Source organism: Struthio camelus, chromosome 13, assembly GCF_040807025.1.
Source record: "Struthio camelus isolate bStrCam1 chromosome 13, bStrCam1.hap1, whole genome shotgun sequence".
NCBI classification, from domain to species: Eukaryota; Metazoa; Chordata; class Aves; order Struthioniformes; family Struthionidae; genus Struthio; species Struthio camelus.
In genome coordinates this window covers 15,748,068-15,818,548 of record NC_090954.1, presented here as the reverse complement: position 1 = coordinate 15,818,548, position 70,481 = coordinate 15,748,068, and the positions used below count along the sequence as shown (strand labels likewise).

The following is a 70,481-nucleotide window of genomic DNA, read 5'->3' as shown; positions in this document are numbered from 1 at the left end:
TACTCACACTGCCAGAATCTACTTAGCAGAGTTTAGCATAGTGTAAAAATGTGATATGAAAAATTTTAATCTTTCATTTAGGGTAAAGTATACCACTGCATAGAACACCAGTATGAGCTCTATATACCACCTAAATCCCACTGAAGTATACAGCATTTTAGTGTTGTATGAAACAAAAGAAATTAAAGTTACTGAACCACAGTTTATTCTCAAAATATTTTCCTACCATGATCTACCTTAGTTTTCATTTTATCTTAAGCAGATTACCTTACTAGCCTTTCACATAGTCACCTATAAACACTACACTGGCTGGGAAGGAACATTTAGTTCTCTTACAGAAGCTAACTTTGAGAAATCTAACTGGAACTAGGAACGGTTACAGAAGCCAATTCTGAAACAAGGAAAGAGAATCCACAAAACAACGAAACAAAAGCATCCACCCAAGTGCCCCAACATCAGAAGAGCATGCTGAACGCTTAGCTCATGTGAAATTGCTCATAAACACAAAAGGATGCCCCATCATAAGCCTAAATGTGGTTTAAACAGTGTGATGCTATCCTATATCCCCAAAGTCAAGACTGGGGATCTGATCATTTTTGAGAGGGCTTAGGTCAATAGATCCTACATATACTAGCCACCAAAAAAGTTTCAACTCTGTATAGCAAGCAATAACTATCTAACAGGATGGAAGAATAATTTTTGCTCAGTGTGGACGTGTTTTGCTCAGTGTGGACGTGTCAGCATCAAAGACTGCATCTTAAAGCAACTGTTCTTCCCTCAAATTCTTCCTATATATGTCCCAAAAGATTCACTTTGAAAATTCCCACTTTGAAACAATTCCTTTTAGTTTTCTCGTAGCAGTGAGCATCGCTGGACATTTGGGAAAACCCAATTTGCTGGGGGAGGAGGGGGGGAGAGGGACGGGGAGCAGGGGAAAACACACCCTCTGATATTCAGGGGCCACAACAAGGGACTGGAAATCAACAGAGCTAGTCCGTTTTATTCCGAGTACGTCACTGAAGCAATTCAATGATTTTGCTTTCTTCATTCAGATTTTTAAGGTATATTTTCCATCCTTTATAAATGGCTTCACTAAATCCCCAATTACATCTGTAATTCGAACCAGCTTCCTTCAAACTCATAGCAACAACCAGTAAAAATTATCTAGATTGATCCGTTTTAGCTGCCTGCAAGATCTGGCATTGCACTGAACTTTGGCAATTGAGCTACACTCATGAAAGTAGTCAGTGAGAAAGGAAGCGGTGGGAAGAAACATTCATGAATATGCATGCAAACTAACACTGAATTTTGATTTGGCTGCATTCATAACCCATTTACATTCATTTCTGTGGATGATCAGATGCTGGAGATTTATTCATGAAAATGAACTCAGCACTCAGTCACCAGAAGGGAATTCTTAGCAGCATTTTTAATGGCAAGGTCTGCCAGTGCTGGTGAGCTACACAAGTCACCTAATCAGACAAGAGAAACAAGCAAAAAGACAGTAATATATGTAAATCTAGCAAAAATTACAAATATTCACACTGAGGCGTTCACAGATGAGCTGATAATCAGTACCAATTCACTGAGAAGTGGGAGTTCAGTGGTCTGGGTTCTGCCCTTTATCTACTTGCTGGCACTGTAAAGTGGAAATAACCACTTCTGTAACAAAGCATTTGAAAATCTGCAAATAAGATGCAAGGAACAGAAGAGCTAGCTATCAATAACAAATAAGTGAATTGTGCAACCGTTTGCTGCCCTTTCACAAATAAAGAAAAAAGAGGAAGCAGCTGATTTGTTGTGATAATTTGCACAACCCTGCAAACTGATGACAACCTGGACAAAGATTCAAATCAAGTCCTCTGTGCTTTCAGTTTATTGAAAACCTCCTGTACAGTGCTAAAGCACAGCCTAACTGCCCTAAGCTAAGAGCATCATCTCCACTGTTCTCCAACAGAAAGACCCTCTTTGCAAACAGGACAGTTTTCTAAAGCTACATAGCACACCAGATTACAGAAGGGTAAATGGCAACTTGGCTTGATAGGAAGCCATGAGGAGAGCTACATCACACCACTTTCTTCCTCAGATTACATGAAAATCCAAGAATTATATTACAGGAGATTTAAGCTAGAGCAGCAAAGAGCCTCAAAAGTAAGACCCTCTCACATTTCGGACTTTCAAATCCTTAAATTTGCCCTTTACTTACAAAAGTCAATGATTTCACCAAGAAAGTTTGATTAGTTTCTTTTACTTTCTGTAATGAAGTGCCATCCTTTTTACACTTGAAAGGATCTTTGTAATAATGCAACATTGATCTTTTGAATACAGATGAGCTAACCTAGATAATAGGATTTGGTACCAGAAAGAGAAGGCTTCTGAACACAGATCTCTAAGGCTGCAGTGCCATCAAGAGGATTTGAAAGATAAGACAACTATTCACTGAGCAAACGCATTTAGATTTGACATTGCAACAATACTCTTTCATTTCTATTATATTCGTAGGTGATCCTTCAATGCAAAGAGAAGTTCTATGCCATAACTGAAAATGTAATACATGCACACAAGCTAGTGATGATGCAGAACCAGTCATAAAGGGGAAATAAAAAGAAAAAAAAAAGCAGTCAGCAGCAGCTTCCATTGACATCAATTTTAGAGCTTTTCTGCTCTTCAGTAGTCCATACCACACTATGGTGCCTAATTTATGAATTGTAATAATATCTTCTGGAGAAAGAGAACAATTTGAGGAAAATATTAAAAGCATTTCCCTAGACAGAAAGGAAAATGAATGATTTTATATAACTGTTTCTATATTTAAAATGGAGTTTCACAGCAGAAATTGTGCCAGCTAAAGTTCCTAGTGGAAAACTGACAAGTCTCCTGTTTTCCTTCAAAAATAACCATGATTTACTGGTTCCCTAAAGTGCCTAAATTCAAAATTACATCCTGCAAACATAGCAGGGTGCTGGGTATCAAAATACTTGGAATTCCTCCTCTTACTACAAGCTTGTTGCATTAGCTTACTAGCCAGGGTAACAAATCTGCACCTTTATTCCATCATCACCCTCTCCCTTCCATTTGTTTATTTTTGGAACCACTTTGTGACAACAGCAGTTTCTCACATGCTTAAAATAAGCTAGTATTGCTAGGTATGTTTCATAATCTATAATGATTTCATTTAACTCTGACCCTTTCACATGCAGATCCCTATGTCCAGTCTATACCAAAAAGGAGACCATGCAGAAAAAAAAAGTGTTAAAAGCAATTCAAGCTGGATTCCCCATCGTCCATGAGCTAGAGCATAAAAAGAGATTAGCATAGAACTGGCCACACTGAGGGAGGGGAAAAAAATCCCCTTCCCCAGAACCTGTGCCAGCCAATGCTTTGTTTAAATAAAACAAAAGTAAAACCCTTCTCACACACGCATCAGAGGCAGGAAAAAAAAAAACCACCCCCCCACACTCCTAACATCTCAGCTAAGCTCTTGCCAACCTGCCAAATCGTTGTTAGAATGGAACAGCAAAAGCTGAACTCAAGCTGTGCCTTAACACCACTTTCAAATACAACTCTGTTCCAAGTACAGGCAGAGCCTTTGAGGAGGATAACATAGTCATTTCAACCGATCTTTTAAAAATCTTGTTATGATATAGCCCCATTAACAGGCTTACTGGGAAAGCATCTGGCATGTGCATGGGTTGTATTGCTCTGGATAACTTCAGCAGGACTTTCCTATGCACACCAATCAGATTTTGCTGGTGACAGTATACATGCACCATCGTTTCAGCTTCAACTCTCCAGGCTTTAAGACCATTTAAACACAATTATTCTATAGTTGGAAGATCAAGCACTTCTGTTAGACCATGACAGCAGCAGGATATCTCCTGACTTTTTCTTTGCAAGGGCCTTCAGGCTGCACCTATAGATTGGTAGTTTAAGAAGACAGACAGACTGAGCCACAGCTCTAACTTGTAAACAGGGTCTTTGAAAGAGCAAAGGTGTGAGTTAGTCTCCAGTAAAGCAAACTTACTTTGCTGTTTGCTTTAGGCATTTTTGTTATAAATCTACAGCGTAGGAATGGATTTTCTGTCGTCTCGGCAAACTTGCCTTTTACTGAACCAAGCAGAATTGCCAGAATTTTATTTCAAATGCGAGCATGCGTGTCAGGGTCAAAGACATGGGATCAAAAGTGAGATTCTGGATTAGGTGCATTTCTTTTCAATTCTTATGCAATCTGTGGTCATAAGTCAAAAATGAAACACTAAGACTTCCAGGGTAGAGAGAGGAAGAATGAGAAAACTTTTATGTTTTGTTCTTGGCTTCTCTACTGATCCATTCTGTCATCACAAATAAGTAACTGACCTGCCACTTCCCAAATGAAACAGATGAACATCCCATTTAAAGTTAAGTAATGTAATATATATTAATATATTTGTTTGTATATATATATATATCTGTATATATATTTGAAGTAAATAAGCAAAACTTGTGCAGTGTTTTCCACCCTCTGCCTCAACATGTTTTATAAGCAAAAAATAATGGCAAGGATCATAATTTTCTTTTTATCCATTGAAAAAAGGGCAATGCAGTTTGCCTACAGTCACCCAGATCTTCTGATTTTGGGCCACTGCTATTGCTTTTCAGCACAAAAGGAACCACTAGACACATTTCCACCACTACCACACCTCAGAATGATCCTATTATGTTCAACCATTCTAATCTCCCTGTAGAGAAATGCACCTGAAATCTGAATGACAGGCTTAGCAGGTAGCACCAAGCAAGTGATGTGTACATATTACTTCAGTGACTTTTCCAACTAAATATTATATATTCTACAAGTGTTTTATCAGAGGGGAAATGAATGCCCTACTCATGCCATTAGCATGTGTCCATCAAATTGAGCAGCTACTCAAAGCTACTTTGCTGCTCCCATCAATATAGAAAGGCAAAGAAATAATAAACATTATAAATTTTTAACTAACTATCTACTTCTACCTGCAAACATGAAATTCCCTCACGCTCCAATAAACGAAAAATATACTCAATGAAGTCTAACAAACGTGCCTGTGTGAAGCTTCACGTGTTCTGGTGAAGCTGATAAATTAGAATGGCATTTCAATGGGACAATACTGACCTCTTGTGGTGGAATTAAAGAGAAACTACTCTAGCAGCAAAAGGCTACAAAAGCTCAGTTTTTTAAAATCCAAGTATTCTCATATATAATTATTACCTCTGATGTACAGCAACATGAGATAGTCCTAGTCACAGGCCCCCTCAGACACACTTCAGTCGGAGTAAATACCATTCCCAAGGACACACTGAACAAGTTAGGACCGTCCAAAGAAGGAGACTAGACGAAAGGCTGTCATAAATAACCCGCTCTGCCTTGCTTCAGTTCCAGTCCCTTCCTTCTCGTCTCTTTGGTAGCGCATAAGAAGATTTAGACTAAACATGAAGATACCATGCCCCCCCTCCCCCCAACCCCAACTCTCTAACAATAGAGTGGTAAAAAGCATAGGAACAGATCAGAGAGGTGGGAGCATTTCCAGGACAGGCAGCTCTTATGAGCAGGCGGGATGAACTCCTCCAGATGTAGCTATGCTTACTCCTGCACCGGAGCTAAGCACTAGACATTTCTTCCCAAACCATCATCTACAGCTCTGTAGCATACTCATCCTCAAAAATGACAGCTTTACATAAATTCCACCCTCATGTAGTTCACAGGCTGTTCACCTTATTATCATGTGCTAAATTGCACTACCTAATGCCTCACTAGAAGCCATCAGCATCTACCCTGCATTGGTTGTCGTTCTGGTGGGGGACAGGAACATTCAAAGAAGGGCTTTAGTCTTGGAAGGTTTTTAAATAGTTGCTAGCTGCATTTCTCTTACTGAACACAAGGCCAAGCAAAACAGGTTTTTCCCACCTGAAGCAGGAGGTAGGGATGTTTATGAGTCTCAGTTCTGTAACCTTTTCCCAGTAAAAAAGAAACTTCCTTATTTCAAGGATTTACCCTTACTCTGTCAAAGAAGTGTAACTAACACTCATACTCTTCATCCACAGTTTTCACGCCTATCATTTGGAGCACTAAGCATCTTTGTACATGATTCAGGCTGAGGTTATGGGCTGCCATGAAAATATAAATGAGGACCCTAAACCTCACTTAAAGTCTTGAGGATTCTTATTCTCTCTTCCTGATCATTTAATGCATCTAATTTAAATAAAGGGAGCAGGCACAACGGGGTGATACACTATTGCAAGGAACCAGCATGCAGCATTACAGTAGCCCATTGCCCACATAAAGAGACAGTCAAAGCAGAAACCGGAATGAAGACAAAAGATCATACTACTTACAAATCAGTAAATTGTATTTCACTTACTTTCTTTTCCAACCAACCAACCACAGCGGGTTGGGGGCAGGTGTGCACGGTGCATTAGCACTGTATCACCGCGGGCCGGTACGACGCCAGGGCAGCGGTAGCGGGAAGGGCAGGGTCCCATTTCCCCCTTCAGAACGGGGGGATCGCAGCAGCTCCTAGACAGCCTTAATTTGGCATCTGCACAAGCAGCCCCAGCCAGCGCCTCACGCACCTGCCAGCGCTTTCTCCCTCCTCCTCCCTGCTCCAAAACCACCCTGAAAAGTTTTCAGCACCAAGACTCAAGAAAATTACTTACAAACCTCAGAGAGGCCCTCGGGAGCCCTAGAACGCACAAACTCTAAAACAGCATATTCATTCCCTAAGATAGCTGTTAAGAGTCATGCTTTTTACAGCAAAAAAAAAATGGTATTTCAGGCACTTACAGTTGCAGGTAATTCTCCACAGAAATTGCAGCAGCCTCAGTAGTCACTCAAGTTACACCCGTGCAGCAGCAAGGGCATATCAAAGACGTAAGATTTCACATCTCAGTAGACAAGTCATTTTACAATTTGGAGAAGAGTAGAAATCAGACATATTGAAAGATAAGAAAAAAAAAAATCCTCAAGTCCTCCTTTCACAATATTAAGTCCATACTTAAAGGCCACAACTAGTGCCTGACTCTAAGCAGGCACAGAAATCACCCTTGAAAATTTCTCAGGAGAGAGTAACTTACCAGAAAAGAAGACACAAGAAACAGCTACAATAATTCTGAGCCTAATCCAGAAGGAACCGTAACTGAACGCAAGCACAAAGGCTAACAAAAACGAAGGAATGACGAACCTGGCGCTGCCTCCTCAGGCGCGCGCCGCCGCCCTTTGCCCCTCAGCGACGCCGCGCAACGGCCACCTGCTGGGCGCGCCGCCATTTTGCATTCCAGAAGGATCCGCGGCCATTTGCCGAGCGCAGCTCCGCCTCGGGGCAGGGTGGCGGCACCGCAACTGCCCCTCCGCTGAGAAGAAACTGCAACCTGCAAATCCCCGGGGTGAGTTTTTCACTTTCTGTTTTCACGTTTCTCCCTTACTGACAGCTGTGGTGCGCATTGAGGGGTTTCATTCATAGGAAAAAAAAAAGAAAAAGAACAAATAACCAAAACTTGTGAAGGTCTTTTTTCTTTTTTTTTTTTTTTTTTACCTAACTAGTTGCTGTTTTACAAATTGAGATCCTTTAAAGCAGACTTAGGCCTCAGGCTCAAGGACTAATTTAAACCAAAAAAAATAGCCGCATGTGGGGAAATATTTACAATGCACAACTTGAATGGGAGTGTTTATGACATGAAAGTCTGGCCAGCAAGAAACAGGTGATGTGTTTCTTATTGAAACATTTTCTCATAAAGCTGGAAGCCCAAATGAAACAGTTCACTTAGTGCTTGAGAACTAGAAAATAAGACTGTCAACTCAGAAGGTTACTCTAACCAGTTTAATTTCCATATGTAAACTGGGTGGTAGGGAGTAAACAAGAAGTCTTCAGTGCAGAATGAAAATGAACTTTTTGAAGTTATTTGAATTTTAAAGCTCCAGCTGTTCGAGTCACAGGACTTCCGTAACTAGCCAGGGGGTTGTACTGGATGCCTTACTCTAGAAGAGTGGCACTGACAGCAGTACAGTTTTAAATCAGAGAACTTTTATGCAGGTGATGCTTTAGAAGGACAATGAACTACAGCTGCCACTAAAGATATCAAAAATCCACTGGTGCCTGGTTTGGGAAGAGTTTTATAGCCCAGCCAAAACAGTCAAGATCCTGGAAATGTCCCTGTTCCGCAGTGAGCTGCAGTTCTGAAGATTTCCATGCAGAACAAAAGCAAAATCACCAGAACGGCTGCTGGAGATCGAAGTACAAGTGGACACCGAAGTGCAAGTGATCTCCCGGCTCCAGTGATCTCCAGTCCCACATTATACAACACACAGTCTTAACACTCCACCACGTACTGAAGTGGGTGACTTAATCACTGCCAGGGTCCTCAATAGGGAGTTAGAGCCTTTCCTCTATTCATAACCACTGCCTGTGAAGGTAAATATTCACAAGTGAATACAGTGAATGTCCTAAGCGAATGTCTCTCCTATAGAAACTGCTGGAGTGACTAGAGTTATGTTAGGATAGTACTGAAGTCAGTAGCAGTTGCTTATATGCAGCAGAGAGAAATACAAAGCCTCAGGGGCCTGTTAAGCAGTCTCTGAAAATTGGATGGAGAATTTTTGTAATTAAACTGTTATATTGTATTTATGCCTGTTGCCTCTACCTGCTATAATCCAGGCCATTAGCTCTCCTTTCTCAAGCTATGTTTATGGATTTTGAAAATGAATCATCTTTTCAGTTGTGTAGGATTAAGAAACTTTCCCTCTCCTTCCACATAATCCAGATAAATGATATCTACTTTCTCTGTCCTGCCTACTCAAAGCCACCGAGCACATTTATCTTGACTAATCTTCTTTTCTAGGATCCATGCTGACTACCCCTTAAGCAATTACATATATCTAAATGTTCTGTGTGCGTAATTGCTCTCCATGTATTTTCTGCTACTGAGATCAGATTTACAAGCCTACAGTGTTTTCATTTTTCCTCCAGTCATTCCACTTCTATTAGATGTTCACTGGTGCCTGATACCACACTTTGTCTTTTAATAAATTATCAGTAAAATATATACTCTGTAAAGATAAAGTCAAAATGGCCACCACTAAAACTCAAGAAAGGAAACCTTCTAAGCTGCCTGTCTGCTCTCTCATCCGGCTATACTCACTGAGCCTAAAGGATTTTACTCTCCTGAAGGCCTGACGGTTTGGAAAAGCCAAGCTGAAAGTACCAGTCTCAACACTTACCATGCCAGAGAGCAGCAGGAGAGGCTGCCCCAGTGGGCAGGTGGCCAGCTGGCAGCCAGGCCAGGCTCCTCCCCTACCAGCCCGCAGTCCCTCCATACCTCACAGGGAGAGCAGAGCCTGTTCAACAGCCCAACAGCCAGACCAGCACAAGGTGAGAAGGCCAGCCTGAGGCCAAGTCAGGAAGTCATGTCAGCTGGGTACGAGGCCACGGCGGGCATACGAACACCATCACTCAGGCGAGGGCCAAGAACCTGAGCTAAATGCTGCTCCCCAGGGCAAGGGCCTGGTGAGGCTTTCCACAGCTCTTTCTCATGGAGCTATCTCCGGACAGCCTGGTCCCAGCGAGCTCTGCAACATGTCAGGGCTGAGCCTGCATCACAGCCAAACCCTGCCTGGGCGGGGGAGGAAGGGGCTGCAGGGCCTAGGGTGCCTTCAAGGCCCTGACATCTGTCTGCAGTACACCCTCATGTGCAAAATCTGAGCCTCTCGCCTCGCGAGTAACTGCATTCCCCTGCGCTGTTCATATCTGTTCAGTACTTCTTTTTGCTTTCTGTATTGTCCTTTGTAGTCACTGCCCAACTCTTAGCCTTTTTCATTATCTCTCACCCCTCCTCACTGGATGTCCTCTTCAAAAATCAAACAAATAAGAGCCCAGTCATAGTCTGAGATCTGAAACTAACCCAAATCTACATGCATGACCTCAGAGATAGGAGGAAATAAAGAGGCCCTTGCTCTGTACAGTCTGTGATGGGCCCAGGCCCAGCATTCCCTAGGATTTAGGAGGTCCCCTCCTTTTGTCTGGACTTTGTGATTATAGCTTGCTCTCTTCTTTTATCTCTGCCCTGGCTTAACATTGACCTTCACTGAAGTGAAGTCTCTAGGGCGGTGAGGTATGCAGTCACTTACCAGAAAGCCCCTGTGGTCACAGTTGGATGAGGTTTCTAGAAGCTGAAGAAGCTGTACTTTCGCCTGATAAAATAAACTAGAGCAGTTCTCTGCAGGAGGGAGGAAGACATTGTGCAAAGCTCCCCACTTAATTGCAAAGAATAGATAAAGAGCAGAGGAGAAGTCAGAAGTACAAATAAAGGTTCAAATATGTATTACGCACCCGGTTCACCTTGACTGGATACATAATATTCTTCTTGTGCCTTTGAAAACAGGTTGAGGTGAACAGTACCCTCATGAAGTACACAGCCCTTGCGTAAATGAGACAAGGGTTGCTCACTGCAGATTGGTTAGAGACTTAGTATATATGATAGGTATTTACGTGTTCCACTCAGTGCCTGCATCCCAACAGCCTTGAAATGCCTTTGTAAAAGAAAACTGTATAATGTGCTGAACATTGCTTATATCTCAATAAAATGAACTACCTTTCTAAAGCAGAGGTCTTCTCTTACAGTAGTGTTATTTACATCTTGTTTTCATGAAAAAGATAAGATGAATATTACGCATATTGATGTTTTGGATGCTGAGTTAAGCATATCTTCATCTGTGCTAATGTTACTTTACTTCTTTTGGGATATAGGACTTTGTTTACTGATACTGGTTATCTTGTACTCTCACTGTATCTCTTTATGCTTTTTTTTTTTCCTCCTTAATATTGTTGCATTTGTGTATCACTGTCATCAGTGTACACAGTTGCATTTGTTTTGGAACTAAGTATCCAATAAAGACTTGAAACAGTCATGCTCAGGCTTGGTTCCTATTTATTTTTGCTTCAGCTGATCAGAGAAAGTATAGTCCCCCATAGTCCAGGAAGAACGAGGCTCTACTCTTCACAGAAGAATGTCTGGAGCCACTGCTTCACCTAAGTGAAATAAGCAGCTCTTCATAATGCCTCTTGGATGTTTAGGCCCTTGAGAGGGGATGAAGTACCTGCTTGGATCTCCTGCTTGGCTTTGTGTGACTGTATTACCTGTTTTTCTAAACAATAGTTTGCAAGACTATTCATTTACAATTTAGATGAATTATTTCAGAACAATATTTATGACATCATGCACAGGAACATTCTTTGCTTTCATCTGCCCTTTCCTTCTCCTTTTCACAAACTCTTCCCTTCCTACTCTTTTCCTGTGGAAAGGCAACATGGACAAAATAAAGACCCCTTGTAAGCAAGGGCATGTTTGTTCATTTTCAGTTATTCAGACCTACACCTATCTTTTGAAGCTCCACTGTTGCAAAGCAGTCGCTACACAAAATAGTTCTCTTCCCACTCCTGCTAGAATGCTGAAATATGTAATTCATCTTGACCTTGTGTCTTGTCAGCTTCTAATAGTTCTAACTGCCTATCTGCTTTAGCATAATCATAAAACCTTTTAACATCTCACTTACTCCAGTTTCCAGAATGTGACCTTCTTCAACCTGTCTCATGAATAATGGCACAAAGAAATTCATTTAGACTCCTGGCAGAATCGGCATCGTTCACCTTCCTCTTTCCTTACTGACTTCCCCTCCTGGCTGTTTGCTGCTTATAAATACAAAATAATGTTTTGCTAATTTCTGTGTTTTCTTGGTTCTCTTAACCTTTTTCTGTCATAGGATCATAGGATAATGCAGGCTCGAAGGGACCTCAGGAGGTGTCTAGTCCAGCCTCTTGCTCAAACTGGGGTCAGCTCTGAGGTCAGATCAGGTTGCTCAGGATTTTATCTAGTCTGGTCTTGAAAACCTCCAAGGACAGAGATTGCACAGCCTCTCTGGGAAACCTGTTCCACTGCCTGACTGTCCTCAGGAGGTCAAAGTCTTTCCTTATTTCCAGCCGGAACCTCATGTTTCAGCCTATGCCTTTGTCTCTCCTCCTCTCACCATGAGCTACTGTGAAAATGACATCTTCTTGATGAATGCTATATAGGTACTGGCAGGCTGCTGTTCAGACCCCCTGAAGTCAATAGTGCACTTGGTCGTTTCCCCAGATCATTGCTTCACCCGAGTTACTATTTCCAGCTGTTACAAAGATCCCGCTTTCTTTATGATGCAGTTAGCGGTTGTCCTTCCAATGTTTGTCTCATAGATGGAGTTTGCCTCAGAGCTGATTTCAGGGCTATTGTTGTATTCATTGAACCAATATAGGATATTTCTGCTACTATTTAGATCTTCTGACCCAACAGAACTAAGTGGCTAGGAGTGGTATAAAAATCCAAGCTTGTTTACTGATTCTTTTCCCTTGATTCCTAGTACGCGTTTCTCCATACCTTATTTGCCCATCCATCATTCAGGACTTTGCAAAACTATTGTCCTGATTTTCCAAGATTCTAACAAATCAGAATTGTGAGTGCATTCACTGTTAGATGATAATCAGTAAACCTGAAAATAAGGCCATACATTTCTTGATTTAAAAATAAAATTACAATGCACTGCTTGAATCAAAAGGCAAGAACAGAATTAGATTGTTCAAATTATAAAGTATAGGACTGTTTTGGAAGCTTCCCACAAAGACAGCAACAACAAGTACTTATCCTTTTACCTTTATAAAACACAGCAGGGAAAGAAAAAAAACGTTTATAATGAGAGTCAGAAACTCTGAGCAACTAAAATTCCTTCTGATGACAACAAAGTTGAACGTGCTGGAGACAGAGAGAGGAGGAGGATACCAGGAGGTCAGAAGAAGTTTTCATATATTACTAGCACTTTAAAGCACATGGGCCCTGGAGGTTCAAAAAAGCTCATTCTTGACGCGTGGGCCAACTGTGTCTTTTCTGTCCTCTGGCAATGGGCCTACCTGACTAAGCGCCTGTAATCACAATGGCTAACTACAAAAGTGAATTGTTCGTTTAGCTCAAATGGTAGAAGAGTATGGCTGGTACAACACATCCACAGACCTTTCCATATAACAATTTATCCAATTTCTCTGCTCTGCTGTATTTTATAGTAAGAGCTGTGTGAATGATTATCTTTCCTAGATTTCTTTAAAATAAAATCTACACGCTCTACGTTATCATCTGTTTAGCCCCTCCTTTGCCTTTTATCAACAACACAACAACCACATACAATTCAGTGGAAGTCCTCTCTACATATACTCTTATTAGCACAGAGTTGTCACTGGTGCTGGGATAGGAGCAGTGCTGTTGGGGTCTGATCCCCCTGTGATTATCTCCATTGTGATCACTACCAGTTCCTAGACCACAATAACAATACTTGAAACTTAACTGCTTCAGTCTTTGATACTGATATGAATTACAGTAACTCCAACAGAGTGCTATCAAACTACACTGTTAAAACACGTGAGATGACAATCGGTATCCTTATTTACCCCTCATCAAGATATTCTCTGATGCTTCTAAGTTGTATGCCTGTGCTTAAATGTAAGCATGGTAAGGAACCCTACTGAAGTCAACGGAACATTAAGCACAGGCAGAAATCTTTGCTGTGATAGTGTTTTTAATGTAATTCCTAATCCCTGCATACACTCTTTCTTTTTCTGTAACTATTAAGTACAATTTTTCATGCTGACAAGTGCCCTATAACATTACACAGCAGTCATTATTTTGGAAGCTCGTGTCACAAAACAGCCAACCATCCTTGAGAGCCCTTTCTCAGGTTATAAAGAAGCCATAACAGACATAAGCCTCATTTCTCTAAGGTTTTAATTAAGTACAAATTCAGGCAAATACAAGTACTAAAGTAAACAAATGACACTGCAAAGCCACAAGTTCCTCCAGCCCGAGGCTACAACTCAAGGTCCCTCAAGATAGTGCTAAGTTTACCATTCAATTTATCTCTGAACTCCAAAATCTCATCAAAGACAGTGTATACAGTAGGAGGCTATATATTTCCATCTTATCATGCAGTTCATTTCAGCTCCTAATCCCTAGATGTTCAAGCATTTTTATATGTGACAGTGGCTCATATTAAAGTTAACACATTAAACCATAACATACACGGCTTAAATAGAGGTGTACCACTTAAAAAATTACAAAAGTCCATATTTAATTTAATTGTAGAGGATGTGGAAACAGAATGGTTAAAATTGGATAATTTGTGTCACTAGTGAGTTACTGTAAATCAACTTTATGTAAATCTAGGTCAGAACTGACTGGTATCTTTTGAAATGAAATATATCTGACAAGTATGCACAGGTCTGTCACAGTTCACTCAACTAATGTGTTTTCTCATTTCATTTAGGAAGTAAATTAGATTTAAATTTATACTGTCCCTTTCGGCTTGTAATTGCAGCCAATAGTCAAAGAGAGAAACATTCCAAAGCAAAATGAAACGCTGGTGTGAAGGTTTGATTCTTGTCGCATCCCTGCTCCCAGCAAGACATTTACAGAAAACATGTCCATCTTCATGGCACTGCAGCTGTGGCTCCTACCCCTGCCACTTGTTGTCCAAGCCCCCCAGGTACACCAGCACAGATGTGAGCGCCCACTCCTCCCTCACACCCCACTGAGTGGCTGACCTGCTACTCTCAGAGATGCCATACTGGCACTAGGTCACCCACGGAGCTCCTAGAAGAAGACTGGGACCTGAAGGCACATTAGGGTGGTCTGGAGGCGCAGTTAGCATGCTGCATGCATGCTGTCCACACATAAGATGCTTTTCGAGCCTCCTAAATAGATGTGCACCCTGCCAAACTCAGTGCGGGGGGGGGGGGGGGGGGGAATCCCCTGTAGCAGGCTTAGTTATTGCCTGTGAGATCGTCCACTGAAAAACTGGTATAAGCCAATTGTCCTAACTCAAGTTTCCTTTTTCACCTCTACAGTGTAGAGGACGATGAGTTCAGATACATATGTACATGTGGCTGATGCACATGTGCAGGTAAGTGGTGTCATGCTGGGCTGAATGAGTGATTTGAGCCCTTTCCAAAGTTTAACACTGCCCTTGAAATGTCATTCATAGGAATTATTTTTCATTAACTTTTTCTGTGATTTGAAGAATTAAACTATGAAATGAAAAATTAAACTAACACGCAAATACTCAAGCAAAGACACTCTGTGCAAGGTGGCAGTGGATTTTATGAAGTGGTCCACTCATTGTATTGCACAGAATTTGAGATGTTCTCTGAGAGGTAGACCCCTCGTTATAAAATATGTACAGTAAAATCCCTGAACTCCCTGCCTCATTTACAGTCCCCGTGTTTTACCACAACATTTTAAACACATCTTCTCAAAGGAAGATAGTGGGTTAAAGATGGGTTAGCCACTAACATGGTAGCATTCTAATCTAGTTGTAGCTTTAAAAATCAGGATATTACTTTTGAGTGGACTACAGAACAATTGTAGCCTACTGGAGGGATCTGGATATCACAATGTTGTATCCCTATCATCTTTGCACATGGATGCAGCACTCAGAGCAAATTGCTTCTGCCTTCCTTCAGCTATGGTAATTAAATACAGAACTGACAGATGCACTGATCACTTGGGCAGCTCCTCTTCCAAGCAGCAGACACAAGAAGATGGCAAAAATGCCAATCTGCCATTTTATGTTACATTTCTTTTTTGTGCAATGAGAAATGTCATCAACTTTTGACAACCTAGTTTTATTTAGAAGCTACTGTATAACATACAGTAAGAAAGGAGAGAAGCTAGAAGATAATTCTGAGTAGAAACTGGATGTTTCCCTAGAGACTTTCACATGTTCTCAAAAATGTGGCTCTTAATAATCAAAAGGATTTCATACATCAAGTCTGATTTTCCCATTTTATTTTCACCTCATACACTATGAATCCCAGAGTAGTAAAGCAGAGTTAGAGAAATGGCATTAATTTTATTTTCCTTTCAGCATCTGTCAGATAATTGATTCAAGTCTGGAGTTTATTAGAATCTAGAACTCTAGAATCTGCAGCTAACAAGTTTGATGCATATATTTACCTTTTACTTCTGGATTTTTTTTGCAAAATCCTAAGTCTATTAGCAAATAGAGAACTTGAAACTCCAAGGAAGCTGTTTAAACCTCTCTGAAAAAAACTGGCAACAATCTGTTTTATGAATCTGCTTGTCATGAAAGTCCAGCTGTGCACAAAAGCCCTTGGAGATTACATCACCGGCACTTCTGCTACAGAACTGCTACTGACAGGTAAACACTTTCGTATTTCAGTGCTTCCCTAAACAGCCAAGAAATTTCCTCAAATGACTCACTCCTGAAAAACGTCAGATTTTTATTGAACTCACAGTAGCCCAACTTTCTGGAAAATTGGTAGTGGATATTGCTTCATGGCTTTAAGTTCACTAGTCTAATAAGAAGTCTGTACCTTTCCTTGATGGCTTTTCAGTTTATCAGTTATGTGCAGTGCAGCACATGCCGTTTTTGGAACTGATCCACATTTAAGTTACTTACAGCAAACTGTAACAGCAAAATGGAGTCAAGTGAGAGAATGTTAACTCTGTGAAGCTGACAACCTTTTTGCTGTATTTCAGCCCAGCAATCCACCAGAAGGGACTTTGGACTGAATTAAAAAACAGAATTGTGTCATTGTTTGAACAATGTGATGTGAAACTCTTCCCTGAGCACAAAAATTAATGGACCTCACTGATAGAAAGCCTTGCTAATAAAAGTAGCTTTAAAAGTGAGAAAAAGGCCACAACAGCAGTTAACAAATTAGTTCTTTGTTGAAACTGAAGAAATAAGTTGTATTACTAACTTTTTTAATTCTAATACCACATTTCCCTAGAAGAACAGTGGAGACAGTGAAAAGTACTGAAATTATTTGTTTTAAAATGCTATGTTCAGTTTTCTTTATTTTACATTTGGTTTTGTTTAGGGAAAAATTTTATGGTCTTAATCTCAATTTTATGTAGAAATAAGTCAGAAAGGGATAGGTGATATAAGAAACTTAATTTCATTCATGAAAAATCTGTCCTTTGGGTTTAGAAGGCCTGGAAGATACAAAGATTAAGTAAAGTGCATCTTTGCAGCCTGCAAAAAATGAGGCTTTAAAAATAGCAACTTTTCTGTTCTTCATCCCCTTAGCTGACAGAGAGCAAGGACTAGATGAATATAAATATCAAAATGAGCCTAGAATGAGGATTCAAGCAGGACTAACTTTATAATGCTGTACTTTCACAATCACTTTAATCTGGCAGAAACTGGACTGCTTCTACAGAAAGTCACCATTCTTTCTTCTCCACATAAACACCCTTTCTTAGGCAAGCTCAGTGATTTTGACGCGGAACAGTTCCCTGGCTCTTGTTGACCAATCCAGCTGCACAAATACCTACAGAGCCATGGAGCCAGAAACACGAAGCCAGAGAAAGGAAAAGTAAAACAGTTCTTTCAATAGCAATGCAGCCTAAAAGCGTTTCTAACATTACAGTGTCAGTTGCAGACACTCTCTTGGATAACTATAGCCAAAGGAGGAAAATGTCATGAAAAGTGTTTATCTAGTAAGAAAATGTAATGGAGATTAAAATCGCCAGAGCAAGTCCTATTCATCTTTAAAGAGGAGGGAGAGGTTTAATGCTTAAGATGCAAATTCTTTCTGACAAGATATAACTGTGCCTTTCCTTCACAGAAATGACAGAATTGATTATTTTTTATTTGGGGGGACATTTTTCTACTACTGCAACCCTTGACATAACGATTCCTTATTTCTCGACTTGATATAAAAAAAATTAAAAAGAAATTGTTGTTTCTGTATTTAGTTTGCACATATATCTAAGCGAAAGAAGATAGACTTTTACTGATTTCATTACAGAATCACAGAAGAGTTGAGGTTGAAAGGGGACCTCTGATCCAAGCCCCCTGCTCAAGCAGCGTCAGCTAGAACAGGTTGCCCAGGACCATGTCGCATCAGGTTGTAGCTATTTAAGTTGCATAAAAAAGCTATTAATTTCACCTTTTAAACACTAAGAATGTAATGTTTCTTTGCAGGAAATGCTTTGTGTTGAACAGATAGGACATTTAAGAACATTTTTACCTTTCACCTTCGTAATCTATCAGAGCTTTCAGGTTATGTTAGTAAAACAATGACATTCAGATAGAGTTTGTTATTTTGTATAGTCTAAATATGAACAATAATAGAAAAATATGCTGCTAAAAATATATATATATTGCTAAATTACATCAAGAACACACTGAAATAAAGTGCATTGTCATCTGAACGGAATCCAGATGTTATCACGCATTCGTACAAAGGGAATGAATATTTCGGTTTAGGACTTCCAAGATATTTAATTGTAACAGCTTGATTTTAATGATCTCTTTGCCAGAGTTTAGGCAGAATTTCACTACAGCTCATAGTCAAAAAGACCAACACAGTGAAGTTTCAACCTAGATTATACTTTTGAGCCCCACTGTAAAAGGTAATGAATGAAAGGAGCTACCAATTTAACCCATTTTTTGCCAGTGTTTAATTCAAAAATGTTTAGGTTGATTATCCTAGCAATTTCAAATAAATCTTGAATTATAATGACTGCATCTCAGACACCTTTTTAAAAAGCACCAGCAACAAGACTTTTGGAATGCGGTCTAGCTGGGAATACAGTTTTTATTGAATATTGGCTTTAGATAGATCTAAACTACTTAGCTTTTTGGGGAAGGGAAGAAGCTGCAATACTACAGTCAAGTTATATTGTTCAACACCTTATGCAAAAATGTTGTCAGAACACTGTTTAGAATGCAGAAGGTCTCCAGCCCACCCACCCTTTACTTCCTATTTGAAAAACTGTATGTTTTACTAAATAATACAAAAGTGATTCTGCAAACAAACAAGAAAAGAAGTCCTTTTTTTTTTTTTTTTTCAACCAGGGAAGTTCCCTAGAACATGCCCTAGGATTAAATGGAAAGTTTAGTCTCAATTTAAGAGGGGATGAGGTTGAACCTCCCCATATTTAAGAATCAAGACCACCAGGAAACTTTGATAGTTAACTCCCATATTTAGGTCCTCAAAAATCAGTGGTCAGCTACCATCTCAGCTACCTGAAAGCTACAAACATTTTCAAGACACAAGTTCCAAAATTCTGCTCCTGTAGCACGGTTGTGTTTCAGTCTCAAGAGTATCAATCAGTCCTCCAAGACAAATGTCACTTGCAGGACTTGCCGCTCTCTTAACACATCACTGGAAACTGAACAAACAAGGGCAGGTGGAAAGGTAAAGGATATAATTTCATTTCACAGCTCAGTGTTTAGAGAATTCAGATTTGGATTCAATTATTTCCTCAGTGTGAGGGAAAAATTCAAAATTGCAATTCTCTCCTTCCCAGTAAAATGCCCTAATCCTCCCTAAGAAGTGGTTTACCTTTCAGAGGGAAGCAGTAATAGGTCCTCTTTTTCCTTTGTTAGGACTGTTCAATTTAAAATAACGTATGCGGTTCCAGTAAACCTACTCCAGTTGAAGGAAATGCATGGTTAGGGCACTTCCTGTAGGTGAAAGATATAGTCTTATATCATCCTGGAAAAAAGCCCTTTTCATAAAAAAGGGCTAAGTGCTTTAACCACCTCCCCCTCAAAAAATTAGTTTCCATATGTTTTCAGAGAAAGATAACTATACCAAGAAAGGTTTCTAAACTGAATCCTGAGTTACGGAAGATATTTCCTCACAACCAGTACACGGTGTCTCATTTCAGGTGTGCCTAAAAACCCACACAGCATTTATTATCCCTTGTAACAGTTCCTTCCTTACTAAGCACGCTGTTCTCATATATCCCTTTCTTTGGCTAATGGAGTCCAATGGGGAACTAGTTGCATAAAATCAGATGCTGCCATGGTCAGTACTGTAACATCCCCATTTTGTTTGTGGAACTAGCCATAAGCAGCAAACCCAGAATGGCATATCCTGTCTTCAAAATAGGAAGATGTTTACATGTTCCCTTTGTGGAAATGAAATAAAATGAGCACCACTCAGAGGATGATTTACTTAATTTTAATAAAATATTGACACTTCTGATATGTATGCTAAGAAAAAAATGGTACTGGAATAGCAAGCCTACTCTCTACCTCAGTGTTCCTTAAAATGTTTTTTTGTGTTTTGATTAACCCCACCCCTTATTTTTCATATCTGTTCATATTTACTGTGAATTAAAAAATATATATATACATAGATATCAAGTTTAATAAAAAGTAGGCTGCCTGCAGGTGGAAAGGATGTACTCTGAACCTTCATGTTCAGGCACAGGAGATCTCAGGCTCATGGTTTCAAAACTTTCTTCACCTTTTTTTGGTGTATGCATTTATTTTGTCCCTGAGGCAGTGGCACACTGATAGAGAAACCCTATTCTAACCCTGGAATGGGGGGGGGGAGGGGGGGAAAATCACTGAAAGGGCACAGAGATTTCCAGAAGAACTAAAAAATACTTATGACAGAGTAAACAAATCCTTACAGGAAAGAAAGAATCAACAACTGTTTCTGATGCTGGCAATACATATTTATTATCATTTTGGAGAGAGGTTACCATGTACGCATCTGGACTTCAGACTGAAAAACAAATCAGGATTGTGAACTCTTACCATATGCCAGTTGGAATTTAAAAGAATGGAATTGAAAGCTGACCTTTAAAAGACTTTTAGTTGGTCTGCTTCTGCCCTTTCTTATTAAACACTGAACATTCTCTCCCCCCTCCCACCCCCCAGCCTGTTTCAATCTCAGAAAAATAAAAGATCATCAAAATGCAGCTTTTTATAGTTTTGCTAATGATCTGCTGGCAATCTCCGAGCATTTACATTGTTGATTCCAACAACTTCAGATGAAGACTATCCTTTAAAAGGCATGTTCTTCCTTCACTTTAATTGGGAACAGCGCCCAACATGAAGGACTAGACTTAAGTAGATGAAAGGTTTGCTTATAGACTGTTGTGGTTACATTATTATGGTGCAAGTCTTCAACATATGCACTTTGCTGTTACAGAATAAGCTGCATCAGTGCAAAATCCAAGAGTCCGTGCAAAAGAAGCTACAGTGCTATAAATTCTTGAAATACCTTTCCTCACTTATTTAACATCTCACTAGCAATGTCTTCCTCCCACTAATTCTATCTAATCTCAGATATTACCCCCCACAAAGATACTTCATGCTTTTATACAAAAACAACCCCAAAGAATAAAACAAAGCCTCCCAACACCCCCACAGAACCCCCCCAAAGGTCAAAACTATTTGCTCCCCACCATCTCCTAGTTTTTTTTTTTTTTTAAGTCATCATTAAAACAGATGCATATCATGTATTATACAAATATGAAGCTGCAGGCATTCAAAATACAGAACATTCTGATATTTCAAGCATAAAAAGTACGCTTAATAATTGCAAAAATAAAGTTTCACTTTTCTAAAAACATTTTGATCAGAGCTCAAGCGAAACAAACATTTAACTGTAACTTCAATAGAACACCTTCAAAAGTTAAAAACAAAAACTCACAGATTTTTGGTGATAAAGTAACTGACCATGTCTTTTAATGAAGAGAAACCATATATATAACAAGAGCACAGACCTTAAGCATCAACAGCATATTTTAGCCAAAAGGAAGTCTACAGATGATCCAAATCTTTCTTAGTATCAAATGGTACCGATTATCAAGAACTATAATTCACTAGGAATAGATAGACTGGTACGAGTGGAAGGAAAGATCCAAGACTTCAAACAGGCTCAGTTTTTGTCACTGAACTTCTTTTTAGGCTAACAATTTCACTAGTGCAAGACCATATGTTTACCTGATTAAATGAAAACTCATAAATGTCACAATTTAAGAACACTCATACAAAACTATTCTTTTTTTTTTCTTTTAAAAAAGTGCCACATACCATACTTTTACTAAAAAAGTTACAAACTAATGGAAGACTGTCTGCCTCCATCTCTTGTCAACGAGGAAAGGCCAAAGTGATTCTTTGATCCCAGCTCGAAATGACGTTCTCTGACCTATCCCCAGCATCTCCAGCTTGGAGCAGTCTAGCTGAGCGTTCCTTGGACGAAGAGCACCCAAAACCGGGCAATCAGTAATCTTAGAAACAAATAAAGAAAAAGCTAAAAATGGCAGGAAAAAAGAAACTCATTTAGAAGTTCCCATTCACAATTTTCTGCATGGGTATGCTGTATCGTTCCCCCCACCCCATATGGCATGTTTTACGGTTAACTTCATTTTGAGAGAGAGAGAGGTATCCAGCACAAAGATGTAAAGTTTTAAGTCGTTAATTTCTTCCTCACTCGATTACTGCTCACTACCTATGCTCCTCTACCTTTTGTTCCTATTACTGCCCTATGACCATACTCAAGAGGCAAAACATACCCTAAAAACATTGACAGAACCATGCCTTAATCAATATACTTAGATAATTTCGTTTTGGGAGGCAGAGAGAAATTAGACTAACTTACTGTTCTGCATTCTTTTTCTCTCCCTCCTCCAAGCCACATATTAGTTCCAACTTTTGCAAATTCAGAATCCTAGGAATTTATTTTGTATCCAAAGAAAAACTTAATTTTAATATAATGTTAAATTCTAATAACACTATCAGTATGTCTTTTAAATTAATCTTATTTTTTGATTGTCAATACTACTGCAAGCCAAGTGTCTGTTTTAAGCAAAGTAAAATGATTTGACGGTTTTAAGTGCACGAATTCAGAAATAAATCTGGACTCTGAAAAGTTCTTAAAGATTCCTACCTTGAAATTAACACTCTGTGAATCTGTAAGCTTTTTTAAGGACAAAAAGATGACAAGGAAAAACAGATCTATTCACTGCGAAGGGGAACTGTTCTGCAGAAAGGCCATTACACAAAAGACTGATAATCCAGTTACTGACTAAGTAATTTTCATAATCCAGTAGGTCAAAGTAGCTTTTGTTTTCCTGAGTTAGATACCAAATGGCATCCTCAGCAATATATCTGCTGTGCTGGACATAAACATTCAATGATCCTGAAGAGGCAGCTTTCCTGTATAGCCACTACTTCTTGAAATGATAAAGTACATCCATCTTTCTACAGCTCGTACACTTACTGGTCGCAAGTGGCTGCTGGGAAGGTTGAAAGCGTCTGCAATCGCACATGCCATTTCATACTTAGTCATCTGCTCATTGCCAGACCAATGAAATATTCCTTTTACTGATGGGTCCTAGGAAGAAATGAGAATCACAAGTGAAGAAGCGCAGCTAGCCCTCAGACTGATTCCTGTGCAAGAATGTGGGCAGACCAAGCTTCCGACAAGACCCTGTTCTGACAGGCGTGTTACATCACCTCACTGAAATGTTCTGGGGATGACTCGCGTATTTGCAGAGTACACTTGATTAGGGAATGAGACTGGAAACTGGTATTACATATATCTGACCTCACTTTTCAGAAACAGCTTGGTTTGTGTAGCATGAATGGCAGGAAAACCAACCAACCCAGGTTAAACAGCCGGGAGAAGGAATTCAGCTATTCTATATTATTCTTTTACTCTAAGCCAAATGCAAAAGATACCACAGAAGCTCTCAATGATAACCTGAAAATTCTACAGATCACAGCCCCATGCCCACAATGTGCGTGTGGAGGTCTGTTTTAACGTATTTAGAGGGGGAAAAAAATATATGCACATGCATATGCACACACATATTGAAATATATATATACACAGACATATACAGACACACATATGTGTTTATATATATACACACAAAGAAACAGAGACGGAATGGATCTCACTACTGTGTTTGTCATCAAAACTACAATTAATTTACCTTATATTACCTTTATTAGCCTGCCACTTAACTGTAGCATAATCTTGCTAGTACAAAGGTTGAAAGTTACAAGCCAGCTTTAGATAGTCACTTCTCAAAGAGGTGGGAAATGCTGAAAGTTACACTCGTTACAGACTTGTCCCCTGCTTTCTCCAGTTTGGAGTAGAGAAAGTGTGCAAGATAACTGGTTTATTTCAAACAACATTTCGACAGCAGAAAGGCTATCGTCACGAACAGCAAATTAAACCTGGCAAACAGCTCTCAGGAATAACAAGTACTCAGAGCATACCAACCACAATTTGGGACTTTTTTTTTTTTTTTCCTCCTCCTCCTTCACAAAAGTAGTGATCTTAAAATATTGTAGTGAATAAATGCAATAAAATATTCAAGTTTAATGGCTCATCTTTGCTACTTCAATTTTCTTGACAAAACATTCAAGGACATCTTCGTGAGTTGCACACAATCACCAAAATAACATACGCCTTTTTAGTCAAAAAGAGCATATTAGAAGGCTAGGCATATTAGAAGGCATATTAAGAGTTGGCTAGGTATTTCCTTTTCTCTCCTGCATATTAGAAAAAACATAAGTTTTCAGACTGATCTGTCCTGTCACTCTTCCCGCTTTTGTTTAAAAAAATGAGAGTAACACCACAGCCATGTAAAGGGAAGGTACTGTTGTTGTGCAGATATTTCACCCCTCCCTACCCCTTCCAAATTGTTCCAGAAATAGGAAGAATAATCCAGGTTATATACAGTTCTCAGTTTTTCAGAAACAAAGACAGGAACTCTGTTTTTAGCCTGAAGAGGCTTTTTTCTTCAATTTCTTACCAGCATTCTCTTCTCTGCTAGTTGTCTACAAACAGCTGCTACATCCTTGACATTAGTAGGAAATCTTTGTTGCCAGTGGTCCATGTTGGCCGATTTATTACTGAACTGGACTTTATCAAACATAACAGTCACAGCACTTTCCTCCAGTCTTTCTACTTCTCCATACAAGATAGGAACCCTAAGTACTGCAGCATCTAAAAGGAAGAATATTTTAAGAGTATTAGCAGTGTTATGAATAGGTATGAATGCTGTAACATAACCTGAAGGATGTTTTGAAAGTGTAAAGAAGCATCCTGGTGATATTATGCATGTACAAATCAAAAAGAAAACGCAAGTACTATGTTTGTCCTCAGATTATCATTTTGAGTTTAGCTCAACGAAAACAATTTATAAACAGTAAGCTTATATGAATTCATTCACATGTATTACCTTTGATTTCCACAGTTTGAATGAGCTTTCATTAACACAAAAGAAGAGAGGGGAAGGAAGAAAAAAAAAAAAAAAAAAAAAGCGCCAGCACTTTTTGGATGCGTTCTCCAGCATTCTCTGCTCCCCTGGGTAAGGGCAGGAACAAGAACTCACACAATTCAATTCCAGCCAGTTTGGGTAGAATCCCAAATTTCACCAATTACAAATGACTGTATTCAGGCATCAATTAGAGACCAGGATTTTTCAGCAAGCACGCAGAAATCCCCGGCATACAGGATGATGTTCAGGATATTATTTACCAGAACAAAGAGAACCTTGGAATCGATAAACGTAACAATTAAGGAATAGGTTCAAAGCACAGCAGCAAATAACATTAGATTTCAGGAGAGTGAATTGAGAAAAGAAACTGACAGTAAGCAAGTGCAAAGAGAAGGACATTTTATGAAAGGCTAGGTTATATTACTACATCTCAGTCATGAAGACACAAAAGCCTGTTTGAGGGGAAATCCAAGAAGGGCTTAATAAACATTCATGAGGCATAAGGCAGGTATTTTCACTTAAAAAAATTTGTCCATCCTCTAATTAAAGTAGGATTCACCTAATCATTGCAATTCTTAAGAATCTGTAGGAAAATGCTATGAGTATTAGAAAGACAATAAGAAAAGCTAACACAAATTATTTCTACAGAAAAATAAAAAGAGACAAGTACTCACACAAGAAAAACAAATACAAAAAAAGCCATGACATGGGGTTCCTGCTGCTCTAAAAACTGTTATTTAGTCACACAACAAGTATGTTCCTCCTCATGTTATATATTGCTTAAATTTTCTCTTTTAGAATATTTCACAGAATCACAGAATCGTTTAGGTTGGAAGGGACCTCTGGAGATCATCTAGTCCAACCTCCCTGCTCAAGCAGGGACCTCTAGAGCATATTGCCCAGGATCACATCCAGGCGCGTTCTGAATATCTCCAGGGAAGACGACTCCACTACCTCTCTGGGCAACCTGTTCCAACGCTCTGCCACCCTCACTGTGAAGAAGTTTTTTCTCAGGTTTAGGTGGAACTTCCTGTGGTTCAGTTTCTGCCCGTTGCCTCTTGTCCTGTTGCTGGGCACCATGGAGAAGAGATTGGCCTCATCCTCTTGACACACCCCCTTCAGATACTTATACACGTTTATGAGATCGTCTTTCAATCTTCTCTTCTCCAGGCTGAATGTGTAGAAGTATTCACCAGCTGGGAAAAGGACAACCTTCTTTTGGCTCTCAGAGAGTGATCTCAGACTTGAAAAGGACATAAGCTTCACTACCAGTAGTTCTGAAGACCTGCTGAAGCTTTTTAGTTTTATGAGCATGAGTACTAAACGTAAGTGGCAACCCCTCCTAAGCAAAATAAAATACACTAAACGATTAGCAGAGCTTCTTACATTGCGTAACAGAAATTACTAGGGAAGATCTTTGCACAACTGCAGATTTTTGATAGACTGAATCCTGTCTGTACCGTATTAGCAAATTAATGGCTGGAAGACTAATGCATGTAACATACCTACATTTTAATGAAAGAACAGAATTGAGAGTTTCAAGTATCTTGCTCAGCACCATCTCAAAACTCCTTCTGTTAGTAACACCACTGCTGCAAACCATTACTGCCTGAAACCATGCTCAAAAAGGTTATGAAACAAAACTGAAGTGTTGAGCTGGGGGAAGGATCCAGCAAGATACCCACATGTATTTGAACTTGTTGCAGTCTTATCTTCACTACCAATTTAGAAGAGGGAGCAAACAGCATCACAGTTAAATTCAGAGGTGATATTTAAATAAGAGGTGGAGTGAATACTTCTCATTTAAATTGATTTTTCCTTAAATAAGATTTTTTCCATTGAAGAAATTTTTAAAAGTTTGTAAAAGTTTAAAAAGTTTCTTAATAGTAACGACAAACCTATATTAAGGCCTATCGTTTCCAAAGATAGCATATATTTACTTAGTGAAAGAGCACACAGCAATTTATGAATTGTTCAATTATCTAGTTAGGCAGAGCAGGATTACAGTGTGAGTATTATATTGACTTTTCGCATTAGCAGCCTCTTCTGCAGGTGCACAGAGACTATTTTCTTCAAATTCATTGAAAAACCAGAAATGCTTCTTTTCTTACAATCTGTGAATGAAAACTAGATTTGAAGATCAGATCTGACAACATGCTAACTAGAAAACGATTAATCTTCCCCTTTAAGAGATGAGTTTTAAATTCAAATTAACACATTCAGTCCTAAGCTTTTTTATTTATTAGGCAAACTTTTAAAAATTGTGTGTATATTTTGAATGCCAATTTTAATAAAAAAAAAAAAAATTAAATCAAATTAAAAAAAAAAAAAGAGTTGCTTAAAAATGAAATACGTTACTAATCTTTTAAGAAATGTTAGAACTAGGAGTGTAGTAAGCTAGGTGGATGAAAATAAAGTGGACAGCCTGGAGACCAGGGAGAAAAGCAAAAGAATAGCAGCAAGAACGTACGCTGATTTTATCTGCATTATTATTCAATCCTAAGTGTTCTTCCTTAAGATAAACATACATCCTTAATGATTACAATACATTCCCCTTCATTACTGCACTTAATGTATAGCTGCTGTTAAGTTTGTGCCATTAAACACATTGCCTAGTTTAAATTAACTATTTTTAAAGGAAAATAAAATGTATCATCAAAGGCCTGAGAACATCCATCAGCAGAGGCTAACAAGGCAAATGACAATCAGCACAAACAGTAAGAAATAAAGCTACAGTAACCTATAAGCAATAGTAAACCCCTACAGGCAAGTAGAACGACTTCTAATTACATTCTTTTCTAAATCTCGTTTCCATAGTTTTACACTGTTACTACTATGTTATACTGTCTTATGAATCTTGAGCTAATATACAACTAAGTATGAAAAGTATGGGAAACCTGTACCAAAATTTTCCAAGTGTATTCTTACCTTCATTATTTTCCAGGACCGCCTTTTCACCTTCCAGTTTTGTTTTACCATACAAATTCAAGGGATTTGGTGCATCAGTCTCTTTATAAGGAGGACTTGTTCCATCAAATACATAGTCTGTACTAATGTAGATCAGAAATGCTCCAATCCCAGCTAGGAAGAAAACGTTCATACGGAGTTCATCTTAATTCACGTCTTGTTGGAATCTCAATAAACCTTCAAATAACGCTCCAAAATACCCCCTCTTCTAGCCCTAATCATTCCCTCTGTTTGTCTGTTCACTGACCCTCCACATACACACGCCACTATCCTAACAGAAAAAGGACCGACTGCATACTACTAGCAAAAAATGACACTTAGCATTTTAAGCAACTATTCATATTTATGTTCCTGTATAAATAAATGAAGTGTCCTGACAAGAAAATAAATCCATGAGGTGGTCTCTTTACCTGCTTCTTTTGCTAAGTTCCCTGAAGCAGCCACATTGAGCTGAGAAGCAGCATCTGGTTGACTTTCTACAACATCTGGCCTTCTCTCAGCAGCACAATGCACTATAACATGAGGCTGGAAATTAAAAACTAATTTTAAACAAGGAACATTGTCAAGATACTGCAATTGCACCTTAACTCTAGAGATCAGCTCTCTCAGACAAAGAAGCATTTCACTAAGTTGTGACAAGTAATAAAAGTACCACCATTATTTTTAATTATGGTATTCTGAGGAGTGTGTTTTCCTTAGGAAATGAAACTGAATCAAGCTGCTTCAAGATTTCATATCAAAATACCAAAAAAGCCTGGATCGTTAGTTTTGCAATCACAATCTTCAGTAACTTCAATCTTACAGAAAGATTTTTTCTAAACTCAGCATAATAGAAAACATAGGAAAACACAACATCCTGCCACACATAAGTGTACTTAAAAAAAAAAAAAAAAAAAGAGGCATTAAGTAAACTATTTTTAGACAAATCATTTACACGTGGCTTATCTGACACATGCAGACTATTAACAAGATACTTAAAGCTCTTTTCTAGAGTGGTTCTCTGCACAATCATAAATTTCAGGTTTGAAATATTCCCCTTACAAGTTTGGTTGAAAATGCAGTGTATTTCTTACTGTACTGCAAGCAAAATATGCAGTTATATGATGCTGTGTTCAGGTATTCTTCAGCATCAGAAGAACTACTTCATACTAACATGTTTATCTTTTTCTTTCAACTACCAGTGCATGTGTACTGACACACATTTTGTGGTACCTGCTGTATGTATGGTTGTGATAAGCAAAGTTCAGAACAATTTGCACCTACAGAGCAAATCTATACCTTAGATACGGAAGAAGGGGCAGCTGCCTCTGATTTTTCAGAGCTCTGTCACAGCACTACCTCCACTAAAGCTACAAGAACTGTCAGACAGCATTATAAACTGATTACTAGGAAACATATAAATTACCCTAGCCACCTACTTCATACTCCAGAAACTTACCTGAAAATCATGGATAATGTCATGAACTGCAATAGAGTCCAGAAGATTAATCTGTTCAAATCTGGGCTGAGCTCTCCTATATCCACAGCCAACTGCGTTCCAATTGTTTCCATTGAATTCTTTAAACACAGCTCTGCCAAGAAGTCCCGTAGCACCAGTAATCAAAACTCGCCTACTGGGAATATCAACATCTTCCTAGGGAAACAAGAACAGAACATTTTATTTCTACTGTTACTTACTGCTGAGATTTTTTTTTAAAAAGCAAGCAAGGCTGCAGTCAGTGCAACTGTATTAAATAGCTTTCTTTACTACATAAGTATTTTGGATTGAGTGTCTCATGGAACACTAACACATGGGAGCAGGGATACTGTACTGAGTAAAGTAGTTATGCATATTCCTGAAGGTACTAAACACGGAACTCAAACAGGAAGCTAATTTACTTCTATGGGGGTAGCCTCCTCCCCCCCCCCCCCCAAAAAAAAACCCAAACCCAACAAACACTAATGAAGACAAACTCAAAGGACATAAATTAAAGTTTATCAGAATTTGATAACTCTATAAATTGAAATGAGGGAGCTGATGTCTTCTGAAAATCGACCCAACATATTTTGAAGATTTAGCGCCTATACGCTGCAATCATTTATTTTGGATAGATTGTGCCCAGCAGAGGCTGCAACATCCGCAGTACACCTCTCCCTGGGCCTATCAACAATGACCATGAAATTTAAAGATCTGAATTTTATTATTAAATAGAACAAGAATTCATCATTATTTTTAGACCAACGTGTTGGCCTAAACCAAGATGAAGCTCTCTCTTCTTAGTTTTACAAGAAGCATCCCACAGTGATCCGATTATATGAACTCTCCATCAGCACATCATGTGAAAACTTTACTTCAAGTACAGCACATTCAGTGCTTGAGACAACTGCATATGTATCAGTTTACACAAAGGTCATTGGTCTTCCCTGCCCCCAGCAGATCATCCCGTTCTCAAGACAGGAAACATAAGATTCAGGGCTGGCTGCACAATTTTAATTTTCCTTGTATGCCTTCCTTCTGCATGAATCACGGCAGGAGAGTCTGCTAAAAACAAAAATAACTGCATACGCTCATATGTAAACACAGAACAAAATTTCACATGTACAGAATCCACTAACCTGGGATTTCCTGACCACATCATAAACAAGATGAATTTGTGACAATGGGTTATATTTTTGTAACGGTTCTTGGCTATGCAGTTCTAACAACACACTAACCTCTGAGCACTTCAGCGCTGCAGCGCACCACTGCCTTTTGACCGTTGCACAGGAAGCAACAGAAGCTGCTTCTAAGCTGCTGTCATCCCTCACCCTTAACGTCAGAAAGCTTTCTTCCACACGGGTACACGGTGGGGTGCGTTATGGAAACAGCCTATCCCAAAACAATTGCTTGAAGTTCTCAGGACATTGCATGTATTTTCTACTGGTATAAAGCTTTGGACAACTTGTTCCCATCAGTATCAGATGAAAACTAGTAATTTTACCCGGACTGTTTCAGCAAAATGACAAACTACAGCAAGCGGTGTTTAAAAAGTTATATATAATCTCCCCAGTCAATTTTACCTCAAAACACAAGTTTATTCACTATTTTTAAGGCTGTCCAAGTTTCTCTCAAGAGCATAAGCAAGAACATGCAAGCACTGATTTATTTTTTCATGTACTTTTTATCTTGGCAGACTTTGTACAGATTGTCATAGGATAGTGCTTCTATAGCTAGAGGTGTCCACTAATAAACATCAACGACTCGTTGCACAAAAGAGTTGACAGGTTCACAAAAAGATTCACAGAAAATTTTTAACAAATAGCAGCAAATGGCAAAAACATGTCACTTGTAAAATCTGTTACTCCTAAACAATGGCATTTATCTAAGTTCGTTTATTCTATATGTCAAAAATAAGGTATTATGTTAACAGCACAGTGTGAACTGAACACAATCATGACTTTTACCACGTTACACGCGGTTTGTGTCCTGTTGCCCTTCTCTGCAAGACTAACAGATTTTGGTTAATTGCCTCTGGGTGGCCAAGATAAGTGATAGATGCTTCCCATAAATTCAAAACATAGTCACTACCCGTGGAAATTATTCCACCTTGCCAGAAGTCAAGCGATCATGAAATAGAAAACCTCTGCAGATTAACCCTTTCCTCAAGCGTTGCCTTGCTCCTTCACAGAAAGCCTCGCGGTACGACAGCCTCCCCCAGACCTGGGGACCGCAGCCGACAGAGCTTCCGCGTCCGCAGAGCCCCGAGAGTCGGCGCTCCCGAGGCCGCTGCCCACCTGCACGGGTACGGAGCACCACACCTCCGCAAGACTGTCCGTAATAGTTAATGACTTAATTCCTACAAAATAAAAATGTAATTCCTATAACTTGTTCCATCTTGAAGAAAGTTAAACCAGCAAAGCCCCCAGAAGAAGGGGCAAAAAAACTACAGCTACTATCTTATAGCCTCTGTACTTCACTGAAACTACATATAGTGCAGCATCTGTATTTTGTTAATTTACAACGTTTTTCCTTAAATATGACTGGAATATTAATAACATAATGCAATTCAAACATCAGACCACTTTTACCTGTTAATCTAACAAGCTAGAAAGTACACCTAAAGACCAATTTCCAGTTATTGTATAGACAATAAGACTATTTTATAGACAGTAGACTATATGTAAAGAATACAGAACATTCTAGAATTTGAATGTTACTCTTTTACCTGTGAGTTTTACAGCTTTAAGAAATACAAGTTCTTACTCAGATTAGCCTAGCTAACGTATCTTTTAGTCATGTTCCTCAACTCCGAAGCAGTCAATCCCATTCAAAGTCATCACCTTGTAATACCCAAGAAGTTCCATTAGCACCTAATTTTGAATAACACTCCCACCCAAATACACAATTTTTGAGCTCTACAATAAAGTAAAGACAACTCTGTCGTGTTTTATCAGCTGTTCGATATTCCCTGAGGATTAAAGCAACGAAAATGAAATTCGAAGCCCTAGCTAGGGGATAATCTGATTTCTTAACAGGAGGCTGAAGTCAAAACGAGAGGAACTGCTCTTAGCAGTCTCATTCACAGCAGGAAAAGAATATGCAAGCAATAACACTGAACGGAAGGTGAAAAAGCAGTATTTAAGAAACCTAAGATTACTTTGTAGATACTGCTCAAGTATCAAATATGATTTAAAAAAAAAATCAAGTATCACATGTTTCAAGATCAAAACTGAGATGTAAGTATTTAAGTTCTGTGTAAAGACCAAACACACAATCAGGAAATTGGCAGTACAAAATCATGACGAATGCAAAAAGTTTCAATTTTAAGCAATGTTCACTAGAAGCAGGAGCTACTGGGATAACAGAGTTTTAAAACATGATAGATAACGACCAAAATAAAAAATTCCCCAACAACACGTAACAGAACAGGGAAGTCACTGCCAAAACCGAGTTCTTCATTCAGCTATGACATCATCATCCCCTGGAATAAAAAACTACCAAAGAACCACGAGATTTTCCTGAGTCTCGTACTAAAAAGTGAATATACATATTGACCTTGACAAGAAGTTGCTATACGTTTAACATACCCTTCAAACACTTACAATTGCAGTAGTTAAAAACTACACCTGTTGAAAATTATCAGCAATAAAATGGAATAGAGTGAAATAAAATTTATTTAAATAAAAACAATTACTTGGGGAATTACTGTAAAATATGCTTTATTACAAATAAATTAACTTTATCTAGGTGTACGGGACGCTAAAATTAAGCGAGGGTCAACAAGCGGGCTTAACAGACCTAATTTTGTGCTACAAAGCAAAAAAAACCGTGCAGCTAGACATCAAGTTATTCAAATCCTGTGACATGTAGAGGGGAATTAAAAACAAAACAAAAAAAAGCGTCCCACGCGTTGGACGTCCGTCCCTGCTAAAAACGGCCAGGCTTCGCTCGCAGCGAGCGGGCAGCGCGGCCGCCCTGCGCTGCGCATCAGCACCGCGCGGCGGCCCGGCCCGGCCCCGCCCCGCCCCGCGCGGGGCCCCCGCCGCCGGGAAAGCCCCGGGCGCGCAGCCCGGCGGGCAGCACCTGCCGCTGGCGGCCGCGGGGGCTGCGCGGCCCCCGGGAGCGGCCCCGCCGGGGGCCGGGACCGGGACGGGGGCCGCGGCCAGGGCTGAGGCCGCCCGGCCTGCGCCAGGCCGCGCCTCCGCGGCAGCAGCCGGCCCCGCCGCTCACCTCCACCAGCTCGCAGCGCCCCGGCACGAAGCGGATCTTCAGCTCCTTCTCGCGGCCGACCATGGCCGCGGCGCGGGGCCCCGCCGCCGCCGCCGCCGCCGCCTCCTCCCGCGGCCGCTGCGCTCCGCTGCGCTCCGCTCGCGCTGCCGGCCCGGCCCAGCGCCTCCCGCCTCGGCCCCCGCCCCATCGGGCCGCGGCCGCCGCGGGGGGGAGGGGGGAAGGCAGCGTGCCGTGCGCCGCGCCGCGCCCTGATTGGCCCGCGGCCGGAGGCGGCGCAGGCGCCGCCGCGTGCCCGCCGGCTGCGGGGCCAGGGCCGAGCTGGGCTTTAAAGGGGCAGTGCGGCCGGGGCCGGGCCTGCGCGGGGGCGGGGCGGCAGCTCGCAGCTGCTCGTCCTCGGGAAGGGCGCGCGAGCTGAGCGCGGCGCGGCGCGGCGCGGCCCGGCCGGCGCGAGGGGTCCCCCGCCGCCTTGCCGCGTTCCCCCCTCCCCCCCCGCAGCAAGGCGGCGCCCAAGTCCAGCAGAGGTGATGCTGCGTTATCGAGCCCTCGCCTCTCTTTGAAGAGGTTTACTATTAGCAAGTTGGCCGAGTGAAGGCAGAGAGCTGGCCTTCGCGTTAAATGAAGCACCAGATCCTGCCCTTTGTAAAGGGAAACTTCACAATTAGACCAAAATACCTTACTTAGCAGCTAAGAAATACCACCCATGTACCTCCAGCAAGTGTTTCATAGAAAGAAATCGTTTTGCTATAGAGAATTTCATTTACTTTTTCAATTAACTTCAGGAAAAGGGCAATTGGTATATCCCATCTAAAAAAAAAAAAACTTCCTCTGAGAAGGCAATTGCTGTGCATAACAGTACTTATCCTCTGAACATAAAGATAAGTTTAATTTTTAAATACAAGTATTTGAGGGAGCAACATGAATGTTTATATAAAGCTTTTACTGTGATATTTTCACCCCCACAAAGGCAGAAAATTTATGTGCCTAACATCTTTTTAATAATAACACTCAAGGTAAGTAGATGCATAAGAACGAGGGCCCAAGACAGGCTTTGACTATGCACACACTCGTCTTCACCTGCTCTCCAGGGCAGCTTGGCTTCTTTAACACAGTTTAACTGGGAGCCAAGAGGAAAAGCCCCTGTTGCTACAGGAATCAAAATGCAGTGAAAGCAGAAATCAGAAGATCGAGTAGAAGTCCAACAAATAAAGTTCATGTACCCTATGAATCTATGGCAGACAACTGTTACTTACAGGCCAAAAAACGTACATCTAAAAAAATTCAGCCACTTTCTGCCTTCTTAGAAGATAGATACCCAAACTTCTCTTGTAATAAGCTACCGACATGTAATTTCCTTTCACTAAGGTCAAAATTCTATTAAAAATATCAGTAGTAACTTGTACTACTTAGTACATATTTTTTCCGCATTTCTTCTGAATGACACAAACACTAAGGTAACAACTCCATGCACATCTACTGTCATTTCCTTCCTCCCCCCACTCAAAGTTCACTTTACATCTTAAAAAAAGGAAATAGAACTTCACCTTCCAGACTCAGAGCAAGAAAATAAAAAAAGCCATCGACATTGGAGTCTCACGTTAGTACTGTAAATTGGTCTGTAAACTGGCTTCATGTTGTTGTCATCATACTACAGTTAAAAAAAACTTTATCTGTAATTTGTCATCTATATTACAGAAAATGTTTGAAATTTTAGCTTTTGAATTCACATTGAATTGCAGTAGCTCTCTAGTTTACTTATTCCTGATTATTTATTACTGATTTCTTATTATAAATAAGTTCAATTTGTGAAACTGATTTCTTGAAATAGTGGAATCAATAAAACAAAAACTTGATTACAGTCAATAAATCACAGTCAGTAAGGTATAATGCATCACTGGATGACTAAATGCACCATTCATTATTTCAGCATTCCATATTGCACTGTCATTGCAGAGACTAAACTGCGATCGTCTCTCCCTCCTCCTCCTTCCTTCCCCCTAGAGTCAGTAATTGAATTGTAGCAGCAATCTTTATTAACGTAAATATCCAGATCCTTACCTGCTCCATTTTCACCAGCATTTCAGGCATTGCTTCAAACTACAAAATGAATTATCAGCCTAGGAAGTGATTGCAGTTCAACTGCCTGTTTGTCCCTTTGTCTGCTTTTGCCAGCAGAGAGCACAGAGACTAAAAGTGATAGCTCAGTTGACCTTTGAAATCAAAACACTATTCCAAGCCCTGATGAGGTGTTGTTCCAATCCTTTGTTAAGTTTTTGGTTTATTCCCTACGGAGCATGCAAGATGCTCAGTATGAACTTAATTTTGACTTTGTAACAGCTGGCATGAATAAGCACCACCATTGTGCATGTAAAATTTATTCAAAGAACTGACATTGAGTCTTAGGCAATTTTCCTTTTATAAGCAGCAGGAGGTGGGCCCTAATTAAGTCAGTCAGGTTGATGATTCTAGCAGCTCTTCATTTTGCATTTAAAATGAAACCCAGATCATGAGATAATATAGTAAGACGGATGATCAGAGAAATAATTTATTCTTACACAAGTCTTGCAATGAAATATATAGGCCACATGAAAATAACTGATTCCTGTAGTGACTACCTAAGTCAGTTGAATGACCAAAATATTTTTTTAAATGGTATTTCATATGTGCATGAAACTAGTAAGAACCCCTAGACTGAAGCTGACAGTGCTCAAACTTTTAACTTTCTTCCCATTCTTTAATTCTCTCTCCATTCCACTTTACATTACTTATCCACATTCTCAAAATAATTTGTTTTGCTTTCATGGAAATTGAGAAAACTCTAAGCAGAGGAAGAGTCAGGTTAGCCATCAGAGCACAGCGTTGTTCAGTAGAGTCTAAGGCTGCTTTGCTGTGAGCAGGCAGAGAGATTTTGTTTACAGATTGCATTGCAGTAAGAAAGGGGAAAACAAGCTGGTCATGTTCAGGGAACCTTGGTGAGGCTGAAAGACTGGCTAATAACAGCTGTTTTCAAATAATTTTTTTATTGGGCCAGATTCTTGTTCTCGGTGAGAGGTATTTGGAGTCCTAAAGACAAAGGTTATTGAATTTTTCAGAAACCCTCTGACAGAGCTAAGCAGGAATTCTAGTTATCTAGAATGAAGTCTTTCCTATATCATAGGTAAAGGAAAGTTTAACAGCCTAGGAGGAGGAAGAAAAAGATAAGACTAGAACACAGAACATCAGGTCACTTATATAACTTGATTTAATTTTGGTTTTTATCCCCGATTTGTAAAGGAAAGTAGACAAGTAAGTTTCATTAAAAAAATGTTTATTCTGCTAAAATGTTCTTACTTTGAAATGCAGTTAAACAAATTATTTCAGCTTGCCAAAATCCAAGTCTACACAACGCACACATGTACAGCGGGCATCCTCCCACCCAATAAAGAGAAGTCCGGTTATTCCCCTTCACATAGCAAAGAGAGCTGGCTACATGGAAGTTATGACAGTTAAGCCAGACAGTCCAGTGAGCACAGCATTCAAAATATGATAAACTTTCCTCAAGACACTGATCTCCACCACAGGAAACAAATACTTAGATTAAACAAAGCAATTAGTTTAAGTTTGACCTGAAAAACCTTTTCTGAAAATAGCTGTAATATCTAGCCTCAGGATTGAACTTAGCATGTCTCAAATACAGATCCCACCGGGAACTATCAAGACCAACCGTCTCTGGGAAGCGTTCCTTCCATTGGTATTAAAGCAAACAAATAGCAAAATTAGAATTGTAAAGATAAGACAGATACAAAACAAGATCTTACATGAAAGCAGATTTGTCATTCTTTTCCCCCCCTCAATGCTTATTCACCCTTTTTGGGCTTAAGTTGTTCTGTTAATTTGAAAACAAATTAAGTGGCTTCAGCATATTAGAAAGTGAAACAGTCAAACATTTTTCTTTGTCTTAGAGTGCAACTATGTTCCCAAGAGTCTGGAACATACGGTCATCCATAGCCTCTGAGTAAGAGCACTATCAAGTATAGTTTTTCTAAAAATAGGTAATTTTATGTCATTTCTCTTACTCGCATTTGTATTATGTACAGCATTTAAAGTCACCTTTAACAAATAGTCCTTTGAAGTCTTCACCACAGCATGCAAGTTCACTGTTGACTTAAGATTTTTTTCTTAAAACCAAGAAGAGATTAACTTTTGTTTCTGTTACCTGCAATGGAAAAATGTTACTAAGTTTGTGTTTTCCACTCTTGCCCCTACCCATCTAGTAATCATTTGTCTGCTGGAGGAGGAATGAGGAAGAAGGGGCTTAATACTCCACGTGACAGGCAAGTCCAGGACTTTAGACCTCAGAATATGTTCCAAAATACACATCTGGTGAGACCTACATCCTTTCCCTGTCTTTTCTATACACTACTTGCCTTTTTTCTCAACTCCTCCACAATGTTCTTCTCTTCTTTCCCTCCACTGAAGAATCAGCTGTAGGCCTTTTGTTTCATACCTTTACAACTGTAGCAGCACAAGGACCTCAAAGACAACTAAAGAACCAGGGCTCAAACCTCTCACTGAGCCATTTCCATGCCTAAGACCCTTGCAAGAGATATTGCGTATCACTCGATCAGCTAGAGCTTATTAACTGCATGGGGCTTCTCAAAGAAAATACTGAGTGATACACAATAGCAAAACATGTTCACCTCTTGCAAGATCATGCAAACAAGTTCATTCTCTGCAACCTGCTCCCTTCCTTATCACACATGCTTTCTATTAACTGACCTGACATAAGCCCTGCCCAACTCAGGTCAGTAAAACAAATAGGGCTGGGAAGCGCAATAGCCAATAGTGCATCAGAGGTACCTCATAGATGCAGCCTTCATCTGCCATGGAGCAGAAAAGAGAGGCCAGCTCCTTCTCCAAATGGAGTAGACACTATGCAAGATTGTCATCTTTGGTTATGTTTAAGAATGTACAAGGCCATGGTTACCAAAATAGCCAAGCTTACCTTCTTTAAAAGGTGTTTTTGGAGGAATGTTTTCCTTGCTATCATGCTGGAAAGCTTTAGAGGGATCAAACCGCCTAATGCCCTGAATCACGTATAACTGCTCCTGAAGATCTCTGCTTGTTTGCTTCTCTTTTGCTAGCAGTGCACGCAATTTTGAGACATCCTAAGATGGAAAACATAATACTTCAGAAGTCAGATTAAGAACAGGAGAAAAGCATGCTTCATTATTTGCTTTAGCATTACTCAGAGGAACTACCACATACATGCAATATTGTTCTTGTTAGTTTAAAAAAAAAAATGGCAAAAACAAAGTTACACAGAAACTAGCACCACTGTATAACACTGCAAAGCAGTGCAGTAGCTCTAAACTTTTCGTGGCCGATACCTTATTTAGTGCTTTCAGGAGATAGGTTAAGTCTAAAACCTCCCAAAAGGCAAGAAAAACTAGCCAGGCTAAATGCAAGATAAATGATTTGCCCTGGTGATCTTGTACAGCATGTATCAAGTCCAAGCTAAGAGAGACTACTTTTCTGTTTCTAGAGACTAGTGGTTCATTCTAATCTAGCACTCTCAAAGGGAATTCAAGAGCTATATAAATCATGTAATTTAATAAACAAATTAAGGACAGGTTCCCTGCACAAAAGCAGCATCAGTCTATAAATATTTACAGCAATAAACAGGACTTTGTCAATAAATTCTAACAATATTTCTAACATTTTAGTTGACAAACCTGCTTCAGGTGTGTATTCTCCTCCTTCAGCTTCATAACATGCTTGATTTTTTGCTTCTGGTTCTGGTGGCCAAGTAGTTTAGCATATGCATCACTTAGTTTATTCAGTTCTTCCTGGGCTGCACCATGCTCATTTAAGAGCGCATTCTTCTCTGCTTCAAATGCATCTAGTTGTTGCTGGAACATATTTTGAAGTCTTTTTTAAAAAAAAATCTTTAACTGATTTTTTTTTTAAAAATATAAACTGAGACCTACAAAGATTAGTTTGGGAAGAATAGCTGCTCAAAGGAAAAGTAGCTTTGAAAACTGTTGCAGGGTAAATGCCTTAGAATGGCAGATAGCATGTTTACTTCCTGAGTTCAGCCAACTGCACAAGAGTATTAAGTCACACACTAATAAATGTCTACTTCATGACACACCTGAAAAGGCTTAGCTTTGTTATGCAGATCTTCATATAGAGTACGCCAGCTCTTTATCTCTTCTTTTAAGCTAGAGGTCACATCTTCATTTATGTTTTTCCTTAAAAAAAAAAAAAAACCCACAAAGCTTATTTTCACGCTAAAACTTTGGTGTACCATGGTACCCAAGCTTAGTTTGAGGAAAAGTCACCTTGATCTTTCCACTTCAAGACTTTTTCTCAGGTCTGCAGTTTGCACTTCCATTTTTTCCTGAAGTTTAGTCATTTGTGCAAGGCAAGACTCTTTGGTTCTTTCTATTTCTGCTTCTTTTAGTGCCAGCTTTGTCTGGGCTTCTAAAAGCATCCTGAGGAAAACATCATTCATCTTTAATGAACCCTTAAATTATTTTTTCCTTATTCTACACCTGAAAACAAGTAACCGCATCTGAAATGCTGTTACTAAAAGAACTGGAATGAAGATTCACACTAACAGCATTGTAAGAAAAGCACAACATAGTACAGAAAGCAGTCAAGTTGAAGATGTACAGTCTTTAACTGCAAAGAGCTGCAAGGAAGCAGCACTTTTGAAGCAAGTAAGTTCATATGTTTATTAACTTCTTTTAATGCTAACAGCTTTTAATACAAGATACTTTAGTAGTTAGACTAGTCAAGATTGTATGTGGATGGGTTCAAGGGTCTAGGCAAACTCTACATCCAAGGGTTGCCATCCCTCTCCCTCAAGTTATTTGCTTCATCACCTTGGTGGAAACAAAGAATCCCTCCTGCACCATGCCAAAGAGTCAGCTAATGGAAGAAGAGATAAATTGAGTTGTTTTTTTTTTTCCAGATCAACTCTAATGGGAACTGGAGAGAACAATAAACAGGTGGGGAGAAACAAAGGAGTAACATTTTAAGAATAGGTGTTTTAAGAAAGCTCAGGTAAGCTCTAACTGTGGATAACTTTAAAATACCCACCACAGGTAAAAAAGAAATTTTGTTACAGAAGTATTTTATAAACCAGAGCTACATCTGGCAAAGTCAGAAATACCCAATTCAGATTGGCCAAAAAAGGTTTTTATTTTTTTTTTTGTCTACCAACACCTTCAACTCCCTGCATCGGGAAGGGGAAGAAATATAAACTTCCAAGTGCTGATTTTATTTGAAAGAACATCACGTTACATTCTAGGTAAGAAGGCAAGCCTCAGTTAGAATCCTTTCACTTTAAAGAAAGTTTGTTGGCCCAGTACCTTGCACATTCTTCTTTTGCTTTGTTTTTAGTATATTCTGCTTCCTGAAGTAGCTGTAGGTTATCTTTGCCTATTTTTTTCAGGTTGGCAACCTCTTCTTGCAGAGAGGTATTCTGCAGTTTAAGACTAGTTATTTCTTCACCTATTGTCTTCTTGTAGCTGGAATTAAAATACAAATTTAAAAAGCTTTGTTAATTAAAGACAGAACACAGACGGGCAGGTTCAGGCCTTAGAAAAGCAATGCAGGCTCATGCTACCAAGTACAACAGACTTTAACCTCGAGATATAGCAGCTTTCTAGTACTAAGAAGTCTACCAGAAGAAAAAAAGCCATTTCCACAAAGCCATAAGAAATAATATTGAAAAATACCATACTAGAGTTATTTTCATTTCCATAGACATTTTAAACACCAAAGTTCACCTATAGCTGAAGCCTGTATCAGAGAATATTCTGCTTGACCCTTTGGGGTGCTTTTGCACACTTAGCAATAACAATATCAATTTTTAATACTACTACAGCCTATATCTTTTGAGGAGAGGTCTGCAATAATTCCTTCCCCGATATGCATCTGCTGCCAGATCATGAAGATCATGTTGAATGACATCAGTTTAATTCCTTCTGAGTGACTGTACACAGTGTGCTCGGTTGTTTCCAGCACTGTGTCATGTAGAAGTTACCTAACACTGAGGCTATTCTCAAGAACTTTAGGAAAGTAATCTTTATCCACTTCAAGTTTTGAGTCTGAACAGGAAGTCACTTTGCAAAAAAATTTAATGCACGGAACATCACCACCAGTTACAACTCTCAGCAGGATTCAAGAGCACTGGAATATTGCACTTGGTTACACTGTGGAAGAGGAAACATCCACAGCTTCCTGAACCTATAGCTAGACTCTATCTAGATCATTATGCTGGTCTATTACTCAGGAGTAAGTCAATTTGTTAATGCCATCAAACAATCCATCACATAAAACACTGCTCTAACACTGTAGCAATGCTCATATTGAGGCTCAAGTCATAAGGTGCACACATACACAGTACTTTTATTGTAGTAGAGAGAATGGTACTTTTTATTATAATAGAGAGAATGCCTGTCCTAGATCTTAATGGAACTTATATACCTTTCAAATTCAGCAATAGTCTTTCCAAGTTTACACAGGGTGTTGCTGTGCTCTTCTTGAATTTGCAAAACAGCACTACTGTGCATTTCACTGATTCGTTCCAGCTCAGCATTCTTCCTGAAATAAGAAATCAGCATTCCATACTGGAAAAAAGTATGTTTGAACAAGTTTTAAGTGCTGTTATCAGCTACTGAAGGTTTGCTGTGGCAGCAATGCATCACTTATGACACAAGTCAATAACTCCTCTACCACAGCTTTAGGGATTAAAGCACAGTCTTCTTCACAGCAGATTTAAGTATTTCCCCCTCCCTTCATTTCCTCAAACGCCTGTAGAACAGATTCCTTTTAGTATCTACTAGAAATCTTTCAAAAAGTGACAAAGAAAGAAACAATTTTCTTGGAAGTCTTCCCTAGTGATTGTCTTCTCCAGGATGGAAATGTTCAATATGACACACATGTAGCTTACCGTTAGGACTAACAGGATGCAACTAGAGCACCAGCAGATCAAGCATGTCTCAGTATGCTAATTAAGCAGTTTCAAATTAAAACAATTTACAACTGATTCAAATCCTTCCAATGCATCCAATCTAATTGCTATACTTAGTCAATAACCAGCAAGAAATAAGTTTAGCTCTGTCAGGTCCCTTTAGAACCTAAATTAGGCTTAGAAACTTTTTCTATAATTTGATTTAACATTTTTCTGTACAAGTACTACAATTAGATAGTTTGTTTTACAAACCCTTTCAGCTTTTCTTCCATCTGAGCAAGCTCAAAAGCTCGAGATTTGATTTCTTGTTCCAATCGCCTCACCAACTTTTCAGCTTTCTTCTCCTTAGCATGTAACTTATCCAGCTCATTCATTGCGCCCTTCAGCTCTTCTTCTAGGAGAAGTCTCTCATTTGTTACCTCTTCTTGAAACTCTAGTAACTTCTGGTGCATAGATGCAGAAGATTCCTATGGGCCAGAGTAGCAGAGATTTTATAACTATCAGTACTTTTCCAGTCTGTGTTTACATATACTAAAGGCCAGTTAATAGTATTTAAGCTTTGAAACACAAGAATGAGGGCAAACCTACGTGAAGAACGATAACATCTGTCATGCCAGAGCTGCAATTCTTACAGAGACATCAGAACATGCAGTTTCTGCTGGCTAGTAGCCACTTCTACATCCTACAGATTAGGCTGTTATTAACACAACAATTTTACATGTAATCAAAATCAGAATGTTTAGTGCTAGTCATTGGGATTAAAGTATTTAACTAATTTAGAATTTGCATTTACCCTCTCTTGTTGCAGCTGAGAGAGAATCTCCTCTTGTTTCTGAAGCAGGTTTTGGTGCTCTTGTTCTTCTAAGAGAGTTTTTTTTTTCAGGTCTTCTATTTCAGCAATCATACTCAGGTGTTCTCCTCTGCTCTCAGAAGACTCTTTCTCTGCATGGAGAAGTTGTCAATTTAATAGATCTTCACTTTTCTGTCTTCAAAGAACTACAACATCTGTTCATCATTCTACTTTCATTCTAGCTCTAAAGTTAACTAGGCGAGGAGAAAAAAAAAGTCTTCTAGCCACCTGGAAACTCCTCAAAACTGACTGAAAGAATCATATTTGAGATGAATATTAATGATAGTAATCGTAGGGACAAACAGTTAGCCTTTATTAGAACAGCAGTATGGTTGGGGAAAAATAACTAAACATTTTCCCAAAACTTTCTTTCACATAATACAAGCACCCGGCAGTCAACTGATATACTAAGAACTGAGTACCAGTGTTAGGCGGCAGGGTTGTTTTTTGTTTTTGTTCTTTGGGGAGGTGGCAGGGACACAAGGGAAGGAGGAGGTCCTACTCACCTTCCCAATACTTCAATAAACTTAAGCATATGTCCCGAGTGGTGTACTGATGCAATACAGTGGTGATTGTCAATAAAGAGAGAGGAGCAAGTCATTTGCAGGCAGTTTTCAGATTAAAGCCCATCCTACCAGCTAAACAATTTTTAGTTCCATAATATCCACCTTAGCATCCCTGTATGGAATAATAGTTTTAGACTTAACAAGAGAAGTCAGATTCCAGGTAGTTTCCATACTGATGGAAATATGCTGGGCTATTTTCACCTGGAGCTTGGAGATGTGATATTCAACAAACTAGTCTACATTAACATTTTTAAAACATGTCTACTTGAGATGTTATAACTAAGATGTTCAAGTGATTCTTACCTACGCCGACAGCATATAAGTACCAACAATTACCTTTTTCTTGTTCAAGCAGCTGACACCTTTCATTAAGTTCTTTTATCAGTTTAAATGATTCTTCTTCTCTTGTTTTAAGGGAATCCTTCAGGATCCTGATGTCTTGGTCTTTCTTTATCAGCATCTCCTCCATCCGGGTAACATCTAATTTGTATTTTTCTACCATTTCTGCAACACTACTGTAGGAGAAAATTCAGATGTTACCAATGTTACCACTACATTTTGCTCATAAGCTTACACTTCAATACAAAGGGAGAAATGCTTTGTTTAAAGGGTGTCCAAATTAATGTTAATCATGACCAAATTGAACAGGGGGACAACCCTCACTTACTTTCCCAAATACCAGTTACTGCACATTAAGACAGATTACTTACAAGTAACTTGTTTCAACATTGACATTTTGTTTCTCAGAGAAATTTATGTAATCCCAGAACTTAATATACAGATAAAAGTGTGATTAAATATTCAATTAGTCACTATAATCGATTTATAGATGACTATTACATCCAGTTTTGTGCAAAGGTGAGTTTTGACAGGAATGCATACGTGTTAACAAAACAAATTTTAGAAGCTTAAGCATTGCCTTGATGAGGACCTTACAATACATTGAGAGTTAGTAAGAAATCTCTTACTGAGTGAATTGGCAAGAGTAAGACAGTGGAAGGGAAAAAAACAAAACTAAAACCTTCAGTGAACTAGTTGAACTAGAATATTATCATATCTACATCATGCCCTGCTGGGAACACACTATTGTGAAGACCGGTTAGTGTTTCAATCAGCTGCAAAGCCCTGCATTAGTGGCTTTCAGAAAAGCCTCACTGATTCTGAAGTGCCACCAACACAGATAACCCACCACAAATCTTAAGTGTAAATCAAAGTGCTGCAAAGTTCACTGGAAACCAAGACCAGTGTTTTTGTCCTACTGTACACAGGTGAGGGCTCAAAGACACTAGCACATGTTACAAGGAAAATCCAGCTCGATTTATGCACAAATAAGCCAGGCTAGAAACTAGATTTCAGGACTCTGTGAAACTCTTCCACTGTATTACTTAGCTCACAAAACTGCAGAGACCTCTGGAAAAATAATTAGTGTCTTATGACTCCTTTCCATTGTCTGGAGAAAAAAAACCCAGCTTTTTCCCCCCTCCAGTATAATGCAGCTACATAGTTGTTGCCAAGATTCTATAACCGCAGCCATAACCAAGGCTTAGCCTTACTGCCTTTTAACTTGCCCAGTCCTCTCCAAGCTAGATATGTTTGTTACCTGAGCTCTGTGATATATTCCAGGAGCTTTTCAGTGTCAGAATTTTCTTCAACTTTCTCTCTCTCAGTAGCAGATCTAAAAGCAGAAAGTTTTCATGATGCTTTTAAACACATAAGAGCTGTAATGTATTTGATCACAGATAAACAAATAATACATCCTTGCATCACAAGTTAAAGACAGTTAAAGACATGCTTTCCATAATCCAGTTCATGTGACAAACTGAGTGACTCTAAGAGGTCACTCTGCCCTCTGCTGCTGCTTGCTTTTGTTGCATATCTTCTCATTTGCACCAAAGACACTGAGCCATGTTTTACCACCAAATGTGCTAAAGAGGCTGCGTTAGCCAAACAACTATTATTGCTTCCCTTTGCTAATTGCACTGCCTGTAATATTGGCTTTGGGAATTTTCAGTTTAATGTGGGTATAAAACGTGAGCGCTTGGATGTTAAGTAAGAGCAGGAGACACTTTATTAGAAGGAGGATTCTGCTGTGCTAGTCATCCAAAATTGAAGTCAAATCTACTTCAGAAGTAGATCCATTATAGGTCACCATCCTCAGAAACAGCCCCCTGTCAGGGCACTGTTCCTCTGCATCAAATGCCACTATCCAGGCAGAACAGGAAGTGCTGATTTGGAACTCCTTCCCTCCCTGCAGACAGCTGCTTCAGCCAAGGCACTTTGCAGTAGCTTTCTAAAAGGGAAAGCAGCTACTACGAAGAAACCCTGAAGGCATTACAACCACCCATCAATACCCTTAGCTAAAGGGCAACAAACTGTTTACGTGATCTTTGTCAAATGCCTAGGTACAGAATTAGTATCATAACTGCTGGTCTAATGCTTACTCTTACTTTTTCCAAGCTTATCTAGTCTAATAGGGCCAGAAACTCAAATGTTTAATCTACATGAGTGCCTTGCTCCAAGATGGAGAATGAGTCTTCTCAAGAAGTGTCTCCCCTCCTCACCCCACACCAAAAAAATACCCCAGTCATACCACACTGGAAGACCACCGAAGGTTCAGACATAGCTGTTCTTCCGGAAAAAGGTTAAATATGTTAGAGAAATAGGGCCTTGCATGTTATGGTTATAAGAACGCAGCAGTTCCTAAAACACCTTTCTATCAAATTTAGTCCAGGTCACGTCCACTAATAGCTTCTGTTCCCTCAATACGGAAATGACCTTTATTTTCCCTGAGCTACGTATGTACTATAAGGTATGAACGTCTAAGCACAGCTGGCAGATATAACACCACCTAAGTCAACTCCCTTCCTTATTACTTACAGTTTTTCTTCTAACTGTGCTACTTTTCCTTTTGAATGCTCTAGATTTCTTTGTACTTCCTGCAACTTCATTTCCATATCTTCCTGCTTTGCAAGTGCAGTCTAAAAGAAAATAAGAAAATCAACAAGAAAAATCCTAATAGCCAAGTATTACCACCAAGGTGAGACTTGGTAAAAAACAAAACAAAATACCCCCCAAAATTGACTAAGAGACTGGTAAACTAGAACTAGTTCATAAATACAGTTTAATTAGTGTTTCCTACTGTGATACATTTGACTCCTATATTCAAGTATCCATGAAGAACATATCATCTATTTGTTAGAGTAATCAAAAAATACAAACACTCATGGCTTCAAACCATATATAGGACTGCTTGTTTTCAAATAAATTAGTAGTCTCATCTGACCAACAGATTGATATCAAAAGAGCCTTTTCTAGTCTTCTGTATTTGAGCTCAGAGTTGCCCTATAAATCAACAGCAGAATCAAGAACGTTAGATTTTCTGTCTGTTTCCACTGAACAAAGTAGAAGAAAAATATTCTGAAAAATGAGTTTGAGGGAAAACAAAAAGTTATCCTCAAAACGGTTGTAATTCATCACCGCCAGTTTCCAGAGAGCTCACAGTCACCACACTTTGTAGTGACAAGGGTCTTACCTTTTCCTTTGCATCCCTCTTGTTTCTCAGCCTCATTAACTCCATGCATAGGCTGCTCATTTTCTTCTGCATGCCATCTTCAGACAGCTTAAGAGATAAATAAAAAAACCCATCAAACATAACCCATTCATTTGGATTACTCTTCACAGAGCCATTTAACACACCATCTCTCTCCCATCCACAATACTAATCTGCACCTTTCCTCGAAATACACATTTGCAGGCCTAGCTGTCTTTAGCCAGAAATGCACAGAATCTCAAACCAGAGATGCTCTGTCCCTGTGACAACACAAGAGCAAATGTGAAAACAGATGCTGACTAACACTGCCAACAGCTGAAGATTCTTGCAGAAGAAACTAAATAATAGCCAAGTCAAAACAAACAGGTGCTCATTTGTCTGGCAGTACCTTTGATTTCAGTAGTTCATTGGCTCTTGTTAGTTCAAGAAGCTGTTTCTTCAGGCATGCAACATTTGCCAAAAGAGATGTTTTCTCTTGCACTGCAGCAGTCAGCTTTGCTTCAGTCTTTGCAAAATCCTCATCCAAAGCCTGAAGTTTTTTATCCTGTTCTCCACGCTCTCTCATTAACACACGAATCTAAAACAAAATTGGTATCGTCTTTATTTCTTCCTGTTATTCCTTTTAAGTAACAAAGATATGCCTGTTCTGTATTCCTGTAAAGGCTGAGTATTCAAACGGTATTAACTTCTGTCATTCAGAACGAATATCTAATTCTGTTATTCGTGGGAAAGGACACAATCACCACAATTCTTTATTATTAAACACCATAGACTTGCAGTCTTAGCATGTCAGCTGGCTTTGTGCTACTGAGCCAGTGCAACGTATTCAAAAACTTCAACCTGCAACAGAACCCAAATCTCCTCTTTGGCTATAGAATTAAAAGACTGTCATATATACAAAACTCTGCGTCATATGTTTCAGATGTCAAGACACGGTACCAGCACCAAGAAGGGAAAGCTAACTGCCTTAAGCATCAAAATTATGTTAATTAAGAAAAGTCTTGACAGACAGCTGTTAAATAAAACAGGATTGCATAGGTTGCATAAAATACTTTTGAAACATAGGACTCTGTTCCTTCTTCTGTTCTTTAAAAGACGTGCAGGGCTGCTCAGGGCCAGCAAGAATTCCATTAACAAACCCCATTTTCTACTTACTGTAACATTTGAGAATCTCTGCTCTTGCAAACAGTTCTGCGCAACAACTTATGTTTTGTGAAAGAGGCAAATTCTGTCTGCTTGTAGCTTTGATTAGGGAAGTGACAAATGTAGAATTGTACTCAATGTATTCATACCTCCTTCTCCAGCGTCTTCTGTTTCTTTTTCTCTTTCATAAGAATATGATCTCTTTTCGGCTTCAGACTCCCACTAGCTGGCTTTTGAGAACAGATCCATTAGAAACATTTAAATTGATCTTTACAGTTCACAGTAAGAGGTTACAATATGGAATTTTACCAGGCAAACTAGAGGCTCTGAGTTACTAGACCTCACAAATAAAAATACTGCCAGCTACATGCTAATTTAACACAGTGAAGTGTGACAGTAGATGCCTTCACACACACAGCAATATTTAAGACACAGCCCCTGCCCAAAGCATACACAAAATCAGAAGCTAAGCCACACACAGAACAGACAGATTAGATTAGGAACAGTTTTACCATTGCACTTTCTCATGAACGTTACTCTGAACGGATAGCTCATGAACATGGTGACAGAAAGGAGATTGAGGAAGTTTTAAGACATAAACACCGTTTAATCTCTGCAAAAGCCCTTCAATCACTTAACTACAAGTTTGTTCGTAGAACTTCCTCCTACCTCAAGCTCTCATAAACTCAATCAGTAAATTAGAGTTATTATTCAATTTGTTAACATATGCATTTTGAAACCCATATCCTCATACATCTCAGAACCTGCGTATACAGTATCATCTTTTCTTATATTCTTCCACCATTAGGTTCCTGCCCTGTAACATCCACCACAGGAAAATAGAAGCAGAAATAAGATCTTAATGAGAAGCAGCTGTATCGCAATTGGATGTAAACAAAAGAAACAACCCCCCCCACCATCAACCAAGCTACTCTGTAGCCCCAAGTAATCACCATGTGATCCCAAAGATGCTAAGATTTCTGGTTTTTTCTTCCTTTTTTTTTTTTCCCCTTTTTTAAAAGGAAACCAGGCATAATAATGCATTTCACAGTTCTTCTAGATAGGTTAACGGTAACTATACAAAGCAGCTATGTGCTCTTAACTAGTGACATTGAGAATCAGACCCAATATTAAGCTTGGCTAGAGTTAATAGTATTAGAGACATCACAGAAGAAAGTCTTACTATTGATCCAAGAGATACAAGTCTCCTTCCAGTTACAGGGGTAGATGCATTCTTTTCACTGTTCAGATTTGTCTCACCTAAATAAGGATGCAGACAAGAATGGTGAAGGGAGCATGCATGCATGCATGCGATGAAGAAAGTTTCACTAAATTAGGAAAAGGTTAAGCAACTTTGTATACAAAAGACAGGATGCTATTTGATTATTAGACTACCTACCTCACAACCCAAGGCTAGCTATTTTCTTACTGCAAGCAAGCAGTTCAGTATTAAATCAGTCCAGCGCTCATAGTTCAGAAATAGATCACCAGGTGACAACCAATCTTGAGAACTCATTTTCTGCTGAGTTTCTCCCCCCACCCCCACTCCACATTCCCACTGTCAGTTTTCAGCTAAGGAACAGTGTTTGTTTTGTTTTTCCCCTCAGCTATACAACTCAAAATGCCACCCATTAAAAGCAAGGCTAGAAAAGTAGTTAAACCATTTAGTTGAATTCAAAATGGAGCACTTCCTAGTCACTAGAAATTGCACAGAAGGATTATTTTTGAAAGAGATTCAATTAAGTTGTAAAATTCATGTCTTTACAACTGCCAGCCATGACAGCTGGAAGACAGTCAGTAAATCCCACCCAGAGAAAACAAAAACCAAAAACAGAGCAGAAGCAGCATGTAAGCACTTTCATTCTTAGCTTTTAAAGGTATTGTATTGTTGTACTTTGTATATATTTTAGGGCTACTTACTCTTCTGTCTCCTAACCCGTTGATGTGTTTCAGAAGACAGAGAACTTCTTACTGTATCCAATGATTTGACATCATAGGATCCTGGCAGCAGAGTACATGCAAGAAACGAAATATTCAGAACAGCAAAGAACTAATAAGGAAAATGATAACGGTGAGTTAAAGCTGGTAACACACCTAAGTTAGACCTAATTTTAAAAACAACACCATCACAACCCCCACAACAACCCATCTCAGTTTTCCTCCGTAAATATGAGGAGGACACATGGTTGGGGGAAGGGGTGGAGAGAGATTACTGCAGCGCTAGTGAGATCATTGTCGACTACTCAATTTAACTTTCTTTTGGGTACCCCAACAAACGTTAGGAGTTCTGCTTCACATACAGAGTGTTTCAAGACAGCTCATCAGCAGTAGCGGAGCATTAAATTCAATTTGAAAGAAAGCAGTTAAAAGATATTATAGCTAATTAGAGAGAGAGCCACTCTAAAGCAAAGTAAAGGGGACAGAACAAACCCTCATCTATTCTTTTTTAAAGTCCTCTTCCAGTTTGGAAGAACAGAATATTTAGGTGTTAATGGATTCCAGACTTCTCATCCTAATAACTAAACTACTTACTCCTTTATTAAAAGAATCTAAAGAGTTGAGAAAAACTCGAAGGAAAACAGAAAAAAAAAAAAAGCAGAAACAACATAGCTACAAATTCTTTGTATAATCATAACCAGGTGGTCTCAAGCCCAGTAAACGCCCACTCACTTTGTTCAGTTTCATAAGTAACTACAGAGAGAGGAGAGCAACTTCATGTAACTTATCCTCTGAGAACAGGCAACAGCATGAAGCAGGTATGCGGCCACAGCCAAAAGCTCGTGAGGAAAAGCATTTATGCTGGAAATTGCTGTCAGCAACCGTACTTCAGTCAGGAGAAAGAAAGCCTGTACGGTTTTTTGTAGCTTTGTGTCATAACATGAGAGAGCCATGACATCTTGGATCCGTCCGCTCTAGCTTTCAGTAGCTAGCCTGTTAGCCTACAGCCAGGATTCAGCCTGAGGCCGGCCACTTTCCTCACAGCGGACTGCCACACCAGCTTAAGCGAGAGCTCCCCGAGCGCGGCGAGGCCCCGAGAAGCAGAGGCAGAAGGGCCGGGCCGTGCTCAGAGGCATCCCAGAGCCGCGGGCCGGTCCCCTCCCACAGCCGCTGATGCGGAAAACTCCAGCCGGGTCCCCCGCGCCGCCCCCATCCCGCGCTCCCAGCGAGGGGCCAGGCGCGGCGCGGCGCAGCGCAGCGCACGTACCGGAGCTCTCGTTGAAGCGCCGGAGCGGAGCTCTGGAGAACGCCATGGCCACAGGCAGCAACCGCCGTTAGCCCCACTAGGCATTCGAACGGCACCAACGGCCGCCACGCGCCGCCGACAGCCAATCACCTCCCGCGGCGCGGCGTGCACTCAGCCAATCACCGCCTCCCCCCACATGACGCACGCGCAGCACCCTCCGCAGCCTTGCTGCCGCGGGGGGGAAAGGGGACGGCTTTGCTTGTACGCATGCGCGCGGGGAGGGGCCCTGCCCTGGCTTCCGGGTGGGCCGCGTGAGGGTGGCGGCGTCTGCGTCGTCATGTCGGCGCCGTTCGAGGAGCGGAGCGGGGTGGTGCCCTGCGCCACCCCCTGGGGCCGCTGGTACCAGACGCTGGAGGAGGTGTTCATCGAGGTGCGCGTGCCGCCGGGCACCCGGGCCCGCGACGTGCGCTGCAGCCTGCGGAGCCGCCACGTCGCGCTCGCCGTGGGGGGCGAGGAGGTGCTGCAGGTACCGCGGGGGGGGGGAGGGGCAGGCGGCCGTTGCGCCCTCAGCCCCCGCGGCGGCGGCCGTTACGCGGACACTCGTTTTCACTTCAGAAACGCTCCTGATTCCACGTTTGTAACGTAGTATAACTTAATGTTTTAAGTGGGGTGAATAAACTGCAGTGAGTCAAAAAAGACTTTCTGTTGCTGGAGTATATTTTCAAGAAAAATAAGTTCCGCTGCGTGGTGCGTTGCCGTTCACCGCTAAAAGAGCCAGAATCATCTTTGCAAATGAAAGAGAACATGGGAGTCAGGACGTCTGAAAGCAGCTGCGTTCTGACCTTTTGTAATATTGTTGAAGTCCTCTGATATTTATACCAGTCTCTTTCTGAAAGCAGACATTAGGTAATACGCTATTTCTGAAGTGATAGCTTGAAAGGTAGTATAATTTCTCAAAATGTGCTACAGAGGTTTTTTTTTTTTTCCGGAAAGATTTCTTTTTTTCTGGTTTTGGTCCAGTTCTGATTCTCCGTGTGTAGCTCTGTAAAATGAGCCATCGTTATTGCCAGACTGAGAAGCTGTAGATTCAGCTGAGGAGATGATGAGGATTAAATATAAATCTGCTTTCTCATTGGAAGTGAGCAATAAATTCTTTGTATCATAATGTATTTACATTGCGCCATAGGTGGGCATGGCCCTTAGCAGACACTGGAATTCTGATGGCAAGGCAATTAAAAATGGCATTCCCCCCTGAGAACACAGCCCCTTTCATTGAATGGAGATACTGAAACAGTGACAGGTATTTTTATTGCATTAAACACTTATTTTCTAATATTTTTGTTGTGTAACAAAATAATTATTTGCTAGTCTAGGTGCAAGTGTAGATTTGTGGGGCCAGATTGCCCTTTTCAGTAGAGTGGAAGAATGCAAGCTGGGAGTAACACTTTGCAATTTCACAGAAACTGGATACTAAACAGGTTTTCCTGTTATGTAATATTGTAAATGTCTTTTGCAGGGTAAACTTTTTGACTCCACAATAGCTGATGAAGGAACGTGGACATTAGGTAATGATCTGTTTCCAAAGTGACATTTTGAAAGGCAGCAGTTGTTTTCCAAATATGATACAGGAAAGTAGAGGTGGTTTTTTTTTTTTTTTTTTTACAGGAAAGATTATTTATTTTCTGATTTTGGTCAGGTTCTGATTCTCCATATGTAGTGTAAAATAGGCCGTAATTACTGCCAGACTAAGGAGATGTAAATTCAGTTGATGAGATAATCAGGATTAGATATTAATTTTCTATCTTTTTTATGTGATATGTGATTTTAAGCATAGGTAGCGCAAAAAATTTAGCGATTAAGATTAATGGAGAAATGCCAGATCTGGGAAGACAGTATTCAAGGGATTACAAACTTTCCTTAGAATAAACATTAAGTTTTTAGCAAGCGAATGGTGAGAAGTTTTTAATAAACTCTCCTAAAAATTAAACAGGTGCAGTTATGTGATTCAGGTCTCTCTGTCATTGTTACTTTTCTGTATTCTCTCCTCTTCCTCTCAAGCCTTATGTTTTGGGATAGGTGACAAAACCTACAATCCTAAAGAATCAACAAGTGGTATAAAAATCAGGCTAAGGTACCTAACTACAGATAAAGAGAAAAAAACTTCTCTGATCATTGCATCACAAATATTGTGAAGTGTTCAGTTTTAATAAAAAAAATTATGTAAACTGTGCTTCTCACTTAATGTTTTCCTAGGATGGTTTTGTTTTCTGGCTAGTATCAACATTGATGAACGATTTGTTGTCTTAATCATGAATATTAGAAGTGTGAAGCCCACTCTTTCCCAGTACGTGAATAACCTTCAAAATGCACCATATCATGCTGCATTTATTCAGTTAGCGCTAAAACATTCTACGTGATAACTCCGAGATGTTCTTTCAGTATAGCCATTGTTCATAAGAGTACTGTCTACATTTTAAAAAAAAAAAGATGATTATACCTCCATAAGTCACTTAAACTTACTTCTGACTTTTACTGGTAATAACATTCTGTAAAGCTGTCAGCCTGACTTCAAATCTGTAATTATTGCCTTAGCAGAGCTGTATGTATTAATAGGTTAAATCTCTTCTCACATGTGAACCCCTCGAAGAAGTTAGTTTATGTTTGAAACAGAAGTTCTTATGAACTGCGTTTTAACCTCCCAGAACAGCTTCAACATTTTAAAGGCCAGAAGCGCGGGAATGGCTGCATAAGGTTGTCTCTGCTTGAGCTTTTCCATTTCTTGTTGTTGTTATTATTTACTAATAGCCCTGTTGGCATCAGTGTTAAGAATTTAAATCACTTCAGCAAAAAATTCCATGCTTCAACATGTTAATGGTGAACTCAGCAAAACAACAAAAAAAAGTAGCACACGGGACAGCGTCTAATGGTTGTTTTCTGTGGCTCTCTTCAATCAATAGAGGACAGGAAATTGATACGAATTGTTCTAACAAAGACAAACCGCGATGCTGGAAATTGTTGGACGTCGCTGTTAGAAAATGAATACGCTGCTGATCCTTGGGTACAGGACCAGATGCAAAGGAAACTCACGCTGGAGCGATTCCAAAGAGAGGCAAGTCAGAGGACTGATTACTGCTTGTATTTTGCATTTGCACACATGGGTCAGGACTGTGAAAGCTGAGCAAAATTATTTTGCTGTCCAGTAGCAAGATCCTGGAAACAAATACTTTAATGCAATACTAATTAATTAAAGTATTAATTAATACTTTCATACTTTAATGTATAGAATTTTCATTAGGCTTTATCAGAGTACTTTTAAGAACTTGCTGTTCTGTCTGAATGTTTGGTGAGAAGTTAAGGTTAGTTTTGGGGAAAAGGAAAAAAATGTTTTAGTGTTTGATGCATAATTCTTTTCAACAACTTTTCATTTAAGTTAGGGTACGTACGATTTCTCTTATTCTCTAAGATTATAGTTTAGAAGTTTGTTTTAAATACAGCTAACATCAAGCTCTCATGACTATATTTACATATAATATCAGATGATGGAGAGCTGGCAAATATTTTCCTTGCCCTTTTACTAAAATTGATTTTAACCATTTTCATACACCTTTAGCAGTCAGCTGTCTCTGTTTGTTTTTGCAGACTTGTGGAAGTACAGCTAATTAGTTAACAGCTGAATCAGCACATTACTCTTAGCTAAAAAGAGCACTGTTTTTATTTTAATCGCTATCCAGCACAGCAGGTACTTATGCTTTCAGATAGTAATTTAAAGGGACACCAAAAGTCAGAAAGCTTACTCCAACATTTGTTAATATTTCTTTACTGGGAGATCTGACAAACTGAGGATGGCATTATAAAGTCACTTGGGCAGTGGGCAACGCAACTGTGACAATTCAAGGTTTATTTGTTGATGCATTCTCCAAGCGGAATTTCAGTGCGGTGACAGCTTTGAATTGTGTAGCAAGCTGATAGTTATATGTCCTTGTTAGAATCACAGAAAGTTAACAGAAACGTTGGTTTATACGCTTGTATTAAGTATAATCTGTATACTAAATTTTTCTTTTACGTCCATCAGAACCCTGGATTTGACTTCAGTGGGGCAGAAATTTCTGGAAATTACAGCAAAGGAGGACCAGACTTCTCTAGTCTTGAAAAGTAAACTGTTTTCCCCTGTGTCCCTTGAGAGGGATAATACAACGCACTTAAGGACTGGAATGCGTAACTGGTGAAGACTTCCGTGATCTATTTGGCAGAATGTTGGCAATTACTTATTTCTATGAGAGAAAGAAGATCTCTTCCAGTAGAATCAAGAAAAAGTGGTAGCAGCTGATTTTAAGCTGTGATAATGTTCTAATACTGAGGACAAAATACCCCAAAAGGTGTAGTCTTAAAAAAAAAAAAACACACACACACAAAAAAACACACGCCACCACCTTTAAGCAGAGTATCTTTCTTTTCTTACCCCATATTAAACTAGTAAGTAACAAATATACCGTTTGTCTTTATGCAAGAACGTTACCTTACTAACTTTTGACGAACAGATCCTAGAAGCAAGATACTTAACATTTTTCTTGCAACAGGAAGGATTTTAGGAAGGCTATAGTTACACTTCTGATTAGCAGTCCTGTAAGAGTTTGTAAATTTCATTCTAAAATAGTGATTTGAATAAAGAAACTAAAGCGCGTTGCAGGAAATAAGGGTTTACAATCCATTGCATTGTCAATTACAGGACTAATGTTTAATCCTAGCTACTAGGTAAATGATACCAGAAGACAGAGGTCAGGTGCAAGTCTGCATACAAATAATTGTGTGTAACGCGTTACGTCCTTTCACTATAGATATTTTAAATTTGGAAGCGAGAGGAGTATTTAATGATTTTTGAAGAGACAGAATACTTGAAGAAGCTACTGAAGAAGGATAAGTCACAAAGTAGGAAATGGTATCTTAAGTCTCTTCATGACCAACATATAGTGTAAGTTGCCTATTAGGTATCTAAGATTATAGAGTTCTAGACTTCTGTAAATATAATTTTAAATTTAAGAGCCAAATTTTATACTTGGCTATTGCATGATTTAGTATTTTGTATGGGGAAATTATGCTTTCAGATTTTCTGCTCATTCTTAAAGATGCAATTGAGAACCAGTCCAACAACAGCGTTATGAAGGGCTAATGCCGTGTCTATTAAATAGACTGACAGAAGAAGAAAGCATTATTACTGAATCCCATTGTGTTCTGAAAATACAGTACTGAAACTACTGCCCACAGTTAAGCCCTGAGCAAAAGTCTCTTCAATGAAGATAAACTGCCAGAAACTGCCATTGTATCGCTGAGCCTTATTTTAAAACTGCATCATTATTTCAGTTGCATATGACAAAAATAAAACAACAGGTGGGGAGGACTGCTTCTATTTTAATCATGTCCAGCACTCTTTGATTGCATCAGCAAAGCACTCCTGCACTCAGCTGTACACCTTCTACACGTCATCTTTCCAGGCTGTAAGGTATGTCCAGAAAATATGTTTGAGTTGTAGAGAACTTCTTATCAAAAGGAAAATATAGCCTGGTACCAAACGCTGATTTATGGCTATGAGGTTTTGTATCTTCACTAAGATCTTAGTTGAGAAGGTAGATGCTGTGGTTAAGTGAACAAGACAGCTGCAAAAGTAAAAATTAAGACAGGAGGAAGATAGAAAAGCATTAAAATACTTAAGTAGTGTTCAGTGAAACAGTGTTCTACATTATACAAGTTGGTTTGCACAGAAAGGTTTTACACTAAACTGCTGCAAGCAGAAGACGCGTATTAGAAGGACATCTGACACTTCACTGTATGAATTGTCGATTTTACTGTATGTACTTTCAAAGCTAAACTTTATTCCCCTATTTTCCGACTTAGCTGTAGGATAACTTTCATGCTAACGTTATTCTGTATGAAGTCTGTATTCAGGCAGCACTGCTCTGAGTTGTTTTAAGAGGAAAAGTTTAAGCCACTTAGTTAACTACTGCTCTTCTCCACTCTAGGTTACAGACCTCTAGCTGTGGAAAAAATCTAGGTGGAAAGGATAATAGCAATAATGCTGTCATTTTCCTTAATCAGTATCTATTCAGTTCTCAGTATGTACTTTACCAATCACAACAATCTCAGTGGGATTCCAGCTCTTGTTTCATAGGCAAAGAGTAACAGGAGTTTGATAAATGTATATATTTGGCTATCTGTTACAGAACTGAAAGCAATCCCCTCTATAGGGAATAGCCCTGTCCACTCATATTTTAGTGCTACTGTGCTATGTAAATGAGTGGAGGACAGCCTAGTCACAATTTTTCTTGCCTCCGGTTCAAGATCAGCACGGAGTAATATCACTGTTCTGTGATCTGTTTAGCAAAAGGACCATGCCTGTTCCGAGTCATTTTGTGAGGCACAGAAACGTATAGCTAAACTTATAATCAAACTGGGATGCTCAGATCAGAGCAAAAATCTTGGGATTAGAAATTTGGGTGCCAGACTACTAATAAGCAAGCATCGACCATGTATCTACTGTAAGGTACAGAAAGTTGATAGTTATTACTGGAAAAATAATTTAACAAAGCCAAAGTCTACATGGAACAGTCAGAGCTACAGGTACCTTATCTTCTTTCAGTTTAGGTGCTTTTGTCTTTCAAAGAATTTGGAGCAACGATGGGCGGGCCAAGAAGAAATAATCTTTATCAAACACTTGAGTCTTACCTGTTGGTTCTCCAGCCTTCCCTATTGAGCCTCTTTAAATAAATGAAGTTCTCTGTAATCTCTTACCTCCTGTATGCAAGTTTCTTTCAGGTACTGTTCAGCTGTAGGCATCCTACGAAGATGTTTCACAACCAATTAGAAAAAAGTGACTCAATTAACCACATTTCAATATGTTTTATTGAAAGGTACATCTCTTAAATACTGAGGCATTAAAATTGCACGTTGCATCTTTATCCATTTCTCCCAGTAAGCTGACCGCCTCTTTGTATGAATCGCTTGTATGTTTTTCATAGGTCAGCACAGCGTGCAGACAGCGCTGGCAAGATGCATGACCCAATCAGCTACCACACAGTGCATTCTTTCCCATGAGTTCAAGGGAAATTATGATTTGTCCAGTATAGAGCTTTGGTATGAAATCTTTTGTGAAATGTTTAACTACAGTTTGTTTGAGATAGGCAAGGAACGTGATTTACCTATCAGCTATTACTGTAAACAAGACAGGTTTGTAGGCTAACGTCTAGGCACACGCTGTATTCAGAACATTCGGATCTCATTCTCTGCTAAGTCAGTTCATATGGCCATCAGTTATTAACAGGCTACAACTAATAGCCGCTGTTTCACAGTGACGTAGAAGTCAAGAAGTCATCAGCAACATTCCCCCAACACAACTATCCCTCTTACGTACTGTAACACGTTCTCAACCCTTTCATGTTAGCACCAGAACTATGATTCTCCTCGAGTACTGACCTAGTCTTCAGAAAAAGCAGTTATATTTTATGAAGCTTACCATTAAAGAGAACAGTTAAAGCAACCTTCAGTGTTTCTCAACAAAATCACTCCTACCTATGGGCCAGTATGGGGAAGACGGCCCCACTCTTACTGGGCATATAAAAATGCACCTGTTCAGCATCTGCACTTACCTCTTCTTGTACAGTTGAACCTTGGAAAACTGGTTTCGCATGTGAGGCAGTTGTCTCAGTGCTTTCCCCTCGGCCTTTGTTATGTATCATGAAATTTCTATACTCATATCATTCCCAGTCTCAGTAAGCTACGCTTCTTAACAGAATATCAAAGTTATTAATGCAGTGTCAGCTACTTGCTTTTACAACGCAATGAAGTAAGGTTCATCTCTTCTACTCAAATTAGTTGAGATACACAGCAGATACACACTAACAACGAGGCTGTGTGGTATCTACATTTAAGGCCAGTGCCCTGCCCAGAAGGAACACAAAGCCACGTGACACCACGTGATCAGCATGTCAGGTGGACTGACATGTATTTGTTACTCTCACCAGTACTGAGCAGGATGGTCTTTAGTTTGCTTGAGACACTGCAGCACTGTGCTACTGCACATTATGTTTTCCTAATGTTGTATACTCTCACGAAACTCAGTCAAATTTTTGAACTTAAATACCTAATTCAGCACCTGCAGTTACAGTCAACCAAGGTTAGACTACACAAGCTGCTCTACAAATTATAAGGTGTTAACATTCTATGTATCAGTAGTGTGGTGCTTCGCTGTTTGAATAGTAAACATTCTAGCAAATAAAACTAAAAACTGACACTGAATATTCATTGTTGTAATCATCATGAAAAGAATGTATTTGCCCAAAGGATCTTTAGTCTGAAGCGTTGTATATTCTTTTCATGAGTTGAGTTCTTCATTAAGATCATGTTTCAGACTTTATTTCTCAAATCTTCAGCAGTTTGTAAACTAGGCCACAGGATGGTCATCTCTTCATTTTATTGTAGTCCTATAAAATAAATACCACACTCAATCGAAGGGCTTTCTAAAAGAGCCACGTAAAGCACCAGGTTTTAATACAGGAAGTCAACAGCTGTTACAGAAAATAGCCTTTGGAATTAAAAGTCTAGATATGGAAGTAGTTCATGATTTCTACAGAGTTAAAAAACAGTAATACAAATAATTGAATTACAGTTTCTGTAGTTTACTATATGGACAGTTAAACAAGTAGAACTGTAGAAAACTGTCTTCCTTCTAATAGTTCACTTGAACTGTTTAAAAGATGCACATTCTAGTAGCTAACTGCTTCTTCTTAAACAATTCTCCTCAGGGTAGGTGCAAGCTAAGTTTATCCTTTGCCTTTGTACTAGTTTTATCCCATGCTTTAGTTTGAATGAGGCCCCAATGTCTGTAGAACACAGTTCTGGTCTCACAAGACACCAAAAGATCATAGACGTTAACATATTAGGTTGGTGGTTCTGTAGGTACAAGCACTGGCTCAAGCATGACTGCAAAAACAGATCAGTCTCTGCGACAGGCCTACTAGGTTTATGTCACACAAATCTTCAACAGGTTATCCATCCATATAGCATAGGACATTTTGAGGTTGTTAACAGCTAATTGCTTCTACGTTATCAGAAGTTGATTTTACAGTTACCTATTATGAGCTGGTCTCTGGAATTGTAGGAAGGTGTGTTATTCTGTAATAGCTATGTTTAAGCTGCCGTGCTGTACGTCCAGACACAATCCATTTCAATTTCTGGACGTTTGGTTTGGAACACTTGCTCGAGGAATATTCTGTAAGGCACTTCAACACCAGTTCCTTCCAGAAGGTCAAGTCTCTGCTGTTTATCTAAACGGCAAAACAGAATCCCACACATCATTAATTCATTAAACGCTTATTTCACATGAGCGTTTTTAGGTACTTCACCTAAAACAGGAAAGATCCTAAGCCAAATTGAAGAAAAAACAGAAGAAACCTTTCTGTCAATATACCAACCCCTTCCCCAGTGAGTACGTGCTTTCATGTATTTTTCTTCCTTCCCCCACTAAAACTTAATCCATACGCACCTTGGAATGCATCTGCAGAAATTCCAATGCCTCTGTCAACTCCAGTAGTTTTTGTTCTTCTATCTCTAGTGCCATAATAGACAGTGCCAGGACAGAAGGCTGGAGAGACAGAAAAAGTGATGATATTTGAACACCGATTTGTTAAGTTTCAGTAGTCTCATTATCTTTGTGCTTCCAAGACACGTATTTACCTTGGCTTTAGAAAACATGATCCTGCAGTGACATGCCTTAAGCTGGGTCTCAAGTCTCTCAAAATTAAGATACTTTCTCCTATAATAAAAGCAGATGAGTGAATGCAGCACAAGAAAGCAAGCTTGATCAAGACAGCTCCACCCTGGGAACTCAGAGAAGTAGCCAGGATGTTCTTTACTTAAATAAGGGCCTCATTTGTCCCAGTAGTTCTAGGGTTTCAACCAAACAGGTGTTTGGTTTTGGCAGTCCTAAGGCCAAAAACAAGTGTTGTATTACATAGGAAAGTGGCACCGTCAAAACAGGCTGGCTAACAAGGACTTCAAATGCTTGCTAGCAAAAGGAACCTGTTTCCAAGCCAGAAGATTTTGCAATCTGTGCAATGAGGCACTACTTACTACAGCGTTAAGGAGAGATTTATTCTACCACCACTATTGAGCAAGTCTGGTTTTATGCTCAGAGCGCAGTACTCTTGGGTAACTTTAAGCAAACAACACATTAAGTTAAAATAATATTAAACCACAGATAGAATCACATTTGTGATGTTTACCATCGGGGCAGAATTTTCCTTCATTTTGACTATTTATTTACAGAAGGGCCAATTACTTGAGTCATTTTCCCCACTTTGTTTTCTAGGCGGGTTTCTTCATCATCTGCAGTCATAGCAAAATCAGTTTTAGATATTTTACCTTTCGCAGCTTAAATTCTCATGAATGAGTGAATGGTAGAGTTGTAGAAACTGGAAGGCTGTTACGGCTTTGACTTTCCAGGAGAGCTTCTCTAGTATGATTTTCTCCATTCTCATCATATCAGAAACAGTGAATCTGTACTGGCTTATTCGAATTAAGTCAGTGGCTAAGGGAATGTTTCTCTCTTCTTCCGTTGCCTTCACAGCCAAGTAGAAACAGCTGAGTCCAACACAGCCCAAGTGTTTAGGCTGTACCTAAAAAAAAAAAATAAAAAAAAAATCAGTTTATACTGTTACTGTCAAAGATGAAGGATTTTAATCTGTCAGTTCAACATGTGGCAAATTAAGCCATGTAGGTAACAGTCCACATTAAGAAAAAACTATGTTTTTTTTTTTAAATGCTGAAAAACTGAGTCTTTTTTATTCACTGATGTTGTTACCTTTGTTTCACTACATGAAGAGGCCTTTATGCACTGCAAGTTCTGCCTCATTCATTTAAAGAGCAGGTTGGCAGAACAGTTTTTTTAAGGGAGGAAGTAGTAGTTTATTAGGCTCCAGAACACCTTGATCAGAAGCCTTTAGGATCTCAAGAGTTGTACATATTGGCTTATGCCAAAAATATTTTCAAAAATAGTCCCTTATTTTATTCCATAGCCATTAGATTCCTTTTTCTATAGCTTATTTTGTATTCAGTCTTTCAAAATCACCATTTGCTCATTCACTCCATCTAGCTTTCTCTTTTTGGTTTAGGAAGGTACTAAAATATACTGAAAACAAAGAGGAAAACAAGTATTTGTTCTTGATCATAGTATAATAACCACGGCTAGTTAGAAGATTAACAACAATCCCTGGTCTGCATGCCACAGATGAGGGTATACTGAGCACTCCTTTGTATTGCAGATTTTGCCAGATTAGTAAGTGCTAAATAACATCCAGCCCCTTGATCTATATGAGCCTCACAGATAGATTTAACAAGCAGTAAAACAAGAAGCAACTGAAAACTGTTCTTGTATGCATGTAATGGGCCAGACAGTCTGTCTTGATTTAACTCATTAATACTGCTTGCATTTCCAAGCCGACAGCTGTCTCCACGTTGAAATAGATGACCTCTTCCTCCTCCCCTCCAGAGGGGACAGTTGTCCTAACACTGCTAAAATCCCAAAAGACAAGGCCGTTTTTTGGCTCTTGTGCAATCACAGCGAGTGGAAGAAGCTTAACCTTTAGCTGTCTAAAACCAAGATATTGTAACTTATAATAGGAACAAGGTCGTAACGAGCTGACGACTGAGAACTTATCCTTTAAAAAGCCATACCTTCATTTTTGACAAAAATCTGTCTAAGAAATTCACAGCTAGAGAAAATGTCTCCGTATGGAAGCCAAAGAACTGAGTTAAGCTGAGGAGATCTTTCACTTCAAAGTCCCTCAGCCTTGCAGTCATTCGGAGGCCATTGTCATGAGCAGATTCAATCAGTCTCAGGCCAGAGGCCTTCGGCTGGCATCGCAGCTCCTGCTCCAGCAGAGCTGTGAGCTGGTACAGCAGTTCCTGAGCTTCGGTAGTTACAAGCGTTTCAATCATCTGTAACGACAGACAAATACAAGTGTACCAAGCAGCTAAACAAGGGAAAAAGGGGCCAAACTGCGGTTGTCTCTATATCCAAAAAAAAAAAAAAAAAAGGAAACTTTTCTCAATTAGCCATCACCGCAATGTTTTCCAACCCCCCCCGGCCCCCGAAAGCGCCAGCGCCGCGCCCGGCCGGGGGCAGCGGGGCCGCACCGCGCACGCGCCGCGCCCTGGGCCGGGCATGCCCGGACCTGCCCCGCGCCGCGGCGCACGCGAGCCACCTGCCACCGCGGGCGGCGGCGGCTGCCCGGACACCGAGCCCTGCCCGCGGGCACGGCGCAGCGCAGACCTCCCTCCGCCGTTAGCAGGCCCCAGCGCCGCGCTCTTACCTCGCCCTCCTCTCGCGGGCAGCGCCCCGCGCCGCTCTGACCCCCTGCGGGCACCGCAGCAGCTCCGAGGAGTCACTCGGCACGACCGCCAGGCTGCCCGGACACCAGCGGCGACGGGCAGAGCGCCATGCAGCCGCCGCCAGCCCCGCGCCCCCGGCCCCCGCGGCGCAGGGCGAGGAGGGGGGAGCGCCAAGCGCCGCCCGCCCCGGGCGCGGCTCTGGCGTGACGGACTCGCAGCCAGGCCAATGGCGGGGCGCGGAGCCCGGGCGCCGTCGCTAGGAGACGCGAGGGGCGGGCGGCCTCTGGCGGCGGCGCTAGGGACTGGCGGGGCGGGCCCCCGCCCCTCTCCCCGCGCGGCTTCGCGGCCCTCAGCGTGCGTGCTCGCGCTCGCTGGCGGCCGTTGAGGCGCGGCAGCCTCGCGCCCTGAGCGGGGAGCCGAGGTCTCGGTCTCCTCGAGAGCTGCTTTACCACATGAATTCATGTCTGTGTCCGCATTGCCTCATCCCTAAATCAGGAAGTGCCCGCTTGGACGGGTGTGAGGGTAATCTGTCAACATTATCGCTTGTTGGAAAGCTGAAAATTTGCCAGTGGATCACCTGGGTCGTTGTGCAATGAGTTTTTAAGTGTTTGCCACAGCTTTCTGTCAGGTTTTCCGGTTAGTCTAGCTTCAACGTTGTTGCCTGTGAAGTGCCTTTTTCTCATAGGCTGGGAATTGCAAAGGGATTTAGCTGCGCAACTGCCTTTGGCTGTGGAAGCTAAAGATGAAAGAGTTTTAGACAGAAAAATAAGCAGTTTGTTTGGTTCGTTTGTTACGTAACGTTTTCCAGTCCTTCAGAAGCGCTCCTACGTTCATGCTAGGTTAATGACAACAAGCTCAACGTGGCTAATATAAATAAAACATGCATACTGCAATTTGGTAATCTGGCTTACCTGTTGCTTAAGATAGCCTGAGTTGGGTGGTTGGTAGCTCAGGGAATCGGATTGAAACATCTGTTTTTGCACCTGTTTTTGTCTCATCAGTGTTGAGTGCTGCCACCTGTGTGAAAGAGGAAAAAGTCATTGTAATATGAAGAGATCGGAGGAGCGAGAAGAGTGTGCTCCTTATTTGGGCTGACCAGAAAGAGAAGATTTATGTGGTTTGCAAGTCTCTTGTTCATGCTGTCCAAAAAAAAAAAAAAATCCACTCAAATGTTGTTTGCATTGGCTTGCTTCAAGCAGCAAAGACAGCATTTTCTTTCAGTGTTTTTTTTCCCGAATTGTTGTCAAACATTTTCTTCTGCAACCTGCCCTGAAATGGGATAATTTGTATTAATTCCTATCCTAAGCCCTGTCCCTTATACATCCCTTTCTGGATGTGAGTCAGAGGGTCAGGTTGACGAGAAAGTACTTCAGTCAGGCTGCTGGTCATAGCATCTTGTACCCGAGCACGGACATGCTGCTGCTGTACCTCTGCCCTGCTCAGCTCAGTGCGGTCGTCTCCATACGACGAGAGGCAAGTCCTTTCCAGAGAGCCGACCACCAACGCGTGCACGCTGACCACCCCACTGCAAACTTTTGGCTTTTACCCTTCTGTTCCCACTGCTGCCTTCTTTATGTGTCACGTGAGGGGAATTTTTGAAGGGAAACAGGAAAGAAGAGGCTTGAGGAAGCAGGGCTAGGTGGAATCTCCTTTTCTTTTCCTTTTCACTTTTCCTTTCCCTGCACTCCCCAAAGTGGCTAGTCCTCCCTCCAGCGTGAAAGTTTGTGCTTTAAAAAGATTCCTGCTTTGATCCATATAGTATTTTTACTTCCTCTCTATAAACCCCTGATATACAGAAGCTACTCTTTTGCATTTTGTTATTTCTGCCGTAGCATAAAGGGAATATGGAGTAAGATCCATCATTCCACCAATTTGGCGTCTTTCTTAACAGAGCATCCTGGGATATCGAGAAAAATCAAAGGAAAAAAGATAAGAAAAAGAAGCAGATATGAAAGTGGAAAAGAAATAGAAGGGCAAGGAAGAAGAGATGGAGGGAAGGAAGGAAAGAAAGAAAAATAGGGAAGTGTACAGTGTTGGAAAAAAAGGTAAATACAAAAAAAAAGCTAAGAGCTTTTTCTTATTATTTCAATCCAAGATATTCTGCCAAGCAATCTATTTCCAAACTATGTTTATTCCAGCTGTTTTGCAGTCTCACCTTCAAAGGTAAGAATCCTATTTTCAAAGTGGATGGGAAGTTATGACATTGTAGGTTTGAATGGAAGTTATTTCAGCATGGTTGCCATTCCCAAAAGTACTTCTCAACTTTTTCTAAATAAGCATAATTTCTTTTATCTGTGAAATGAAGCTGAAGGCAAAAGTCATTTTTCATCGGAACCTTAAAAGAGTTTTGCAAGAAGCTAGAAAAAGTGAAATGTGAAAAAAGAACAAAGAGTTCTTCACACGATTGCAGAATTTTACTAGTTAGTTAATTTGATAATAAATTAACTATTACAGCGTGTGGTGAATAGAGACATTGATTCTGATGCCACCTGTACTTTTCTGCTCAGGTGTTGAAATGTGTGTTTAACCGTTAGCCATATCCAGGTCTGTTACTGCTGGTGTATTTTTCAGGGAGGAGTTGTTTTCTAAATTGCAGCCAAGAGAAAAGTTGTGCCTAGTTATTGTAGGATTTATTCTGCACTTAAAAACACATTAACAAATACAAAAATCTATAGCAATAGTTAAACAAACATAAGTATTTATATTACAGTAATGAATAAAGTAGTTAATACTAAGATATCTGCTTTTATGCATGAACAGATTCTCTCATTTTTAGGATATGAGTATTTTCCTTATAGAAACCTTGTCCGCATTGCCTCATCCCTAAATCAGGAAGTGCCCACTCGGACAGGTGTGAGGGTAATCTGTCAACGTTATCGCTTGTTGGAAAGCTGAAAATTTGCCAGTGGATCACCTGGGTCGTTGTGCAATGAGTTTTTAAGTGTTTGCCACAGCTTTCTGTCAGGTTTTCCGGTTAGTCTAGCTTCAACATTGTTCATTTTTAGGATATGAGTATTTTCCTTATAGAAACCTCCCTCCCCCCCCCACCCCCCTGTGTCTTTTGGAGGCCTGACTACATTTTACAGAGCCTATTTTAAGTATGTTAGTGGCTAATTTATACAGTGGCTATTTTATGTCTAGCAACTGATAGTTATTATTTCTTCTTCCTGTTTCTGCTCCCCAGGTCTTCTTTTGTGAGGTACTGTTTTTCATATTTTTCTTTTCTTATGGCTTCTTGAGACTTAACATTGTCATAAGTGTGTTTTATACTTTTGAATAGTTATCATAAATATATGAAATTTCCCTCTAAGTAGGATTTTAAAAGAGAATACGTAAATAAATTCTGATATGGCAGCAAATCATTCTTGGTTACATACAGCTCTCAAATGAGATTTGCTTTTATTTCTGAAAGTTCTGGATTTGTATCTCAAGCTTTTTACTCTTGAAGGATATATAAGACTCTACTAAACTGCTTTTATGCATAATTACTACTTATGGGGAGTTGTCCTTCTTCTAACTGAAGCACAGAGATTCTTTTCAACTAATGAGCCCAATGATCTAACTGTTCAAGTAGCCTGGTCTGGATAGTAAATTTAGCTATTTCTTATCTGTACAGCATGTACGTATTTATAGTTTGCAATTAGCCTGGATGGAGTGCTTGGTATAACTGAAGTTATTTAGTGGGACTCTGACTATGTTCTCTTTTTGTTGCGAGTAAAACCCTCCCTCTGACAATCAACACTGCGTTGGTACCCGTAACTGCTGTTCGGAGTGTACTGCTATGGTATGCCTCCTAATGTAAAATTACCCCAAAACCCATATTTGGTTGATAATACTGTCATCAAACAATATCAAGTTTTGTTTGTAGAAACCTGTGTCATTGCAGGGCTGGCCTGGCTCTGGGTGCAAGGCAGGCAGCAGCAGGGGAGCGCCGGGGGGGACACCACCCCTGGTGGGTTGGGCCGGAGTGAGGGGTTGGCAGGGCCCATGCTATGTGCTTCCTTATTGGGTGTATGGGTTTTCTTGGGAATTCCTTGTCAAGGTATTAAAGGGTGTGATACTAAGGGAATTGTTAGGTGTAAGTTCTAGCTTAGCGCTATGAATAATTTCAAAGTTCTGAGGTGACTTTCCTGTTTAGATATTCTTCCGTTAAATGTTATTCCCCACTAATGTTGACTGTGTGGTCAGATGTAGTGGCAAAGTCCTTGAAAAGCTATGCTGTCTACTCTGAGGGGAATGCTTTATTCTTTTCCTGTAAAGTGCTTGGCAAGCTTTGTTTCAAATTCAGGTGGTCCTTTTCAAAATATACTTGCATTCAGTTTGATTATTTATTTTTGTTTGGTTGAGTGAAATAAATAATATTCTCTCTGCTCAGAAAGCTGCTGGGAATTACTTTCTCAGAGTTAGGTTTAGTCAAGTCTAAAGAAGTTATAATTCTATATAATTCTAGTTTGTTGTAGGTATCAGGTCAGGCTCTTGTACAGCCTCTTCCCCTCCCCCCCCCCCAGCTGGAGATGTGTAGTAATGCTAAAAGATCTGCAAAAAGTAAGGTATTACTGAAAAGCACTTGATACAGTGTTTAAAAATATTCTGGGTGCAGAAAATATTCCACTTCTGAACTTATTTTAGGACAAGTAAATGGAGTTGTGTAATATAGAGAGTTTCTATTTAGTTCTATTTAGGGCATGCTCAAACCCTCAAGGTCCAAGAGTTGTCTTTTTTTTTTTTTTTTGGATAAATGTCCCTTCTCTCTTATTTTCTTGAAAGCGACTACCAATCTTTTATAAAAGCTGAGGAAAGGATAAAGGAAGCGTTTTGCAGATATATAATGGATGTTACATCTTTCAAATGGGTCAGAGGTGCTTAAGTACTTGCTTTTATAAAACTATTGGGAGGTTATTCTGGCTTCAGTCTAAAACTTTCAAGCTACTTTATGATGACTACTGTGAGTTGTGTGAAAGGCATACAATTCTCTGGAGGAATGAACTGACATTTCCTGTAATGCAAGGAGCTTTTAGGAAAACAAATCTCTTAGCTATATCTGATCTTCTGACTTCTCAAAGAATATGTATATTGATATGTGACTGATAAATGAGGTGATATGTAACCCTAAACCTTTTTTTAATATTAAGTATATAGATATTAAAGATAGAAACATCTTGCAGATGGGAGGAAGAAGTTTTCTGAATCTCAGAAGGGCTTGAAAGAGTTCAACTCCAGATACTCTTTTATGTTTCTGGGGAGTTCTCTCAGGGAGTCCTAGACCTTCAGTACAGCCCAGATGAAAACTATCTTTAGAAGACTGCAGTTCTTCAGTGAAGAGTGTTGACTAGATGCTTGTCTATTGTTAAAAATACTTCTAAGAGGAAGACCTTCTTTCCAAAGCACTTAGTGCCCCCCTTTGAAAAGGGAGGATGAGTTGCTCTTTCAGGGATGACAAATTGCAAATGGCCAACACCTATACCAGCCAGTATTTTGTGCTCCCCTCCACAGTGCAGGCCTTCCTGACAGTTCTGCACAGTCTGCCAGGTGCAGTGGGATATGTGATTAGCATGTGTACAGCATGTTTGTTCTTGTCCAGTATGGTGAGTTAAATGTGATGTAAGAAACTGGCTCAATGTTCGATCTGGTCTAGATAACCCATTTCCCTTCAATCCCCCGAAAGCTATTGCTTTCAGCCTTTGTTACACCTTTTCTTCACTCTTCTTCCTGAAATGATGCCATCGTTAGCTAAGTATGGTTTCTGTTTTGCAGACCAGAGCTATCCCTTCCTCCCTAGGCCCCAAAAGAGTTTTCCAGAAGTTTTTGACAGCACCTTCCAGCCTCAGCAGTAATACCTGAAGGTATTGGTGTTTACACCCTTTAAAAAAGATAGGGAGGAGTCAAATCTGGCACAGTTCTGAGTTTTTTAGTTCTTTCATTTTTTTCTCACTAATTTTCTTCCTCTTTTACTCAGGTTTCGCTCCCGTGCCACACAGTTCTCTTCCATGTACACTGAAAGTTCAGAGTACTAACAGCCACGATAGTTTTTCATTCCCTTTACTTTCTGCAACTGTAATTGCTGCTGTCTCCATTTGTTGGTTAAGAAGTTACACACAAAT

At 39.9% G+C, this 70,481-nt stretch overlaps 4 protein-coding genes across 6 annotated transcripts; 1 reads left to right on the top strand and 3 right to left on the bottom strand.

Annotated features, from left to right (window-relative positions):
* Positions 1-20,501: 20,501 nt before the first annotated feature.
* Positions 20,502-33,936, bottom strand: MAT2B (methionine adenosyltransferase 2 non-catalytic beta subunit). Its single transcript, XM_068959982.1, has 7 exons — positions 33,748-33,936; positions 29,497-29,691; positions 28,469-28,583; positions 28,020-28,172; positions 24,624-24,817; positions 23,079-23,192; positions 20,502-22,086 (listed from the first exon to the last, which is right to left on the bottom strand). Exons 1-7 carry the CDS (start codon positions 33,808-33,810, stop codon positions 21,916-21,918), a joined length of 1,005 nt encoding a protein of 334 aa, XP_068816083.1. The 5' UTR covers positions 33,811-33,936; the 3' UTR covers positions 20,502-21,915.
* A 3,098-nt stretch (positions 33,937-37,034) lies between these two features.
* Positions 37,035-52,280, bottom strand: HMMR (hyaluronan mediated motility receptor). 2 transcript variants are annotated; one of them, XM_068959977.1, is made up of 18 exons: positions 52,024-52,280; positions 50,739-50,819; positions 50,002-50,078; positions 48,968-49,048; positions 48,064-48,252; positions 47,658-47,744; positions 47,003-47,103; positions 45,726-45,800; positions 44,462-44,640; positions 43,503-43,651; positions 42,962-43,176; positions 42,223-42,339; positions 41,103-41,261; positions 40,068-40,220; positions 39,878-39,977; positions 39,459-39,635; positions 38,729-38,891; positions 37,035-37,939 (listed from the first exon to the last, which is right to left on the bottom strand). In XM_068959977.1, the coding sequence occupies exons 1-18, from the start codon at positions 52,067-52,069 to the stop codon at positions 37,920-37,922; spliced, it is 2,169 nt and encodes a 722-aa protein (XP_068816078.1). In that variant the 5' UTR covers positions 52,070-52,280; the 3' UTR covers positions 37,035-37,919. The 2 variants fall into 2 exon arrangements, with proteins under 2 accessions (XP_068816078.1, XP_068816079.1); XM_068959978.1 differs by lacking the exon at positions 40,068-40,220 and having other exon boundaries at positions 52,024-52,200.
* NUDCD2 (NudC domain containing 2) lies at positions 52,260-57,412 on the top strand. Of its 2 annotated transcripts, none has more exons than XM_068959980.1 (4): positions 52,260-52,528; positions 53,519-53,567; positions 54,960-55,111; positions 56,075-57,412. In XM_068959980.1, exons 1-4 carry the CDS (start codon positions 52,340-52,342, stop codon positions 56,156-56,158), a joined length of 474 nt encoding a protein of 157 aa, XP_068816081.1. In that variant the 5' UTR covers positions 52,260-52,339; the 3' UTR covers positions 56,159-57,412. The 2 variants fall into 2 exon arrangements, with proteins under 2 accessions (XP_068816081.1, XP_068816082.1); XM_068959981.1 differs by having other exon boundaries at positions 52,278-52,519.
* Positions 57,413-58,878: 1,466 nt separating this feature from the next.
* Positions 58,879-64,647, bottom strand: CCNG1 (cyclin G1). Its single transcript, XM_068959979.1, has 7 exons — positions 64,362-64,647; positions 63,724-63,987; positions 62,413-62,666; positions 61,726-61,804; positions 61,535-61,633; positions 61,122-61,316; positions 58,879-60,473 (listed from the first exon to the last, which is right to left on the bottom strand). The coding sequence occupies exons 2-6, from the start codon at positions 63,985-63,987 to the stop codon at positions 61,125-61,127; spliced, it is 888 nt and encodes a 295-aa protein (XP_068816080.1). The 5' UTR covers positions 64,362-64,647; the 3' UTR covers positions 58,879-60,473; positions 61,122-61,124.
* Between the last annotated feature and the right edge of the window lie 5,834 nt (positions 64,648-70,481).

What these genes read in the sequence shown, in the direction of transcription:
- MAT2B (XM_068959982.1), bottom strand. Translation starts at nt 33,810, where the DNA reads ATGGTCGGCCGCGAGAAGGAGCTGAAGATCCGCTTCGTGCCGGGGCGC. An exon ending in ACATTATCCATGATTTTCAG is followed by an intron (nt 28,584 to 29,496) that starts GTAAGTTTCTGG and finishes TTTAATTTCCAG; the next exon opens with CCTCATGTTATAGTGCATTG. An exon ending in GGTCCTGGAAAATAATGAAG is followed by an intron (nt 24,818 to 28,019) that starts GTAAGAATACAC and finishes TCTTCCTTTTAG; the next exon opens with ATGCTGCAGTACTTAGGGTT.
- HMMR (XM_068959977.1), bottom strand. Translation starts at nt 52,069, where the DNA reads ATGGCGTTCTCCAGAGCTCCGCTCCGGCGCTTCAACGAGAGCTCCG. An exon ending in AGAGGGATGCAAAGGAAAAG is followed by an intron (nt 47,104 to 47,657) that starts GTAAGACCCTTG and finishes ATTTTCTTTTAG; the next exon opens with ACTGCACTTGCAAAGCAGGA. An exon ending in ACTATTGCTGAATTTGAAAG is followed by an intron (nt 41,262 to 42,222) that starts GTATATAAGTTC and finishes TTTTAATTCCAG; the next exon opens with CTACAAGAAGACAATAGGTG.
- NUDCD2 (XM_068959980.1), top strand. Translation starts at nt 52,340, where the DNA reads ATGTCGGCGCCGTTCGAGGAGCGGAGCGGGGTGGTGCCCTGCGCCACC. An exon ending in GGGGCGAGGAGGTGCTGCAG is followed by an intron (nt 52,529 to 53,518) that starts GTACCGCGGGGG and finishes TGTCTTTTGCAG; the next exon opens with GGTAAACTTTTTGACTCCAC. An exon ending in TGAAGGAACGTGGACATTAG is followed by an intron (nt 53,568 to 54,959) that starts GTAATGATCTGT and finishes TTCAATCAATAG; the next exon opens with AGGACAGGAAATTGATACGA.
- CCNG1 (XM_068959979.1), bottom strand. Translation starts at nt 63,987, where the DNA reads ATGATTGAAACGCTTGTAACTACCGAAGCTCAGGAACTGCTGTACCAG. An exon ending in GATTTTTGTCAAAAATGAAG is followed by an intron (nt 62,667 to 63,723) that starts GTATGGCTTTTT and finishes TTTTTTTTTTAG; the next exon opens with GTACAGCCTAAACACTTGGG. An exon ending in TCATGTTTTCTAAAGCCAAG is followed by an intron (nt 61,634 to 61,725) that starts GTAAATACGTGT and finishes CTGTCTCTCCAG; the next exon opens with CCTTCTGTCCTGGCACTGTC.